This window comes from Macrotis lagotis, chromosome 2, assembly GCF_037893015.1.
Source record: "Macrotis lagotis isolate mMagLag1 chromosome 2, bilby.v1.9.chrom.fasta, whole genome shotgun sequence".
Lineage (NCBI taxonomy): Eukaryota > Metazoa > Chordata > Mammalia > Peramelemorphia > Peramelidae > Macrotis > Macrotis lagotis.
The window spans coordinates 330,409,944-330,482,032 of record NC_133659.1 but is presented as its reverse complement, the minus strand read 5'-3'; the positions used below and the strand labels follow the sequence as shown (position 1 = coordinate 330,482,032).

Genomic DNA, 72,089 nt, shown 5'->3' with positions numbered 1-72,089 from the left:
ACCTCGGGTTGCTTCTGTCTGGATTCAGTAAGAAAGAAGATTAAATTCAATTTTATGCTGATAGAAACAATTCAAAGCATTTTTATGATACCTTGATGGCCTATTAATAGGTCAGAGTCATTTGGTGTATCTCAACTTCTCAGTGCTGTTGGAGTCACATTGATAAGTAATAGGGATCTGATCCTGGAGAGATAGACTGAACCCTTCCCCAGTCTTCTCAACAGACTATCATCAATCAATGCTGACCTATACAATCAAAACTATTGATTGTGTAGATTAGGTTGAAATCAATCCCTCTGTGGCCCAATTTCCAACTGCAGTTTTGAAAGCTGTGTTGTCTCCTGTGGCAAAATGTCTGGTGGAGTATGTGAGAGGAATGGATTGGGGTCTATTGATCATACAAAAGCTGAACGAAATCTTCTAAGTTATATGGCAAACTCCATAAAAGTAAAGGAAATAGGTTGTTTTATGACAACCAAAGTGTGTGTGTGTGTGTGTGTGTGTGTGTCTGTGTGTATGTGTCTGTGTGTGTGTGTGTGTGTGTGTGTCTTAGTCAATGCTGGCAAAATTCTTTCCAGAATCTACCTTAGTAGATTTAGAAAGGGGCAAGGAACAATTCATATGTTCTTTGTTGCCCAACAATGCTAGGAGAAATGTTATGAGCAGAGCACTAGTCTAGACATCCATCATCCATCTGACCAAGACCTTTGATATTGTCAGTATCAAGGAAGATTATGGCAAAATTTGGGTTTTTGGTGCAGTTCATCAGTGTGAGAGTTCCATGACGGCATGCTTGCCTGGGTTCTGGATAATGGGAGAAACTCTTATCATTTTCCCAGTGAAGTGAAGCAAGGTTGTATGTTTGCTCCCATGTTTTTTTTATCATGATGTTGTCATCAATGTCAGATGTCTTCAATTAAGATGAACATGAACTACTGCAGCTGTAAGCTACAAGCAACTTAAAAAGGCTAAAGTGGAGAGAGTTGATGAATGACTTTTTTTTTTTTGCAAGGCAATGAGGTTAAGTGGCTTGCCCAAGGCCACACAGCTAGGTAATTATTAAGTGTCTGAGGCCAGATTTGAACTCAAGTACTCCTGACTCCAGGGCTGGTGCTCTATCCACTTCACCACCTAGCTGCCCTGATGAATGACTTTTTGCTTGCAGATGATTGTACATTCAATGCCCTCTCTGAAGCAGCAAAACATGGATTGATTTTCTATTACTTGTTCTAATTTGGCCTACCAATTAACACCAAGAAAACACAGTTGTTCTACCAGCTAACACCACACCACCTATATGTGGAACCACCAGTTATAGCAAATGGAAAAATTTTGAACACTGTGGATAAGTTCACTTACCTTGGCAGCCTACCTTCCAGGGATTTTAACATTGATAATGAGGTGGACATATATATTGCCAGAACTAACTCAGAATTTGAGAGGTCCCAAAGGAAAGTGTGAGACAGAAGTGGCATTAGACTGATTACCAAATTGAAGATCTACAGAGCCATAGTACTGGCTTCATTAAGGTATGCCTATGGAATATGGACAATGGCATGCCAGGAAGCTGAATCTCTTCTATTTGAATTGTCCTAGGAAGATTCTGAAGACCACCTGGCAGGATTAGGTTCAGTATACTGAGGTCATTTCTCTAACTAAACTACCAAGCATTCACAGACAATCACAGAGAGAGAAACTCCAGTGGGCTTGCTGTGTTCAATGCTAAGCCCAAGTTTGCCTAAAAGTCTCTTTTACTGAACCCTCACACTCAAAGCAGCCATTCACATTGGGCTCAGATAAAGCAAAACAAGAACATTATGCAGGAACTGTGCAATCAATTCTGGGACATAGGAGATACTGGCATAGGACCACCCAGCATGATATGCCCTCATCTATGAGCGAAGCAGAACTGAAGCAGCTCAAAAGAAATAGGAGATGAACAAATTTGGAGAATCTTTGACTATTTGTGTCTGACTGTGGTAGAGCATTCTGAGCTCATATTGGTCAAATTGTGATGCGTCACATAGTGGCCAACAAAGTGATGTCATTTTTGTCCTCTTTAAGAAGGAAGGACCACAACCAACTGGGGAGGAGGTACCTGTGGGACTCCAGTGCCTTGAATTTGAGACCTGTCCTCTTTCATGGGACATGATCCCCATTTTATAGAAAAAGAAGAAGATATTTAACATGGACATGCTTCTCCCCAGTAGGGACTGACTAGTCCTAATCATCCTTTCCCTCCTTCTTCTCTGAAGAAGGCATTGATTGACCTGTCTTGGCTCTCCCCAGCTTGCCTAGAACGACTCTTGGAGGCCTTCCTCAGTTTATTCAGATCTGACATATGGTGTCCTTGCCCACAGTCCCATCTTCACTTAATGGTTCTTGTTAGCTTCCTCTGCCTCTAACAAATCTCTCTCTCTCTCTCTCTCTCTCTCTCTCTCTCTCTCTCTCTCTCTCTCTCTCTCTCTCTCTCCCCCTCTCCCTCTCTCTGAATGTATGTGTGTTGTGGTGAGGCTGGCAGGAGGGAAACAACCAAGTTGGATCAGGATATGAGGATTAGGGAAGGAGTCTTCTCACGACTACATTATCAACGAAATGGAATTAAGGTGAGAGACCATGCTCCTGGCTACCTTGCATCTGGTCAGGTTGCCTCAGAGCTCTAGCACCGGTACCAAGTCTGCATACTGTCCACATGGAAAAGGGGAATTTCCAGGACCTCTATGTCCTGGGCTTTGCTCAAGGAGAGTGAGTCAATGTGCACTGAATGAATTTCATGACCTAAAGCCATCATCTGACCCAAGAAACCAGACTCAGAGAGATACTAAGGCCTGCCCTCTTCCACATAGCAAATTGCTGGTACAGGCTGCCAGCTAAATCAAGGATGACCTTGGAAGAGAAACCCAGGGGGTGTGGCTAGGTGGCGCAGTGGATAAAGCACAGGCCTTGGAGTCAGGAGTACCTGGGTTCAAATCTGACCTCAGACACTTAATAATGACCTAGCTGTGTGGCCTTGGGCAAGCCACTTAACCCCGTTTGCCTTGCAAAAAAAAAAACCTAAAAAAAAAGAGAAACCCAGGGTTCAAATTCAAATTCAAGACACTCGCTCCAAGACACTGTGACCTTGGACAATTCATTTCTTCATTCTGAGTTTCAGTTTCCCCTTCTGTAAAATGAGGAGGTCAGACTAGATGGCTCCTGAGGTTCTCTCCAACTCTAAATCTAAGGTCCTATTATGTGTCCTGGGGAAAACTCAGAGTCTTCTCTTAACCTTGCCCTTCACAGCCACCTTTCTTTCTCCCTCCATCTCACGTGAAGGGATGCTGGGCTTCTGGTCATTCACCTCCTTTTCCTGAGAGGGTAAAGGAACCTGGACAGACAGAAGTATGGTTCCTTTCTCTTCTAAATCATTGGAGAAGTATTGGGGGGGATAGGGTGAATGGAATCTGAAGAGGTGGTTTTCTAGAGAAGACCCAGTGAATGAGTTTTCACTTTCCCCATCTTGCCTCCAGGTCCCTCTGAGTTTCCTTAGGCTGGTCCTCAAGGGAACACAAGGCTTCACTGGTTTGTATTCAGCATCATTCCAACAGCTGGATTTGCCCACAATCTGGGGTCTGCTCCCCTCCCATCACTGATATGAGGTTCCCCAACAATTACTACTATGGGAACTCCCCATTTCCAATCAGGGATTGGCTAGGGCTTCTAAGTGCTTGCCACCGTTTCTTGTGTGATGTCCTGGTCTTCTGACAATCTGGTGATATCCAGGGAACCCTTCTCAGAAAAAATGTGGTTATGGTAGTGGTGGTGGTTTTTTTTTAAATTTTGTTAAAGTTTTATTTTTTAAATTTGTTTTTAATTTTCATTTTAAAAATTGTAAGCTCCAAACTGTCTCCCTCCCTCCCTCTCACCATTCCCCTTCCCAATGAGAAGGCAAGCAATGTGAAATCAATGAGAACAATGTTTTTAAATTTATAAAATAAAATAAATACCAAGGAATTCTAGGAAAACCAGAAGTTAGTGATAATAAGATGGCATTTTTTCTCTTCCGAAATCTCTCACAGGCAGAGAACCCCTGTTGTAGAGTCACCAATGAGCCAGTGATGTATGGAGACTTGTGTAGGGTCATTCAGCAAGCCTTCCTAACTGCATCCCAGACCAGAATAAGCAGACAATATCAGTTCTTTTCATCAGCAGTATTTCTTTTTAGTCATAAGAGAGAGCTAAGAGGCATGAATGGTCTGAAGCTAACTTGATTGGAGGGCTCATTGGAAGAACAATGATCTGAATTTGAAGTCACCACTAGTAGCCAAGTAGTTGATTGCATTCAAGTTAAAACGATTAGGGAAAGTGAACTCAAAGCCATCAGGAAGCTTTCCCTTAAATTGTTTAGCTTCAAAAGTTATGGAAACCTAAATGGGAAGAGGGCAGAAGGAGATGAACAGGGAGCCCTGGGCTTGGAGACAGAAAGCCCAGGGTTCAAATTCAAGTTGAAATTCAAGATGCTCACTCCAAGACACTGTGTGACCTTGGACAATTCATTTCTTCATTCTGAGTCTCAGTTTCCCCTTCTGTAAAATGAGGGGGTCAGACTAGATGAATCCTGAGGTTCTCTCCAACTCTAAATCTAAGGTCCTATTCTGTGTCCTGGGGACAACTCGGCGTCTCCTCTTAACCTTGCCCTTCACAGCCTCCTTTCTTTCTCCCTCCATCTCAGGTGAAGGGATGCTGGACTTCTGGCCATTCACCTTGGGAAACCAGCTGACCTCTTTCTCCTCTAGTTTTTCATCTTTCCCCCATCAGAGTTTGCTTCCCATCCTTTTCAAATACTGGGGGTGGGGGATGAGATCATCTCTTAGGTCCTCCCCATGTGGAACATTCCATGCTCTGATTCTGGGGTCTTACCTCCACCCTGGTCCCTGGCTCAAACCCAAAGTGTTTCTGTTGTTGTTCTCTGCCAAACACATTTTCCTTCTTGGTGTTACAGAAGATGATGTTGGTATTCTTAAGATGGTTGAAGCTTGGGTTCAAGTGCAGGCCAATGTTAACATGATCTGTGCCCATCTCCAGTATAAATCTGGAAACAAATCATCATTTGTATGGGACCCAGAGCCTTAGAACCCCACCAATCAGACAATCCCTGAGCTCAAAGACCCTCAAGAGGACTCACCTCCTCCTGACCTGAAGCACCATAGATTGCCTTGCCTTCTTCAGTACTCCTGTTAACCCCAACCTCTCTAATGAGTGACCATGGCACATATTTTAGTACCACCAGAGACAGAGAACTCACTACCAATACAACTATCCCATCTACTGGGAAGATTTTTTCTGATTCTTATTCCTCGCTCTGCTATCTAAGGCTAAGGCAAACCAGATGGGTGTTTCTTATCAATGGTCAACTGCAAAGAGGGATGTAAAGCATTCAGCTTTCACCCACGGTTAAAGTTTTTCTCACCCTTCCCATTTCCCACTTACTGTTCGGCATCATGTGGAATATCTCCCACTATTTTCATGCAGACTCCAGGCTGGAGGTTCATGTCATTGGCAACAATTTTCTGAAGAGACCAAGCAGAGCAAAGTTAGGGCTAGCAGGAAGCTAAGGAGACCCGTTTCCAGTTGGGGAATGACCGCCCTCCAGGAAGTTTCTAGGAAAGCAGACTCTCCAGGCTAGTTAATGCTGAAGTAGGAGTCAGTCCCAGCTCTGAGACCTTGGGGAAACTCCTTTTTGTCTCTGGGCCTCAGTTTCCCCATCTGTTAAATGAGGGACTATCCTAGATGATTAATTAAGTCCACACCTCATTTTATACATCAGGAAATTGAGGCTCAAAGAAGCAAGAAGTGAGTTGTCCCAGGTCATACAAGTGAGGCTGGAATCCAAATGTTTCCTGGGTCCCAGGTCTGTGTTCTCTCTGCCCCCCTGTCGCCCTAGCACTATCTTGTCTAGCATCATATGCATCCCGGCAATTTGATAAGGATGAGAAGAGAAGGGCGGACAGTGTTATTATATCCCAAGGGTAGGAGATGGCCTATAACTCAGTAGGCATATTCTCTGGTAGCTTCCTTTCCCCATGTACTGTTCCTACCCTCTTCTCTTGGCTGTCCTCATCTTGTTAAGCAGGAATGGAAATGCTCTCCGGGACTGTTTGTAGGAAGAGTTCCCCCCTTCTCCAGAGCAAAGTCTTGGTCCTAAGCTAGGGCAGGTGCCAGCCCAGGAGAAGGGCAGGTGACAAGGCAGGGAGAAATTCAGAAAGAATGGGGAATCAAGGGCAACCTTATCAGAAACACTAAAGAAAATGAACTGCCCTCTACTCTTCTGGAGAAGCAAAGGAACCCAAGACAGCCCAGATGATGTTCCCTTACTGTTCCAAATCAGTGGAGTAGTGATTGAGGGGCAGGATGAGGGGATTCTTATGAGCTCGTTGCCCAGACAACATGCAAGCAGTGGATTTGTGAGATTACTTCGATCTGTTTTTGAAAGGGGGGGGGGCTAGAATGAGAAAGGACCTGAGAAAACAATTGCCCCCTGGCCCAGCTGATCTGCCAAGTCTAGTCTTTTCCAATGGGATTTTCCCAACCTGAACTCTTTCTCTCCAGGTTAGGTTGCCGTTATTATCTCTCTAAGACAGTCATTCGTTTCTGAAAGCCTGGTCCTGTGGCAGCACATTCCTCTTTGCCACCCCACACTCTCAGCTCACCTCTTCTTTCCACTGCACTCAGGGAAAGGTGTGCTCCCCCACATCCCACCCCCACTGGCTCGCAGGTGTAGCCCCTCACGGTCAGGGGACACTCTAACCTTAATCCTTAACCCGCTTCCTCTTTGCTTACCTCTGCCAGGATCTCTCTGGAGTTAGCAGCTTCTCAAAGCCATCTTGCAAGGGCTAAAGCATGGGTGGGGGGTTGGAGCAGAAGGGAAAGGAGCTCTGACGCATGAAGACGCGCGCCGGGAGGCTAGAACGCTGCCACTCCCCCACCCCAACACACGCCCCAATTTTCCCCGGTTCCTTCCAACCCTCACCCCAGTAGGAGCCCCTCTTCTGGACCCTCGGCCTATACCCTGGATAAGATTTCCTTCAGCCTGTACCGAAGACATGACGGAGGATGAGAAACGCGGCCGCTCCTCCTGGCTTCGCTGCCAAGTGGGCGAATAAGATCTGATGCCAAGGCAGAGATGCTACCTCTGGGGGTGGGGGACCCTTCAAATAGACGGGCTCTCCCCGGGCTTCTGCTGAGTCCCCACCCCAGCCTCAGCCCAGGCCTCCCCATTTGCACTTTTCTCCAACACAGAATCCGAAGCAGGGAGGGGTGTATCTCAGGGGCGGGGCCCGCGGGGCTTTAGAAGGCTTTTTTTAGAGGTGCAGCCCATCCAGGAGGAGACAAAACTTGGTCACCCCCCCCTGCAAGCACCGTCTTTTTCTAACCTTTCCCCCCTCCCTCACCACATTCAAACTCCCCAAACTGGCTTTTGCATGGGTGGTGTTGGGGTGAGCTGTAGAGCTATTTGGGGGAGTCAATGAGCAAGATCCTATAATCTCGGGAAGGGACTGGAGGCCATCTGGAGGGATGACAATACTCTGGTTTGGGTGAGAGCCAGATCCTCCTAACTGCTCCCCACAATGTCTTGGGACATCTTCTCAGTGGTCTCCAGACTTATTGAACCCCCATGGATGTGGCCCATGCCTCTAGTTATAAGGAAAAAACATCTGGCAAGAGCCTTGAAGCTGGGTTTGTGGTTTTCTGACTTCCTGTCTTGTCTGTGGCATGAGATTGCAGGGTGAAGTTCTTCAGAAGGTCCTGTCACCCAAGTTCAAAAAAGGGAATGGTAGGGACCCCCATGGAGATCCTGGTGTTTGCAGAGAATTGGACCCAGGCTACAGGTTCCAGAGAAACCTATGGCCTAGACTCCCTTTAGATATGCAGAGACCATGCCAATGAGACACAAGGACACAGACGGGCAAGGTCAAAGTCCTTCCTTTGGAGCCCTGGTGATTCCATGTGGTAATCACTGTTTGCACATCTGGACAGTTCTCATCATTTGATTGAATCAACAAGTCCCTCTGCACCTTCCCAAATTCCTCCTGGTTCTGTCATGTTTAGGTGAAATCCTCCCCTGTAGGACAACCCCTCTGTATTTGCAGGCATGCTCAGGGATCCAGCTCCAACGTTCTTCACTATTCCTTCTGGTACCTTCTATCTCACAAGCTAGAGAAATACTCCATAAACCTTGGAGAGGTTGGAGATACACAAAACATGATCCCCAGGCAGTGGGAACTCTCAGTAGTGAGGGAGGCAGAATTGCTCTTTCCTCCCAAGCCTTCCACCAACCCCCAGAGCCTCACACCCTGAGCCTGATTCCAGCCCCTTCATCCTCCCCTTAGTTCTGGCAACACCCCATCACTGACAATGATGTAAGTCATATCTTAACTATGAATCTCAGTGTGTTCCTCTATAAAATGGAGATAACAATCTGCATACCAACTCCCCTCCTGTGGGTAAAAGATGAAATGACTTATTGATACATTAAGAAATGCCTGACACTTGTTCAGGATCAGGTTCCTAGCTGACTTTAGGGTTATTCCTCAAATACAGGAGGAGACAGAGTTTTCAACGTGAAGTTTTATGATTATACAATTAATCAAATGAGGCCAGTTAAGTAAAAGGAAACAATACAACATTGTGTCAACTGATTTCTAAGTAAAGGAAGGTTAAGGAATTTTCCGAGTTGGGAGGGGGACAGTCAAGGAGTGCTAACTCCTGAACTTAAAAGGAAAGGTGACCCACTTCCCAATCAAAGCAATATGGAAACAGTGAGTTCCTTTTGTAGCCTTCCCCCTCCACTATCAAACTCCCCCAAATTGTCTCATGGGGGATGTGGTTGAAGTGAGTGGCAGAGAAATGGAAAATTACTTTTAGAATGAACAAGGATCTGCTATTCTTAAGAAGTGACAGGGGGCTAGCTGGAGGAATGAACATTTTCTGGTCTGGGTGAGAGTCCCTCTGGCTTCCAGCCTCCCTGACCTCCAGTGAGTCCCCTCTGAAGGGGGAAATCCCAATCAAATGAGGGCATAGGATGGGAGACCTAGGAAATCACCTGATTTCTTAAGCAAAGGGGAAACTGAGACCTAGGGGTCACTTGGGTAGTTAGAAGTTGAACTAGGTCTTGTATCCAAGTCCTGTGACCCTAAGTCCAAGGCTTGTTTCATTATATCACAGATAAATGATCATGATTTTCAAAAAGGGAAACAGATAAAAAGATGAGAGCAACTTCCCTACGACTGGTTTGCTGAGATTGAGGTGGTTCATTGAAAAATAGGGAGATTGATTTCTAAAATATACAGAGAACTGAGTCAAATTTTTTTTTAAAAAGCCATTCCCCAATTGACAAATGGTCAAAGGATATGCAAAGGCAATTTACGGATGAGATCAAAGCAATCTATAGTCATATGAAAAATTGCTCTAAATCATTACTTATTAGAGAAATGCAAATCAAAGCTTCTCTGAGGTACCACCTCACACCTCTCAGACTAGCCAAGAAGACCAGAAAGGACAATGATCATCGTTGGAAGGGATGTGGGAAATCTGGGACACTATTACATTGTTGGTGAACTCATCCAACCTTTCTGGGGAGAAATTTGTAACTACGCCCAAAGGGCAACAAAAATGTGCATCCCCTTTGATCCAGCAATACCACTACTGGGTCTATACCCTGAAGAGATGATGAAAAAGGGTAAAAACATCACTTGTACAAAAATATTCATAGCAGCCCTGTTTGTGGTGGCACAGAATTGGAAATCAAGCCAATATCCTTCAATTGGGGAATGGCTTAGCAAATTGTGGTACATGTGTGTCATGGAACACTATTGTTCTCATAGAAACCAGGAGGGATGGGAATTCAGGGAAGCCTGGAGGGATTTGCATGAACTGATGATGCTTATCGAGGTGAACAGAACCAGAAGAACATTGTCCACCCTAACAGCAACGTTGGGGGGGGGGGGGCGATGATCAACCTTGATGGACTTGCTCATTCCATCAGTGCAACAATCAGGGACGATTTGGGGCTATCTGCAATGGAGAATACCATCTGTATTCAGAGAAAGAATCGTGAAGTTTGAACAAAGATCAAAGACTTTTACCTTTAATTTAGGAAAAAACCCTGACATCTTATTGTCTGATCTCACTATCTCTCATACTTTATTTTTCTTCCTTAAGGACATAATTTCTCTCTCATCATACTCAATTTGGATCAATGTATACCATGGAAACAATGTAAAGACTGGCAAATTGCCTGCTGTGGGGGTGGTGGTGGGGAGGGTAGTAAGATTAGGGGAAAATTGTAAAACTCAAAATAAATAAAATCTTTAAGTAATAAAAAGAAAAATAGGGAGATTGGGAAGAGGAGATGGAATCAACTTGGTCTCTTTTAGGAATGAGGGATCAATGTGTCTCTCCAATATCTTTGGATATAACCCCTGGGGTTTATGGGTATTCCCAGTTTTTCTGGACCCCCCATAGGTTCACTATATCTCTAAATATAAGGAGAGAACGTCTGACAATATCCCTAAAGTTGAGCTTGTGGTTTCTACTGTCAGAACACAGTTATTGCCCTAGCTATAATATAGGAATGGAAGAAGGCAAGTCCAGATTCCTCAGAAAGCCATGTCATGCCAGCTAAAGGAAGGGAGTGGTGAGGATCCAATAGGACCTTGAGTTCTGTCAGAGAATGGGACTCAGGTTAGGGATCCCAGACAAATCTGTGATTCACCTTTCCCTGAGACACCCAGAGACTCTCTCCTTGAAAATGAGACTCAATGACACAGAGATGCAATGATATTTATTTGAGATCCCTGTGATTCCATTAAGCCAAAGAGGTATGGTTAAGGCCAGGGATGAGTGAGCAGGTACCTACTGAGGGAAAAGAAGGGGTTTTATTTTGCCCATCATGAATTTTCTTTCATCCCTGGTTCTTACTCCTCTCATGATGGGGAATTTGAAGGTCTACAGATGCAAGTCATTTATCTCCTGAAACTCAGTTTCCTCATCTGTAAATTCAGATTCTAATAAAATGAAAAGAAGGGCATCATAGTGGATAGAGATGCACTCCCTCAAAGTCAAGAAAATCTGGATTCAAATCCCACATCCCAAATCATTTAACTTCTCTGTGCTTGAGATAACTTTCTGAGATATGGGTTATTTCCTCTAGGATTCACAGATCTTCCTAGAGTCCATGGCCAGATTACAAGGCTTTTGCAAATATGGAGAGGAAAAAAAAGACCGTATATCTTTATTTTCATTGAAGTGCACCTGAAATTTACTATTTTTCGAGTATTTAAAAAAAAACTCATTTTTTTCCCTTTGGTAGGTGAGGCATGTCAGTGAGGGGTACCAGTCAAAGGACCTTTGCCCTGACATTCTGAGTTGCAGAGAAGATACTGACTTGTTTTTTTTTTTTGGGGGGGGGCTTGGTCACCTGGAAATTCACTGCAGATATAATGCCAGCACAGGAAGGGTTCCTGTTCTATCCCCTCACAGAATCATCACATCTTCACTTGGAAGGGACCTCATACATTTATAGACATAAACTCTTCCTCTGAAGCCTTCCTACCGAATAATTACTTTGTGAAGACTTCAGCAATGGGAAACTCACTCTTGAAGCATCCACTAGGTTCCTTCTGGACAGCACCCATTGTTCTGCTGAATGGATAGGTTCCTCTGTACCTGTTTCAAATTCCTCCTACTTCTGCCCCTGGGATTGAGTAGGACAGGCTAAAAATTCTCTCCTGTAAGACAGCCCTTCTGTATTTGCAGGCATGACTCAGGGACCCAAGTTCAACACCCCTCACTATTCCTTCTGCTACCATCTTTCTGAAAAACTAGAGAAACACTTTGTAAACCTTAGAGTTGTGGAAGAAACACAAAACATGATCCCTAGGCAGAGGGAGCTCCCAGCAGAGAGGGGGGCAGAATAGCTCCTTTTCTCTCAAGTCTCCCACTAACCCCAAGAACCTTCCATCCTGAACCTGATTCCAACTCCTTCATCTCCCACCCAATTCTGGCACTGTACCTTACTGTCAGCTCTATAACCCATGGGCAAATCATATCTCCACTCTGAATCTCAATTTTCTTCTCCATAAAAAGGACACCTTTAAAGTTTATTATTGCATCAAGTGTCCATTGCCCACCAAACCAAGACCAGGTTCTTTGGTGACATTAGGGTTGCACCCCAGTTAAGTGAGGAGATGGGGTTTTATACTTGAAAAACAGTCAATCAAATGAGACAAATTAAGTCAAAGAAAGTAATACAATGTGAGGTAAGCTGATTTCCAAGTGGAGGAAAGGTTAGGAAATTTCCAAGTTGGGAGGTTTGTGTGTGTGTGTGTGTGTGTGTGTGTGTGTGTGTGTGTGTGTGTGTGTGTGTGTAGGATGGGGAAAGTCAACAAGTGTAAACTGAATTTAGAAAAAGATACGTCCCACTCCCCACAATCAAAGAAATAAGCAAATGATATCGAATTGATCAGTACAAAGTCACTTTCTAAATAAGACATATAGGTTTCTTTGGATGTATAATTGTGGGGAGACTCTTTGCCTAAATCTTTGGATTTGCCCAGGTCTCTGGCCAGCAAAACAAGTTCTCAGCAGGGAAGTTTAAATAGCAGGGAGAGGTGGTCCAGCTTCCTAGTCATGCAATCCAATAAGGCTATCTCTCAATTCCCACAATTGAAAGTTTTTCGTCTAAGAAAGAATTTAAACTAGACTTCTCATTGAATAAAAATGGACTTGGGCTATTTGTAGAACTAAGTCCCAAGATGGAGTCAATGTAGTTAACACAGTTTTCATAATTCATCACTTTCTGTCTTCATCCTCTCAATTCTTTCAATTTGCGCTTTTGATTGATGGTGGAGTGGAAATCTCTCTCCTCCCCTACATCACTTATCTTTAAAGTAATTCCATAAGTATTTTCACAAATTCTTAATCAGAATGATCTAAGGTAGGTTACAAACTCCTTAGAGGGCATATAATGAGCTCATTTTGAAAGGAAGATATGCATATCACTGAGGTAACCATGAAAACTGTAACATAAACATAAACTCCATGAAAAACACACAACATATGGAAGAAATCATCATAGTTAATAGTTAACATCAATTACCTTTGCATCCTGGAAACCCCTTCCCAGTGTCCATTTAATCAGTATATTTTGATTCCCAGATACTTCATGCAGCCCTCTGATGCCAGGAAATTGCTTTTTTTTTTTTTTTAACATTCTGGAATAAGTCTCATTCCCAGACAGCTTTGATTGGTAAGTAATTCTGCTGAAAGCTTTTAGTAATTGAGTTTCATACAAATTAGTAGTCTCTTAAATTTGGTCCTCCAATTATGAAAATATAGAGATATGAATTATTATATACTACTTTCTATTTTTATCCAACTATTCCTTTACATGATATATATTTTTAAAAAGTATGAAGTATGAACTTTTCTTTCTTTTAAAATTTTTAAGCAGATACATTACAAATAAGAAAAAAGAATATTGTTTGAAAGTAAGTGTTCTGAGTGGCAGCTAGGCGGTGGAGTGGATAGAGGTTAAGTGACTTGCTCAAGGGTACCTTGCTAGGTAATTATTAAGTGTCTGAGGGCAGATTTGAACTCACATCCTCCTGACTCCAGGGCCAGTACTCTATCCACTGCACCACCTAGCTGCCCCCAGCTTCCATTTTCTAGACATTTGCAAATGTCTTTCCTAAATATCATACCCAGAATGGAATACAACACTCCAGATGCACAGTTTGCATAGGGAAGAGGACAGTGGGACTATTATCTCCTACTCTCTGACTTTAGGCTTCTGTTCAAATGTCTTCTAACAGAACCATAGCATTCCAGACCTGGAAGATACTTCCCCCCCAAACTAGACCCATGACTTCAATGCCCATAGGCAAATCCTGCTAAAGAATTTCTCTTTGTGGGGCAACTAGGTGGTGCAGTGGATTGAGCACCGGCCCAGGAGTCAGGAAGACCTGAATTCAAATCCAGCCTCAGACACTTAATTACCTAACTGTGTGACCTTGGACAAGTCACTTAACCCTATTGCATTGCAAAAACAAAAAAAAAGGCTTCTATGAAAGTAAGTGTTCTGCTAGCTTTAAGTCCCTCTAGAAATAGGAGCTGATCATATAACTATTGAGGAAGACCTCTGTCCTACCTCACTGTGCTAGAACCTCCTAAAGCTTTTATTGGTCTGATCAGCCACAGGTATACACATTGTATTTGACCCCATCAGAGAGATGTCATTTTGACTATCAGGTAATTCAGAAATTCAGGTAGCTTCTGGTTAGGGGAGGAAGATTTCTTCTCTGTTCCCAGTGAAAGATTAACAATATATTTCTTTGAGTGGAAATACTCCTCCCATGCCTACTGCAATAAAGACACACAAGGTTTTCCTTAATCCTCCAAGTCTTATATAGAACTGAGCCATGGTCATTCAGAATGGTGGAGAACATTCCTTCTCTTGATCCCAGGAAGCATTTTATTCAAACCATTTTATCAAATTATAGTTTCTACCTTTGGTGGAAACTACAAAGAATGTACCAAGATGGCTGCAATGATTTTACTTGCCATAGGCACATGGAATGGGCACATTCTCATAGAAAATGCAAAATCTAGTAACCTGAAAGATAAACCACTCCAAAAATTAGCCCTGCATGAAACAAGATTTGCAAATGAAGGCTACTTCAGCAAACCTTGTGCTGCATACACCTTTTTCTGGGGTGGTCCCAATAAAGGGGAATACCATTAAACTGGCTAATGTAGTAACAAGCTTGTATGTCTCCAAAAGTGTGAAAGGCAGGTTCCTGACAATGCTATTGTCACTTGTGCGAAAGTACCTCATCTGTGTCTCTGTTCTTAACCTGATGGACCCTGCTAAAGTTAAAAAACCAACAACTATGAAGACAAAGAGACTCTCATCTTCAATGTGCCCAAAGAGGATAAACTTATAATTCTGGGTGACTTTAATTCTACAGTGGTCACAGACTACCAACCATGGCAGATGGTCCCTGGGAGAAATGGAGTTGGAAACAGCAATAGCAGTGGTCATTTACTACTAAAGACGTGTGCTTCTTATGACCTTCTCAGTTCAGTATGGTTTTTCCATTGGCCTATGGACAATAAAACTTCCTAGATGAGCTCTCATAGCAAAAATGGGTATTTAATAAATAATGTTACTGTAAGGGGGAAAAAAGGAGATGGGATGCAAGAATGACAAAGACTATGTGTGGCAAGGTGTCCTGGACTGATCTTGGATTCAACTTTTTCAATCTAAAATTTCCCATTCATTAAAGGAGGATGCCCCAAGGCAACAGATTAGAGTATTTCTCTGAGCAGGAACAATTTGCTATTGACCTGGACAGAGAGTTGAGGCATTACATTGCTACACAAGTGGCACACAGCAAAACGGTGAGCACCTTTCAGAGATCTGGTGAACGACACTGCATTTACTCATATTTGTTACAACACATGCAAACACTGTGACAGCTTTGATGAAAATGATGTGGAAATTCAGAAGCTACTAAATGAAAAACAAAAACCCCAATGGAATTAACCAGTAATATAGTTTATCTGTCTCTCAGGTAGCATTCTGTTCTATCAAAAGTGAATTGCAAGTGAAGCTTGGAGAGATGCTTAATTCTAGGTTCATTAAAAAGGTAGATAAAGGGGCAGCTAGGTGGCGTAGTGGATAAAGCACCGGCCTTGGAGTCAGGAGTCCCTGGGTTCAAATCCGATCTCAGACACTTAATAATTACCTAGCTGTGTGGCCTTGGGCAAGCCACTTAACCCCATTTGCCTTGCAAAAACCTAAAAAAAAGGTAGATAAAAATCAGTAGTAAGCATCCAAAATATATTTATGAAGACCTGAATGTAGTTATAGACCAAAGATCTATGATGCATCTCAACATCTTAGTTCTGATGGAACCACATTGATTAGTGATAGGGACATGAACCTACAGAGATGGGTTGAACACTTCCATAGTATTCACAACAGGCTATTCTCAATCAAAGCTAAAGCCATTGACTATTCCTGAGGGTGAAATCCATCCCTCTCAGGTATGATTTTCAATTGAAAAAGAAGTTCGAATGCCATTAGGCTCCTGGTGCTGGTTTTATTCCAGCTGAGATTTACAAGGAGTATATGAATTGGGGGTGTGGGGAAGGTTTGTTACTCATAGAAAATGTGACTGAAATTTTCCAGGATGTATGACAAGAAGAAGTTATTTCACCAGGAGTTCAAGGATGCCTCTGTGGACCCTCTCTAAAAAGGTAAAGGAAATCTGCAGTGCTGTGACAGTCGCAGGGCAGGTTTCTCTCTTATTCATTTCTCACAAGCTTCTTTTTGGTGTTTTGGAATTTTATTTTTCTTCAATTACATGTAAAGTTAATTTCTATATTCATTCTTTGTAAGATTTTGCATTCCACTTTTTTTCTTCCTCTCTCTTCCCCAAGACAGCAAGGAATCTGATATAGGTAAACTAATTTCCATATTGTTCACATTGTGAAAAGAATCAGAAGGGGGAAAATTCTGAAAAAGAAAAAAGAAAATGCAAATAAAAATGAAAATATTCTGCATTGATTTGCATTCAGATTCCATAATTTTTACATTCATTTATATTTTATTTTATATTTCCAATGACATGCTTTGGTAGTTTTTCAACATTCATCCTTTTGCAAATTTTTAAGTTACATGTTTTCTATCATCCTTCTTTCTTTCCTCCCTCCCCTAGGGTGGCAAACAGTCTGGTAAAAGTTTTCTATGGATATTTGTGTTGAACATACCCACATATTAGTTATTTTGTGTAAGACAAAATAGTGTAGGACCAAGGGAAAGCATAGAAAACCATGAGAAAGGAAGGGAAAAAAAGTGAACACAGTTTACATTCAGATTCTATAGTTTTGTTTTTTTGTTTTTTCCCCACTCTGGATGTGCATGAAATTGTCTGTAATAGGTCTCCCAGGGTAGTCCTTGTTCTCCTACCTGCTGAGAGTAGCAAAGTCCATCAGAGTTGAGCAACTTAGAATGTTGCTGTTGAGGGGTAGAATGTTCTCCTGGTTCTGTTCCCTTTGCTCAGCATCAGTTCCTGTAATTTTTTCCAAGCTTCTCTAAAGTCTGACTACTCACAGTTTCTTAAAGAACAATAGTACTCCATAACATTCATATGCCATAACTTGCTCAGTCATTTCCCAGTTAATGGACATGCTCTCACTTTCCAATTCTTTGCTCCCACAAAAATAGCTGCTATAAATACACTTCTTATATGGTTCCTTCTCCCCACCTTTTTTTATCTCTTTGGGATATAGACCTAGTTAGTGGTATTGATGAGTAAAAGGCTATGCAAAGGTTTTTATCCCTTTGGGCATAGTTTAAAATTGTTCTCCAGAATGATCACAACTCCAACAAAAGTATATTAGTGTCAGAAATTTCCTACATTCTCTCCAACATTGATCATTTCCCTTTTATACCATATTAGCCAATCTGATAGGTGTGAGGTGGCACCACAGAGATGTTTGAATTTGCATTTTTCTAATCAATAGTGATTTAAAACATATTTTTATATGATTATACATAACTTTAATTTCTTAGTCTGAAAACTTCCTGTTTGTATCTTTTATCAAGTGGGAAATGACTTACGTTCTTATCAATTTGACTCAGTTCTCTATATATTTTTGAAATGAGACCTTTATTAGAAACACTGATTATAAAACTGTTTCCCAGGTTTCTGCATTTCTTCTATTCTTGGTTTCATGTTTTGTTTGTGCAAAACCTTTTTAATTTAATGGAATCAAAATTATCCATTTTACCTTTCATAATGTTCTCTCTCACTTGACCATAAATTCTTCCCTGCTCTGTAAATATGACAGATAAATTATTTCTTGTTCTCCTAATTGCCTTCTGCTAACACCCTTTATTTCTTAATCATGCATCGATTTCAGTCTAATTATAGGGTTGAGATTATGGTGTATGCCTAGGTTCTGCCAAACTATTTTCTAGTTTTCCCAACAATTTTTATCAAAGAGTACATTTTTAGTTTTATTTACTTTTTTTTGCAAGGCAATGGGATTAAGTGACTTGCCCAAGGTCACACAGCTAGGTAATTATTAAGTGTCTGAGGTTGGATTTGAACTCAGGTACTCCTGACTCCAGGGTCAGTGCTCTATCCACTGTGCCACCTAGCCGCCCCCAAAGAGTACATTTTTATCTCAGAATGCAGTCTTTTGATTTATGAGAAAGTAGACTACAATACTCACTTATAACTGCTTCCTTTATTTATTTATCTATCCATTTATTTATTCATTCATTCGTTTGTTTGTTTATTTATTTATCACACTGATCCACCATTCTATTTCATAGCCAGTTTCTAACAGTTTTGTGACTGTGCTGACAAGTTGATTATTCTCCTGGAAGATGGTCCACTGTGAGGGGAGGAAAGACCAAGGAATAATAGATATGGTATTTGCTGGCCAACACCTTCAAGAGGAAGGCCAGGAGCAGAACAATGGTCTGGACACAACATTAATCTATTTCGTCAAGGACTTTGATATTATTAGTCATGATGGCTTAAAGAAATGCTGGTCAGGTCTGTACAATGGGTGGTGCTTTCCCACTGTCCCACTCAGCAATGGGGTGAATCAAAACTGTGTTTGCTCCATTGCATTTTAGCATTACGTTGTCAGCAATGCTATCACTCCCTTCAGTCAGAATAAACACATTATCAAGATAAGCTACTGCATTAGTGGAAAATTATTCTGATTGAAAAAGCTATAAGCCAAGGTTAAGGCAGAGAGAGTTGTTGCATGCTTTTCTATTTACAGATGATTGTGCACTCAATTACCTGTCTGAAACAACAAAACCAGAAATGATTCTCTATTACTTGTGGTAACTTTGACCTAACAGTTAGTACCAAGAAAACACAGGTGCTCTGTCAGCTAGAACCACATCATATATACATGGACCCATCAGTTATAGCAAATATAGAAGTTCTGAAATATAAGAAGTTCCCTTGGCATGGCAGTATGCTTTTCAGGGAGGTACACATTAATAATGAGGTAAAGGCACAGTGCTAGATCAGTGTTTTGGAGGCTCAGAAGGAAAGCGTGGGAAAGAAGAGACAGTAGACTGACTACCAAAAGGAAGTTCTAAGAATACCTGTGCTGACTTCATTGCTGGATGCCTGTGGAATCCCAGCTGATTACCAGTACCATGCCAGGAAATGGAATCGCTTCCATTTGTATTGTCTTAGGAAGATTTTTGAAAATCACCTTGCAGGATAAGGTAGGGTATAGTTGAGATCCTTTCTCAAAGCAAACTGCCAAGAATTTTCAGTCAACCCCAAATTGAGTGGTTCCATTGGGCTGACCATGTTATTTAATGTCATATGTGTTCTTGCCTGAAAGTCTATTTTATTGAGAACAATAGTCACATTATGGTGAGAAAAAGTAATGCAAGGATACTCATAAGAAATCTGGTATAGATTGTGTGACACAGGAAACACTGGGACAGGACCACCTGCCATGTCATGCCCTCATCAAACAAAGTATTCTCAAGGAAGAAAGCAGAATGGCAGTAGGTGAAAAGATACTCCAAATGCCTAAATGTTTACATGGCCTATTTATGCCCAACCTGTAGTACAGCATTTTGAGCTTGTATTGGTCTGCTTAGCCACAGGTGGACATCAACACTGGCATGGAATTTTGTTCTTCTTTGTGAAGACAGGATAACAAACATGACAGTCTAGTGTTTGTCATCTTTTTGTGGGTAATAGCATAAGCTCCTGAGAATCTAGCCACTATCAGGGTTCCCTTTTCTGAATCATATGATACTGCTGCCATTGCTGTTTTTAATTTTTGATCAGTTATTTCAAATTTGTTTTTTTGTTTTAAATGTGTAGTTTCAAATTTTGTCTTTCTCCCTTACCCTTCCTTCACTCTACCTGAGAAGCAAGTAATATGGTACCAATGGCAATAGTGTTCAAAATAGCTATTAAAAATCCCCACTGTGGAATACTTGAAAAACCAGAAGCCAGTGACAATAAAGAAGTCATTTCTTTTCCTAACCCAAATCCACCCTACATAAAGAATCCCTGGACTTGAGAGTCACTAAAGGACCATAGGGGTCTGTGATCACTAAGCCATCCTTCCTAGTTAAAACCCAGCCTTCTGTCCCCTGGAATGGAATAATCCAGACAAAGTCGGCTCTTATTTTCATTAGCATTTTTATTAGTATTAAGAGAGGGTTAATTAGTCTTAATTGTTACCCTTAAGAGGCCCAATAGTAAAGAATGATATCTGAAGTCAGCTTGATTGGAGGGCTCATAGGAATCTCAAGGTTTGGAGTTTGAAGTCTTGCCTAATTTCCAAGAAGTTGATTTCTTGAAAGTTAAGATGATTAGGGAAGGTGAACTCAAAGCCATCAGAAAATTTAATTTTAAACTGCTTCAATTCAAAAGTTATGGAAATCTGAAGGGGTAGAGGGAAAGAGTGAACACAGACCCCTTCCCTTGGAGACAGGAAGACACATAACAAGACACATTCTCCTACACACTTGGTAAATCATTTCTTCATTGAGTCTCACCTTCCCCTTTTGTAAAATGAAGGGCTCAGTCTAGAAGGCCCTTGAGCTTTCTTCTAGCTCTCAATCTAGGGTCTTCTGATGTATCTTGGGACAGACACCCAGTGTCTTTTCTTATACTATTGAGATGAGAATCCTTTACAACTTTCTCTTTTCAATTTCTATCCATCTCTGGGATGCTGTGCTTCCCAGCACTGACTTTGGGAAAATCTTTGAACCCTTTCTTTTCTAATTTTTCATCTTTTTTTCCCATTAGAGGTTCCTTCCAGGCCTCCTGAGTCAAATTCCCTATGTGAATGAAATCTTCTTTTGGGTCCTTCCTGAGAGAAACATTACATGATCTGATTCTGGCATCTTACCTCAGTTTTAGTCCCTTGCTCAAACACAAAGTGATGCTGTTTTTCTTCTCGGCCCCAATCATAGTCATTCCTGGAGTTGCAGACGATGACTTTTTTCTCATTTCGAAAATTGAATCGTGGATTGAAATGCAGACCAACATTACCAGGGTCTTTGCCCAATTCAATAATAAAACTGAGAATAGAGAACATATGTCCATCTCCCAGAGTCTTTAAAACCCACCATTCAGAGAATAGAATATCTCAGCTAGAAAATGCTGAAATGTCCTCCCCCCCCCCCCCACAGTACTCTGCCTACATATTTTCTAGGCTCAGAGAGAGGGAACTCATTCTTTATCCAACCAGTCCATTTCAACTGCTAGACAGATTCTGTGGGGAAGTTTTTATTTTTTAGATTTTTGCAAGGCAATGGGGTTAAGTAACTTGCCCAAGGCCATACAGCTAGGTAATTATTAAGTGTCTGAGACGGGATTTGAACTCAGGTCCTCCTGACTCCAGGGCCAGTGCTCTATCCATTGCACCACCTAGCCCTGGGAAGTTTTTTCTAATGCTGAGTTCTAGCTCTGCCTTCTAAGGCTAAGGCACAAGCAGCATGATGCTTCTAGCCAAGGGTCAGGTGCAACGAGATGTGTAAAGCACTCTGCTCTCACTCATGATTAAATGTTTTCTCCTCCTTCCCATCTCTCACTTACCTCTTGGCATCAGCTAGAATATACCCCCCTATTTTTATGCAGGTTCCAGGTCGGAGTCTGAAGTCAGCAAAAGTTGTTTTCTAAAAAGACCAAACACAGCAAGTTTAGGTCAGCTGATGAGTCCCAGAGCTTCCGGGAGGGTAGGGGACACCTTTCATAAAGGTTCTAGGAAAGCCGATCATTCATAGGTTAGATATGCTGAAGTGGGAGTCAGTTCCAGCTCAGGGACCTTGCAAAAGTCCCTTCATGTTGATGGGCCTCAGTTTGTGCATCTGTTAAACTCTCCTTGATGATTGATCCAGTCCACTCCCCAAATTAAAGATCGGGAAATTGATGCTCAAAGAAGCAGAGAAGTGACCAGTTCCAAGTCACACAAGTGGACAGCAGAATCAGAATTGGAATAAACGTTTTTCCTGGGTCCCAGGTTCATGATCTCTCCATCTCACTGGACTTAGCCTCTCATAGCCAAGGCACCCCTCTCCCTTCTTGGCATCGCCCCCCCCTGCCCCCAGGATCTCTCTGAAGTTTGACCCAGTACAAGAAGGAAGGTATGAAAAGGGCAACTTTTACAAGGGCTGGGGAGTTTGGGGTTTGACTTAGGGAAGGAGCCCTAACCCATAAAGAAAAGGTTTGTTAAATCCTGACCCCTCCACAAACTTTTTCTAAAGTTTCCCAGATTCTTTCCGAGCCTAACTCCCAGAGGACCCCCGACTTCTGGACCCTCAGCCTGTAGCCTGGATAAAATTCCCTTCAGTCAGTACCTTGGTCATGTTGGAAGATGAGAAATGCTCCAGTACTTCGGCTGACTAGGCTGGGAAGCCAAAGGAGGATGTCGGATTCCAAGGCAGCGATGCTGATTCTGGGAGGTGGGGGGGCCCTTCAAATAGGCTGTGGCTCTCCAGGCTTCTGCCGAGTCCCCACCCCAAACCCAGCCCAGTCCCCCAATCTGGCACTTTTCGCCAATGCAAGAGAGAAAAGGGGAGAAGGCCTGTCTCAGGGGCGGGGCTGGCAGAATTTTTGAAGTCTTTAAAAAAAAATCAAAGAGGCTTTAATCCTTTGCTCACTCCCCACCCCTGTTCCTGCCTCCCCCCGCCTCACGATAGCCACCCTTTGGTAGTCTTTCCCACTACTGTCAAATCCCCCAAACTCTCTAGTGGGGGATGTGGTTGGAGCTAGTGGTAGAGAGATTGGGGAAGCTAATGGAAAGCTTATTTTTAGAATGAGCGAGAATCTGCTATTGTCAGGAAGTGACTGGGGGCTAGCTGGAGGGTTGGCTTTAGCCTGGTCTGTGTGAGAATCCGGTCCCTGGCCTCCTATGAGACCCTCTGCCTGGGAAAATCCTAATCAGAGGACAGCACATCGTGGAGAGATCCAAGTTTCTTAAGCAATGAGGAAACTGAGGCCTGGGGCCCACTGGGGCAGTTAAAAGTGAACCAGGTCTTTTACATAGATCCTATGACCTCAAGTCCAGTGCTTGTTTCATCCTGTCACTAGGGTAAAAAAAGGCAAACTGAGGTGCAAAGATGAGAGCTTCACTGAAGAATGGCGAGGGGTGGGCAGAGTGATGGAATCAACTGGGTCCCCTTTTAGGAAGAGGGTTCCGTTTGCCTCCCCAATGTCTTTGGATATCTCCCTGGGATCTGTGGGTATTTCCAGCCTTCCTGAACCCCGTATCACTTCATCATGCCTCTAATTATAAGGAGAGAAAGTCTGGCAAAGTCCCTGAAGTTGAGCTTGGGGTCTCTGCTGTCAGAAAGCACTCTTTGTCCCATCTATATTATAGGAATGATGGAAGGCATGTTGAGGTTCCTCAGAAAGCCATGTCATGCCAGCTAAAGAAAGGGAGTGAGTGACAGGGACCCGGTGGGACCTTGAGTGCTGTTAGAGAATGGAACCTAGGTTAGGGATCTCAGAGAAATTTGACATTCAGTCTTCCCTGAGACACCCAGAGACTCTCCCCAAGACAAGAGATTCAATGATACAGAGATGCAAGAACAGAGGCTTAAGGTCCCTGTGATCCCGTTAAGCCAAAGGGTCATGGTTAGGGGCAGGGATGAGGGAGCATATGCCCCCTGAGGGAAAAGAAGGGATCTTATTTTCCCCATCATTACATCCCCATCATGGCTCTTACTTCTCTCATGGGAATGTAAGTCATTAATAACCTCTGAACCTCAGTTTCTTCTTCTGTAAATTCAGATCCTAATAGAATGAAAAGAGATGCACTCCCTCAAAATCAAGGAGATCTGGGTTCAAATTCCATCTCCCAAGTCAACTAAATTCTCAGTGATTGAGATAACTCTCTGAGATAGGGGTTATTTCCCTAGGATTCATGATCAGTTTACAAAGCATTTGCAAATAAAGAGAGAAGAAAAAGAAAATAGATCTTTATTTTCATTGAACTATAACTGAAATTTACTATTTCCTTCAAGTATTTAAAACAAACCCTCATTTTTTCTAAAAAGTTTCACTAACCTTTGGTGGGTGAGGGGTGTCAATGAGAAGAACCAGTAATAGGACCTCTGCTCTGACAGTCTGAGTTACAGAGAAAATGCTGACCTTGCTCTCCGGGATGTTGCTTGCAGATATAATGTCATCACAGGAAGGGTTCATGTTCCTATCCCCAAACAGAATCATCAAATCTTCACTTGGAAGGGACCTCGTGCATTTACTGAAATAAAATCTTCCTGGGAAACCTTCCTGCCACATAATTACTAGGCTCTCTGTGAGGACCTTCATCAATAGGAAACTCACTCCCTGTAGCATCAACTGGTTCTGTTTCTGGACAGTTCCCTTTGTTCAGCTGAATGGACAGGTCCCTCTGCACCTTTCCCAAATTCCTCCAGCTTCTGCGCCTTGGACTGAGTAAGACCAGATTAAAAATTCTCTCCTGTAAGACAGCCCTTCTGTATTTGCAGCATGACTCAGGGACCCAAGTCCAACATCCCTCACTATTCCTTCTGCTACCATCATTCTCAAAAACTAAAGGAGCACTCTACAAATCTTGGAGATGGTGGAGAAGCACAAAACATGATCCCTAGGCAGAGGGAGGGAGCAGAATAGCTCCTTTTCTCTCAGGTCTCCCACCAGCCCCTAGAACCTCACATCCTGAGCCTGATTCCAGCCCCTCATCTCTCACATAGTCCTGGCACAACTCCTTACCGCTATTTGTGTGAACAATGGGCAAAGCATATCTCCACTATGAATCTCAATTTCCTCCTCTATAAAAAGGACAAAACTACCTGTGTAATAACCCTTTCCAAGTCGTCATGGGTGAAAGATCAAATGACTGAGGAGACAAAGGTACGCTCTATAAAGTTTATCACTGCATTAAGCATTGCCCTCAAAACCAAGATTAGGTTCCTTGGTGACATTAGGGCTGCACCCCAAATACAGGTGGATATAGTGTTACATACATGAAAAAGAAGCAAATTAAGTAAAAGGAATCAATGCAATATTAGGTAAGATGATTTCTAAGTGGAGAAAAGATTAAGAAATTTCTAAGTTGGGAAGTGTATATGTGTGTTGGGGAAGAGTCAACAGATGCAAACTCCCGAATTCAGGAAAAAATAGATGTCCCACTCCCCCCAATCAAAGGAATATAGAAACAGTATCCGATTTATCAGTGCAAAGCCACTTTCAAGATAAGACACCTAGGCTGCTTTGGATGTAAAATTGTGGGGAGACTTCTTGCCTAAATCTTTGAATCTGACCAGGTTTCTGGTCAGTTCTTAACAAAAGTGCAAGCAGCAGGGTGAGGTGGTCCAGCTTCCTAGTCATGCAGGGTTCCAAAAAATAAAAAAATAAGGCTATCTCTCAATTCCCATAATTGAAAAGATTTTCTCCCCACAAAGAATTTAGACTGAAGCCACCACTGAATTAAAATGGAGCTGGGTTATCTGCAGCATCTAGTACCAAGAACAAATCAGTCTAGTTCACTCAATTCCCATAATTCATTGCTTTCTGTCCTAATTCTCTCAATTCTTTTGATTTCCTCTTTTGATTGATGGTGGAGTAGAAATCTCCCTCCTCCCCTACGACACTTATCTTTAAGTTAAAGCCATATGGATTTTCATAAATTCCTAATTATAATTATCTAAGGCAGGTGACAGATCAACTACTTGGCATATAATGAACTCATTTTGAAAAGGAAGATATATATATGCATAGATAGATAGATAGAGATACAGATATATATAGATATATATATAGATGATATAGATATAGATGTAGATATAGACAGATATATATGAAATTGCAAAAACTATAACATAAACATAAACTCCATAAAATAAAACATCAACATACAGTAGTTATTAACTAATATCAATTGCCTCTAAATTCTAGTAACTTTATCCCAATGTCCATTTAATTAGTATATTTTGATTCCCAGGTGCCTCTTGTAGGCCCCTGATACCTTCCAAGCTTTCATTGGTCTGATCAACCACAAGTGTACATACTGTACTTTGATCCTATCATAGAGATGTCATTTTGACCACCAGTCAATTCAGGGACTCAAGTAGCTTCTGTCTGGGGGAGGACGATTTCTTCTATATTCTCAGAGGAGGGATTGTGAAATGTTAACAGCAGTTTTCTTTGAGTAGAAATACTACCCTATGCATACTGCAATTAAGACACAAAAGGTTCTCCTTAATCCTCCAAATCTTATGTAGAACTGAACCATGATCATTATGAATGATGGAGAGCATTCCTTTTCTTGATCCAAGGTGGCATTGCATTCAAACCAATGAACCCAATCATGGTTCCCATCCTTTGGCCTAAACTCCAAAAAAAGTACCAAAACTGTTGCAATGATGATTTTACTTACCATGGGTACACAGGGTGGACATACAATCATAGAAAACATAAAATCCAATAAACCTGAAAGATAACTCCAAAAAGTAGCCCTGATTGAAACAAGGCTGGCAAATGAAGGTTATTTTACCAAAGCTGGAACTGGATGCCTCTTTTTCTGGATTGACCCCATTGAAGGGCCGTATCATTAAACTGGCATGGGTTTTGAAACCAAACTAATGCAGTCAACAAACTTGTATGCCTGACCAAAAGTGTGAAAGATAGGTACATGACAATGCAATTGCCACTTGCCAGAAAACACTGCATCTATGTCTCTGTTCCCACCCTGTTGGACTCTGATGAAGAAGAAAAAACTCTGAGTACAAAGAGACCCTCACTCTCAATGTGCCAAAAGAGGATAAGCTTATAATTCTGGGTAACTTTAATTCTATACCAGGCACAGATTATCATGGTAGATAGTCCTTGGGAGAAATGGAGTTGGAAACAGCAGTGGTTAATTACTACTAAAGATTTGTGCTTCTTATGACCTTCTCAGTTCAATGTGATATTACATTTGACTAAGGACAATAAAAATTTCTAGATGCATTTTGATAGTGAATTTTGACATTTAAAAGACTATGCCATTATAAGGAGAAAAGAGAGACTGGATGCAAGAATTGCAAAGACTATGTGTGTCAAGGGTCATGGACTGATCTTAGACTCATCCTTTCCAACCTAAATTTTCCTGTTCGTTAAAGGAGGATGCCCCGAGACAAGATGACTACTCGAAAACTTAAAACCGATAGATTTGAGCACTTCTCTGAGCAGAAACAATTTGCTGCTGATTTGGAGGAAAAGTTGAGGTAACACAATGCTGAAGAAGTGGCACCCAGAAAAAGGGTGGGCAGCTTTCAGAGATTTGGCGAATAGCTGCATTTCCTTATATTTATTCCAATAATTGCAAACACTGTGAAAGATTTGATGGAATCAATGTGGAGATTCAGAAGATACTAAATGAAAAACAAAACCCACAGGATTTCCCAGTAATATAGCTTATCTGTCTCTCAGGTAGCATTTAATTCCATCAGAAATAAATGGCAATTGAAGCTTAGAGAGCTGTATGATTCCAGACTCATTAACAAGGCAGATAAAATAAATAAGAATCTAAAACATATTTATGATGTCCTGAATGCTATTTATTGGTTAAAGACCCATCATGCATCTCAAGTTCTGATGGAGCCACCTTGATCCATGAAAGGGTCATGAATCTACAGAGATGGTTTGAACACATCGAATAGTGTTCTCAACAGACTAGCCTCAAACCATACTAAAGTCATTGATTGTATTCCTTAGGGTGAAGTCAGTCCTTCTCAAGGTAAATTTCCAACTGAAGAAGCTAGAATGCCATTAGGCTCCTCTTTTATGACAAAGTTTCTGGTGCTGATTTTAATCCAGTTGAGATATTCAAGGGATATGTGGGTTAGGGTGTGGGGAAGGTGCATTACTTACATAAAATGTGACTGAAATCTTGCAGTTTCTATGAGAAGAGGAAGTTATTTCCCCAGGAGTTCAAGGATGCTTCCACTGACAAACTCTATGAAGATAAAGGAAATAGGTTGTGCTGTCAGTCACAGGATGGGTCTCTCTCTTATTCATTTCTCACAAACTTCTTTTTGGTATTTTGTTATTGTATTTTTCTTCAAATACATGTAAAAGCAACTTCAACATTTATTTTTTTTCTAAGATTTTGTGTTCCACATTCTTTTTCTTCCTTTCTATTCCCCAAGACAGAAAGAAATCAGATATAGGTTGTACAAGTGCAATCATGTTTCCATATTAGTCATATTGTGAAAGAAAAATGAGAAAAAAGGAGGGAAAAATCCTGAGAAAGCAAAAATAAAATACAAATAAAAATGAAAATATTCTCCATTGATCTGCACTCAGAATTCATCATTCTTTTTCTTTTTTTGATAATAAAAATACATTTTATTTTCTTTTACTTTATATTTCCAATTACACACCTTGGTAGTTTTTCAACATTCATCCATTTGCAAATTTATAAATTATACATTTTTCTACCACCCTCCCTTCTTTCCCTCCCTCCCTTCAGTGGCAAACAGTCTGGTAAAAGTTTCACGTACATTTGTGCTTAAAATGCTCAGATATTAGTCATTTTGTGTAAGATTAAATAGGACTAAGGGAAAGGAAAGAAAAACATGACAAAGGAAGGAAGAACATGTGTAAAAAAGTGAACACAGTATACATTTAGGTTCTATGGTTGTTTTTTTTCTCCCATCTGAATGTGCATGAAATCGTCTCCCATGAATGTCTTTGTTCTTTTACTTGCTGAGAGCAAAGCCCATCATAGTTGATCAACTCATAATGTTATTGTTAATATGTACATTGTTCTCTTCCTTCTGCTCCTTTCAGTCAACATCAGTTCATGTAATTCTTACCCTGCTTCTCCAAAGTCTAGCAACTCATGGCTTCTTATAGAACAATAGTATTTCATATACCATAACCATTCTTCAGTTAAAGGGCATACCCTCAATTTCCAATTCTTTGCCATCACAAAAAGAACTACTACAAATGTGGGTCCTTCTACACGTGGGTCCTTTCCCTATTTTTGATATGATCTCTTTGGAATATAGGGTATATATATCACAGATGCCCTAAAATTGTCCCTGATTATTGTATTGATGGAATGAGCAAGTCCATTAAGGTTGATCTTCACCCCATGTTGCTGTTAGGGGGTACAATGTTCTTCTAGCACTGCTCATCTTGCCCAATATCAGTTCATGCAAGTCTTTCTAGACTTCTCTGAAATTCCATCCCTCTCAGTTTCTAACAGAACAAAAGTGTTCTATAACATACATATACGGGATGGACATGAACTTGATTTCCAATTCTTTGCTATCACAAACAGGGCTGCCATGAATATTTTTGCACAAGTGATGTTTTTACCTTTTTCATGATCTCTTCAGGGTATAGACCCAGTAGTGGTATTGCTGTATCAAATGGAGATGCACATCTTTATTGCCCTTTAGGCCTAATTACAAGTTGTTCTCCAGAAAGGTTGGATCAGTTCACAGCTCCACCAACATGTATTAGTGTCCCAGATTTCCCAGATCCCTTTCAACATTGAACATTGTCCTTTCTGGTCATATTGGCCAATCTGATAGGTGTGAGGTGGTACCTCAGAGTTGCTATAATTTGCATTTCTCTAATCAGTAATGATTTAGAGCAATTTTCATATAATTATGGATAGTTTTGATTTCTTCATCTGTAAATTACCTTTGCATATCCTTTGACCATTTGTCAATTGGTGAATGGCTTATTTTTATTTTAATAATAAATTTGACTCAATTCTTTATATATTTTAGAAACGAATCCTTTGTCAGAAATACTAGTTGTCTATGTGGCCTTGGGCAAGCCACTTAACCCCATTGCCTTGCAAAAAAAAAGAAATACTAGTTGTAAAAATTGTTTCCCAATTTACTACATTTCTTTTGATCTTGGTTACAGTGGTTTTGTTTGTGTATGCCCAGTTTTAAAATTCTTTGGTCAAAGGTCTAAATTGCTCTCCAGAAGGGTTGGATCAGGTCACCACTCCACCAATAGTGTATTGCTGATTTCCTACATACCCTCCAACATTGATCATTTTCCTTTTCTGCCACATTATCCAATCTGATAGGTGTGCACTGATTAAAGTATCTTTCTAAAGCAGGAACAGATTTTTTCTACCTTGTAGGAAAAAATTGAACTAATAAATAGTTGGCAATAGTGGAGTGGAAAAAAGAATAGGCAACTTTCAGAAATCTGGTGTAGAGTACTTTGCTCATCTGGACTACAACACTGGCAAACATTGAGACTGGTTTGATGAAAATGATGGGGAAATATGAAGCTGCCAAATGAAAACTGAGAACACCACAGGGTTTACCAGCAGGATAGTTCATCCATTTCTAAGAAGGCAATATTTAATTCCATCAAAAGAAAAGTATAAGAAAAGTTTAGAGAGATGCAGGATTCTTGGCTCAGTAAGATGGCAGATGGAATTCAGTTTTATGCAGAGAGTAAGAAACCAAAATGCTTTTCTGATGTTCTGAAGGCTATTTATAGGACAAAGATCTATGCTGCATCTCAGCTACTCAGTGCTGATGGATCCATATTGATTAATGATTAATGATAGGGACATAATCCTAGAGAGATAGACTGAACATTTCCATAGTGTTTTTTTTTAGATTTTGGCAAGACAAATGGGGTTAAGTGGCTTGCCCAAGGCCACACAGCTAGGTAATTACTAGGTGTCTGAGACCGGATTTGAACCCAGGTACTCCTGACTCCAGAGCCAGTGCTTTATCCATTGCACCACCTAGCTGCCCCCATAGTGTTCTTAATAGAGCATCATCAATCAACCAGAATCAATCAATCCAGAAATCATTGATTTTTTACATCAAGTTAAAGTCAATCAGTCCCTAGCTGAAGTTCCAACTGAAGAAGTTTTTGATTACCATTAGGTTCCTTTGAAGTGGTAAAGCACCTGATGTTGATTCTATTCCAATTGAGATCCACAGGGTGGCAAGTCCATGGCTCATCCAAAAACTGATTGAAATTTTCCAGGTTATATGTCATGAAGAAGTTATCCCTCATGAATTCAAGGATGCCTCCATCATCCATCTCTATAAAGGTAAAGGGAATATATTGCCCTGTGGCAATCATAGGGGTATTTCTCTTTTAGTCATTGCTGGTAAGATTCTTTCCTGAATCCATTTCAATAGGCTAATCCTCTACCTGGAAGATGTGCATCTTACAGAAAACCAATGTGGCTTCAGAAAGGGTAGAGGAACAGTTGATATGGTGCTTGCTATCCAGGAAAAATGGCAGGAACAGAATAGAGGTCTGTATATAGCATTTGTAGATTTGACCAAGGCCTTTGATACCATCAGTCATGAGGGTATGTGGGAAATTATGTCAAAATTTGGTTGCCCAAGAGAAGTTCATCCATATTGCACAACAATTTCATGATGATGTGCATGCCTGGGTTCTGGATAGTGGGTGATACTCTTGAGATTTCCCAGTCACCACTAGAGTAAAACAAGGATATATCCTTGGTCCCATGCTTTTTAGAATGATGTTTTCAGCCATGTTATTAAACATCTTCACTGAGGATGAACATGGCTTCAGCATGCCACCGCACTGATGGCAAATTCTTCAACCTGAAAAGACTACAAGTCAAGACTAAAGTGGAGGAAGTGCTGGCACAGGATCTTCTCTTTGCAGATGATGGTGCACTCAATGTAGCCTCTGAAGCTGAGGTGCAACAAGGTATGGATTGATTCTCTACTGCTTGTACTCATTTTGCTCTAACAATCAACACCAAGAAAAACCCAGGTGCTCCATCAGTCAGCACCACACCATCCATATGTGGAACCGTGGACTAAAGCACATGCAGAAGTTTTGAGGACTGTGAACAAGTTCACTTACCTTGGCACTGTCCTTTCCCAGGAGGTACATATTGACACACACATTGGCAGAGTTAGCTTAGTGTTTGGGAGGCTCCAAAAGAAAGTGTGGGAGAGAAGAGGTATTAGACTGACCACAAAAGTGAAGGTCTACAGAGCTGTTGTGGTGTTCTCAGTGCTGTTTGCCTGTGAAACCTGGACAGTCTACCAGTGCCAAGTCAGGAAACTAAGTAACTTCCATTTAAATTGTCTTAGGAAAATTCTGAAGGTCGCCTGGCAGGAGAAGATACCAGACACTGAGGTCCTTTCTTGAGCTAAACTACCTAGCATCCCAACATTACTACAGAGAGTGCAATTCCAATGGATTGACCAGGTTGTTAGAATGCCAGAAGTATGCTTGCTAAAAAAATAACTATTTTATGGAGAACTCACAAGGGCGAGCACTCACAAGGGGGTCAGAAGTGATACCGAAACACCCTGAAGGTCTCATTGAAGAACTTTAGAATTAATGGTACAGCATGGGAGACCCTGGCAAAGGACTGCCCAGCCTGGTGTGCCCTCATCAGAGAGGGGGCTGGGCTCTATGAGGAATTGAAGTAGCTGCAAGGAAACATGATATATTTAAGCTTACAGTACCCACCCCAGAGGTTCACATGAACTATTTGTACCTGACTTGTGAGCTCATATTGGGCTGATCAGTTGGACACACTATCATTTGGCTCAAACGTTACGATGTCATTTTGGTCTTCTTCAATAACAAAGGACAAGAACAAACTAACCAATCAGGTGAGGTAGGATCTCAGAGATATTTGAATTTACATTTCTCTAATCAGTAGGATTTAGAGACTATTTTTTTATAATGACTATAGAAAGTTTTAATTTCTTACTGTAAAACTACCTGTTCATATTTATTGACTTTTCATCAATTGGGGAATGACTTCCATTCTTAGAAATTTGACTCAGGTCTCTTGGATCAGGTCATAACTCCACCAATAATATATTACTGTCCCAAATTTCCTACATCCCCTCCAACAATGATCATTTTCCTTTTTTACCATGTTAGTCAATCTGATAGGTGTGAGGCATTCTGAGCATCTTCCTGAGTAACAGTTTATTGCTAACTTGGAGGAAAAACTGAGCCAGCACATAATTAGCAATACTGGAGTAGAAAAAGAGAGGGCAGTTTTCAGAGATCTGGTGTACAGCATTGCATTTGCTCATCTGGACCAGAACACTAGCAAACATCAAGATTGTTTTGATGAAAATGATGGGGAAATATAGAAGCTGCCAAATAAAAAACAATCTTCAACAGAGACACTGGCTATTAAAAATGTTTACCAGGTTTCTGCAATTCTTTAGATATGGTTTCATTTGTTTTGTTTGTGCAAAACCTTTTTAATTTAATGTAATGAAAATTATCCATTTTGCATTTTATAGTGTTTTCTCTTGCTTTATCATACATTCTCCCTTTCTCTGTAGATATGACAAAGTTTTACTTGTTCTCCTATTGACTTCTGGCACTACCCTTTATGTCTAAATTATACACCCATTTCAAACCAATCTTGGTGTAGGGTGTGAGATGTTTATCTATGCCTAGGTTCTGCCATCCTATTTTCTAGTGTTGCCAGTGATTTTTGTCAAACAGTGCATTCTTATTCTAGAATGTGGAATCTTTTGATTTATGAGAAAGTAGATCACTCTACTCCTTTGTTACTGTTTCTTTTATACCTAATTTATTCCATCGCTCCACCATATTATTTCTTAGCTGGTACCAAATAGTTTTGTGGTTTTGCTAACAAGTGGCATGCCAGGTCCCTGAGCAATCGGTTGATTGTTCTCCTGGAAGATGATTCTTTTTATTTTATTTTTTTAGTTTTTGCAAGGCAAATGGGGTTAAGTGGCTTGCCCAAGGCCACACAGCTAGGTCATTATTAAGTGTCTGAGACTGGATTTGAACCCAGGTACTCCTGACTCCAAGGCCGGGTGTTTTATCCACTACACCACCTAGCCGCCCCTGGAAGATGATTCTTTATGTGAGAGCCAGTGTGTTTGAGAAAGGCAAAGGAACAATCCATATGTTGTTTACTGCCCAACACCTCCAGGAGGAATGCCAGGAGCAGAACAATGGTCTGGACACAACATTCATCCATCATGTCACTGAAATTTTTATTAGTCATGACAGCTTAAGGAAGATCCTGGCAAAATCTGATTTTTCTGGAGATGCTCATCAGTATTTCCTGTCAGTTCCACAGCAGAAATCTGGGCAGGCTTCTGAAGAATGGGTTGTGTCAGCAGTGGAGTGAATCAAGGGTGTGTGCTTGCTCCAGTGCAATTTAACATGACATTGTCAGCAGTGTTGTCAGATGCTTTCATTTAGGATGAACATGTCGTTGAGGTGAGTTACTGCATTGATGGCAAATTATTCTATTTGAAAAGGCTATAAACCAAGATTAAAGCAGAGGGAGAGTTGTTGCATGATTTTCTGTCTACAGATGATTGTGTATTCAAGTCCCTGTCTGAAAGACTCTCCCTTCTGGTAATTTTGGTCAAACAGTTAGCATCAAGAAATCACTCCATCAGACAGAACCATATCATCCATATATGGCACCATTGATGATAGGAAATAGAGAAGTTTTGAATTATGAGGATATACTTTTCAGGGAGGTACCCACTGATAACGAGGTAAAGGCGCACTCTCCTCGAGCTAGCTCTGTGTTTTGGAGGTCAGAAGGAAAGTGTAAGAGAGAAGAGGTATTAGCCTAACGACCAAACTGAAGATCTGCAGGGCTACTGTGCCAATCTCCTTGCTGGATGTTTGTGAAATCTGACAGCCTACTAGCTTCATGCCAAGAAACTGAATCACTCCCATTTGAGTTGTCTTAGGAATATTCTGTAGCTCACCTGATAGGATAAAATAGAATATGGTGAGATCCTTTCTCAAAGGAAACTCCCAAGAATTCACAGTCTACCACAAATTGAGCAATTCCAATGGATTGACCATGTTATTCCAAGTGAAACATATTTTTGCCTAAAAGTTCATTTTCTTGAGAGCACACAAGGTAGACACTCACATTGCAATTAGAAAAGCAATGCAAGGACACTCATAAGATCTTTCTGAAGAACTCTGGTATAGGTTGTGTGACATAGGAGACACTGGAACAGGGCCACCCAGCATGGCATGCCCTCATCAAACAAAGTAGTCTTCTCAAGGAAGAAAGCAGAATGGCAGTAGGTGAAAAGACACTCGAAATGCCTAAATTTAGAGAATTCAGCCCAAATGCGGCTGAGTGCATTTAGCCACAGGTGGGCAAACTGTGTCCATCTATGACGTCAACATAGGAATGGAATTTTGATCTTTGTGAAGGCAGGATGACAAACATGACAACCAAATGTTTGTAACCTTTTGGTGCATTATAGCCTAAGCTCCCTAGAATCTGGGTAAGCCCAGAGTTCCCTTTTCTGAATCAAGTGGTGGTGTTGCTATCATTGTTTTTAATTTTTGATAGGTTTTTTAAAAATTTGTTTGTAAATTTTTTTATTTGTAATTCCAAATTTTGGCCTTCCCACTCACCCTTCCTCTACCAATTGAGAAACAAGAAATATGAGACCAAAGACAGTAATGTTCAAAATAGTTATTAAAAATTCCCACAGTCAAAACTCCTGAAAAACCAGAAGCCACTGACAATAAAGATGTCATTTCTTTTCCTTTCCCAAATCAATCCTAGGTGAATAAGCCTGGAAATGAGAGTCAGAAAAGGATGGGATGGATCCATGATCACTCAGCCATCCTTCCAAATCATTTCTTCATTCTGAGCCTCAGTTTCTCCTTTTGTAAAATGAGGGGCTCAGCCTAGTTGACCCCTGAACTTCCCTCTAACTCTCAATCTAGGGTCATCAGATGTATTCTGGGACAACCCATGGTCTTTTCTTATCCTTTTAAGACCATGACCCTTTAAAATTATCCCCTGGAATGTAATAAACACAGAGTAGTAATAATAATATTTTGTCCTTCATTTTCTTTCTTTTTTTTAGTTTTTTTTTTGCAAGGCAAATGAGGTTAAGTGACTTGCCCAAGGCCACACAGCTAGGTAATTATTAAGTGTCTGAGACTGGATTTGAACCCAGGTACTCCTGACTCCAGGGATGGTGCTTTATCCACTACACCACCTAGTCACCCCTTGTCCTTCAATTTCGAAGAAGACCATGACATCAGGGAAATGATGCCATAACGAGCACATAGAGTAATACAGACAATAATAGCTCTTATCATTGTTAGTACTTTTATTAGTCTTAAGAGTCAAGGAGAGTCAAGTCTAAGTTGCTTTGATTGGAGGGCTCATTCGATGGTCAACGATCTGAGCGTGAAGTCTTGCCTAATTTCCAAGAAGTTGATTTCTTCCAAGTTAAGACGGTTAGGGAAAGTGAACTCACAGCCACGTGGAAGTTTAATCTTAAACTCCTTCACTTCAAAAATTACTGAAATCTAAAAGGGTAGAGCACAAAAGGAGATAAATACAGAACCCTGGATTTGGAAAAAGGAAGATCTTGGTTCAAATTTCATCTCAAGATACACTCTCCTAGGCACTATGTGATCTTGGGCCAATCATTTCATCATTCAGAGACTCAGTTTCTCCTTTTGTAAAATGAGGGACTCCATCTAATTGGCCCTTGAGTTCCCTCCAGCTCTCAATCTAGGGTCTTCTGATATATCTTAGGATACCCCAGGGTCTTTTCTTATCCTAGTAAGACTGTGGCTCTTCAGGACTCTCTCCCTTTTCTTCCAACTGCCCAGCTCTGGGATGCTGGGATTCTGTCTATTGACCTTATTGAAAGCTTTTACCCCTTTTTTTCTGACTTTCCATCTTTTTGCCATTGGAGGTCGCTTCTAGGTTTCTTGGGGCAGATTCCCTAGGTGGATGAAATCTTCTCTTGGGTCCTTTCCAGGAGAAACACTACATGATCTGATTCTGGCATCTTACCTCAGTTCTAGTCCCTTGTTCAAAAACAAAGTAATGCTGTTTTTCTGCCTGGTCCCAATAATAGTCATTCCTGGAGTTGCAGACAATGATTTTTTCCTCATTTCGAAAGTTGAATTGTGGGCTTATATGCAGACCAATATTACCTGAGTCTTTGCCCAATTCAATAGCAAATCTGGGAATAGAGAACACATGTCCATCATTAGTTTGGGTTTCAGAGTCTTAGAAACCCACCACTGAGAGAATATCTCAGCTAGAAGATGTCGAAGTGCTCTTTTTTTCTGCAGTATCCTGCCGACATATTTTCTAGCCTCAGAGACAGGGAACTCACTACTTATCTGAATCGTCTGTTCCAGCTTCTGGGCAGGTTCTGTGGGGAAGTTTTTCCAGATGCTGAGTTCTAGCTCTGCCTTCTAAGGCTAAGACAAGAGCAATTTGGTACTTCTAGTCAAGGGTCAGGAGCAAGGAGGTGTGTAAAGCACTCAGCTCTCACCCATGGTTAGATGCTTTCTCCTCCTTCCCATTTTCCACTTACCTCTTGGCATCAACTGGAATATCTCCCTCTATTTTTATGCAGACTCCAGGTTGGAGTTTCAAGTCAGTGGAAGTTATTCTCTGAAAAGACCAAACACAGCAAAATGAGGACAGCTGAGGAGTCCCAGAGCTTCCAGGTGGGCAGGAAGGTTCTAGGAAAGCAAACTATCCATGGGTGAGATGGGAGTCAGTCCCAGCCCTGGGACCTTGGGAAACCCCCCTTATGTCTATGGGTCTCAGTTTCTGCATCAGTTACTTGAGGAATTCTCCTAGATGATTGATTCAGTGCACTCCCCAATATAAAGCTCAGGAAATTGATGTACAAAGAAGCAGAGAAGTGACCACTTCCAAGTCACACAAGTGAACAGAATCAGAATTGGAATCCAAATTTTCCTAGGGCTCAGGTTCATGATCTCTCCATCTCACTGGACTTAGCCTTTCACAGCCAGGGGACCCCAAGGTATCCCTATCCATTGCTCTCCTCTCCCCAGGATCTCTCTGGAGTTATGAGGTTTTCAAAAACCCCATACAAGAGGGAGAAAAGGCCAGTCTTTATAAGGACTGAAGAGTTTGGGTTTTGACTTAGAGAAGAGGAGAAAGGAGCCCCAACCTGTAAAGGAAGGGGTTGTTAAAACATTCCCCCAAACAGACTTTTCTTATGTTTTCCAGATTCTTTCCATGCCCAACTCCCAGAGGATCCTTGACATCTGGAACTTCAACCTCTACCCTGGACAAAATTCCCCTCGGCCTATACCGTGGTCATGATGGAGGATGAGAAATGTTCCTGGGATTTGTCTGACTTCTCTGGGAATCCAAAGGATGCTATTGAATTCCAAGGCAGCGATGCTAACTCTGGGAAGTGTGGCACCCTTCAAATAGGCTGTGGCTCTCCAGGCTTCTGCTGAGTCCCCACCCCAAACCCAGCCCAGTCCTCCAATCTGGCACTTTCCACCAATACAACAGAGAAAAGGGGAGGAGGCGTGTCTCAGGAGCGAGGCTGGTGAAATTTTTGAAGTCTTTCAAAAACCAGAGTAGATAAACCTTTGCTCACTCCCTGCCCCATCCTTTTGTAGCCTTTCCTACCACCCCCCAAAAAAGCTGTCTCTGGGGGGGATGTGGTTGGGGTGATTGGAAGAGATATTGGGGAAGCTAATGGAAAGCTACTTTTGGAATGAACAAGAACTGCTATTCTCAAGAACTGACTGGGGCCAAGTTGGAGGCTTGACCTTATTCTGGTCTGGGTGAGAGTCAGCTCCCTGGTCTCCAGTGAGTCCCTATGTGGGGGAAAATCCCAATCAGAGAAAGGCAAACCATGGAGTGACCTAAGCAAACATCTGGTTTCCTAAGTAATAGGGAAACTAAGGTTTAGGGTTCATTTAGGGAGTAAAAAATTGAACCAGGACTTTTATCCGGGTCCAGAGATCCCTGACCTTGTTTCATCATATCACTCTGACAAATGACATGCTTTTCAAAAAGACAAATAGATGCAAAGATGAGAGCTTTATTGACAAATGGGAAGATTGGGAAGAGTGAATGGAAATAACATGGTCCCCTTTAGTGGTGAGGGATCAGTGTGCTTCTCTATTGTCTTTGAACATCTCTCCGGGGATCAGTGGGTGTCTCAAGTCTTACTGAACCCCCATATAGGCTCTCCATGCCTCTAATTATAAGGAGAAAATGTCTGACAAGGTCTCTGATCTTGAGCTTGTGGCTTCTGCTGTCAGAAAACACTCTTTGTCTTGTCTGTATTGTGAGAATGGAGGAAGTCATGCTGAGGTTCCTCAGAAAGCCCTGGATGGGAGTGACAGGGACTCAATGGGACCCTTGAGTGCTGCCAGAGAATGAGATCCAGGCTAGGGATCCCAGAGAAATCTGTGACCCGGCTTTCCCCGAGTTTCTCACCGTGACAATGAGACCCAATGACACAGAGAGGAAAGGATAGAGGTTTGAGGTCCCTGTAGTCCCATTAAACTAAAGGGGCATGGTTCGGGGCATGAATGAGGGAGTATGTGCCCCCGAGGGAAAAGAAGGCATCTTATTTTTCCCATCATGACTTTCCTTTCACCCCTCTCTCTTATTTCTCTCAAGATGGGAACTTGAAGGCCTACAGATACAAATCATTTATATCCTCTGAAACTCAGTTTCCTCATCCATAAATTCAGATCCTCTTTGAATTATAAGTAGGGCATCATAGTGGATAGAGATGCATTCCCTCCAAGAAAAAAAGACCTGGGTTCAAATCCCATTTCCCAAGTCATCTACCTTCTCTGTGCTCTGAGATAGGGGTTATTTACCTAGGATTTACATATTTCCCTGGGTTCCATGGACAGATTACAAACCATTTGTGAATATGGAGAAGAAAAAAAGTAATTAGATCTTATTTTCATTGAACTATAATTGAAATGTACTATTTCCTTCAAGTATTGAAAGACTCATTTTTCTGAAAGACTTCACCAACCTTTGGTGGTTGAGGGCGTGTCAATGAGAGAAATCAATGAAAAGACTCTGCTTTGACTCTCTGAGTTGTAGATAAGGTACTGTCTTGTTTTTTGGGGGGGGACTTTGCTCACCTGGAAGGTGCTTACAGATACAGTCTCATCATAGGTAGGGTTCCTATTCTCATCTCAAAATAGAATCATCAAAAGCTTCACTTGAAAGAGACCTCATACATCTATTGAAATAAAATCTATGAAATCTTTCTCTCAAATAATTCTAGGCTCTCCATGAAGACAACAATGGGGAAAATCACTTCCTGAAGCACCAACTAGTTCCATTTCTGGACAGCTCCCATTGTTCAACTGAAAGGACACCTTTTCCAAATTCCTCCTGTTCTGCCTCTGGGACTGAGCAGGACTGGGCTAAACCCTCTCCTGTAAGACAACCCTTCTGTATTTGCAGGAATGGCTCAGGGACCCAAGTCCAACACTCTTCACTATTCCTTCTGCTATCATCTTTATCAAAAACTAGAGAAGCACTCAATAAATCTTGGAGAGCTTGGAGAAACATAATACCTGATCTCCACGTGTGTGTGTGTGTGTGTGTGTGTGTATGGGGAGGGGGGAAGAATAGCTCCTCTCCTCCCAAGCCTCCCACCAACCCCAAGAACCTCACATCCTTAGCCTGATTCCAGCCCCTTCATCTCCCACACAGTCCTGGCATCACATCTCAGTGCCAGCGTGGGACTCAAGGGCAAATCATATCTCCACTATGAATCTCAGTTTCCTCCTCTATAAAAAATACAAGAACCAACTCTCCTCCCAGATTTCATGGGTGAAAGATCAAATGGGTGAGGAGACAGGCTCACTCTTCAAATCTTATCGATGCATTAAACAATGTTCATTGTTCACCCAACTGAACTCTCCTTGCTGACCTTAAAGTTATATCCCACATAAAGGGGAGACCCAGTTTTATACATGAAAACAGTTAATGAGGGGGGCAGCTAGGTGGCATAGTAGATAAAGCACCAGCCCTGGAGTCAGGAGTACTTGGGTTCAAATCTGGTCTCAGACACTTAATAATTACCTAGCTGTGTGGCCTTGGGCAAGCCACTTAACCCCATTTGCCTTGCAAAAACCTAAAAAAAAACCCCCAAAACAACAATTAATGAAATGAGGTAAATTAAGTATAAGGAAACAATGCAACATTAGTAAAGCTGTTTTCTAAGTGGAAGAAAGTTTAGGAACTTTCCAGGTTGGGAGAGGGTGAGTCAACAGGTGCAGACTCCTGAATTCAGAAAAACGAGATGTTCTACTCCCTCCAATCAAAGGAATAAGTAAACAATATCTAATTGATCAGTATAAAGCTACTTTCAAGATAAGATACATAAGTTGATTTTGATGTACAGTTCCTAAATCTTTGGATCTGACCAGTTTTCTGGTCAGCACAACTTAGGTCCTCAGCAGGGAAGTGTAAGCAGCAAGGAGAGGTGATCCAGCTTCCTAGTCATGCAGGATGTCAACAATATAATAAGGCTATCTCTCAGTTCCCAAAATTGAAAGTTTACCTCCCAAGAAAAAATTTGGACTAAACCCACCACTGAATAAAAAAGCAGCTGGGCTATCTGCAGAATGAAGAACCAAGACAGAGTCAGTCTTAGTTCACTCAAATCCCATAATTCATCACTTTCTGGCCTAATCCCCTTAATTTCCTCTTTTGATTGATGGTGGAGGAGAAATCTCTCTCCTCACCTGTATCACTTATCTTTAATTTAAATCTCTAAGAATTTTCATAAATTCCTAATCAGAATTACCTAAAGTAGGTTACAGAACAAACTCTTAGAGGGCATACAATGTACTACTTTTGAAAAGGAATATATACATATCACTGAGGTAACCAAGGAAATTTTAGCATAAACATAAGCTGTTGAGTCTCAGTTCTGGACTCCTTCAATCTTTCCCCAGGCGAGTGTTGGAGGGGTGGGAGACAAGGGAGACAAGGAAGACAAGGGAGACAATTTTCTTCCTCAGGATCTCCAAGTGCTCCATTTATTCACCAAAACACTAGTGCCTAAATACCTTTCCAGGCTCTAATCCACTCCCACTCCCATGGCACTTAACAAGACAAGACTCTGGTGTTCAAGGTGAAGATAATTCACGATACTCCCATACACAATGGTTCCCAACAATAAACACCACGAAATAAAACACAAAAAATACAGCAGCATTAATCATCAATATTAACTAACATCACCGGCCCTGGAGTCAGGAGTACCTGAGTTCAAATCCGGACTCAGACACTTAATAATTACCTAGCTGTGTGGCCTTGGGCAAGCCACTTAACCCCATTTGCCTTGCAAAAAAAAATATTAACTAACATCAATGTCCATTTAATTTAGAATATTTTGATTCCTGGATGCCTCATATACTCCTCTAATCTAGGAAATTGCTTCTCTTGGACATTCTGGAATATGTGCCATTCTCAGGGCATTTCTGAAGAGGCTCTGCTTCTCTGGTTCCAAATTACTTGTAGATGGTTACTAGATAATTTTGTTGAAATATGCCAGTAAATGAGTTTCATACAAGTTAGTAGTCTCTAAAATTTGGTCCTCCAATTCTGAAACTATGGAGAATTTCAATTATTATATACCTCTTTCCGTTTCTTTTTCCATCTAAGTCCTTATGTGATTGAAAATTTTTTAAAAATTAAAACATGAGATATGACTTGTAAAATATTCCTTTATTGTAAAATATTCCTTATTTAAAATGATCAAGGAGGTGGAGCCAAGATAGTGGCAGGAGAAGAGCCTCTCCTAGGTCCTCTCTCCAAAATATTTCAAAAATCTTAAAATTATGACTCTAAGTAAATTTCCAAGACAGAACCCACAGAAAGATCCAGTGAGACCATTCTCCAGCCCAAGGTAACCTGGAAAATAGTGGGAAAACACTGTTCCACAGGGTTAGAAGGGCTGCTCCACCAGAGTGAAGACACCTCAGCCTTCCAGAAACAGCTCAAGGGTGCCCAGGAGCCCTGGCTCCTGGCAGCAAAAGCAGTTTCCTGACCTGCACCCCAGGGTACACAAAGCACAACTTGTAAGATCAGCAGGGAGACCTCTGCCAGAGCATGAAGCCCAGACCATCAGCATGGTCAAGGCAGTCAGGGTACCCAGATCCAGGAAATGGAAGCACAGTAAGAGCCAGAAGCACAGAGCCAGTAAGCAGGAGCCTCAAAGCAGCTGCATCTTGAGTGCTCAGCCCATTGAAGGCAAGGGAACGGAGGGAGACTTCCGAGGTCTGTCCTCTATCTCTGGAACAGGACTCTGGGGCTCTGACCACATTCAGATCCTGATCACAGTCTAGGTCCCCCAATAGATCAGGGACCCCACCTCAACCCTGTGCAAGAGGGGTGAGCTTGTGGTCATTCACAGACCAGGAGAGCAGTTAAAGCCTCACACAGTGAGGTCCCTGTGGGGGTGCCCCAATAAAACTCAAAAACTCAGGAAGTACCCCCAAATCAGGCAAAGGCTGGAGAAATGAGTAAACAGGGGGAAAAAAGGAACCTGACCATTGACAAATACTTGGTCTATGATCCCAAGGAGGATCAAAATACTCAATCTGAAGATGAGGAAGTCCAAGCTTCTACATCTAAAGGCTCCAAGAAAACTGGAAGTTGGGCTTAGGCTATGAGAGAGCTCAAAAAAGATTTTGAAAATCAAGTAAGGGAGATAGAAGAAAAATTGGGAAAAGAAATGAGAGAGATATAGGAAAAACATGAAAAAGAAGTCAGCAGCTTAGTCAAGGAGATCCAAAAAGACTCAGTCTTTCTGTTGGTTCTCACTCTCTAGAATTGGATTAGAGCCATAATTTCATAGCATTTGGAGTTTTCTTGGGAAGAGTTTCTGGGAATTCCTGTCTTCACATTGCTAACTTGGCTCCACCCTTCATATGAACTATTGAGACTTACACAGTACTGAACCTTCTAAACTTTTGTTGGTCTGATCAGTCGCAGGTGTCCACACTGTACTTTGACCTTATAGAGATACGCTGTTGACCACCAGTCAATTCAGGAACCCAAGTTCTTCTGAGGGGAGGATGGGGGGAGGATGATTTCTTCTATGTTCTCAGAAGAGGGACTGTGAAAGGTTAATGACAGGTTTCTTTGAGTAGGAATACTCCTTTATACATATCGCAATTAAGACAGAGATGGTTCTCCTTGATCCTCCAAGTCTTATATAGACCCGAACCAGGGTCATTCTGAATGGTGGAGAATAGGAGACTTTCCATTCAAACTATTTAACTCAGTCATGGTTCTCACTTTTTAGTTGAAATTTGAAAGAATATACCAAAACAGTTGCAATGATGAATTTACTCACCATGGGTATATGGAATTGGTAAACACTCAGAGATAACACAAAGTCTAGGAGACCTGAAAGATAAATAGATCTTGTGAAAGAATTCAGTAGGTAACACACCCCAAAAGCAGCCCTGAGTGCAACAAGGCTTGCAGATGAAGACTAATTTACCAAAGTTGACACTGGATTTCTGGAGCAGCCATAGTGAAGGGGTTTTGTAATCAAACTAGTGTAGTCAACAAGTTTATATAATTGCCTTAAATGTAGAATGGAACTAAAGGAAGCTGATGACTTTGTGATAAATCAAGAAACTATCAAGCAAAATCAAACCTAGGAATATTATAGCCAAGTTCCAGAACTCCCAAGTAAAAGAGAAAATATTACAAGCAGCCAGAAGGACACAATTCATATATCATGGAGTTGCAGTCAGGATCACACAGGACTTAGCAGCAACTACATTAAAAGCTCATAGGGCTTGGAATATAATATACCAGAAGGCAAAAGAGCTTGGAATGCAACCGGGAATCAACTACCCAGCAAGGCTGAATGTCCTCTTCCAGGGAAAAAGATGGACTTTCAATGAACCAGGGGAATTTCAAATGTTCTTGTTAGAATGGCCAGAGCTGAACAGAAGGTTTGATCTTCAGATACAGGACTCAGGTGAAGCATAGAGATTGGAGGAGAAGGGGAAAATATGAGGGAGTTAATGATGATGAACTGCATGTATTCCTGTATAGAAAAAATGACATTGATAATATTCATATGAACCTTCTCAGTTAACAGAGCAGGTAGAGGGAGCTTTTATAGTTGAAGCACAGGAGAAAGCTGAATTTGAAGATATATTGTGGTGTAAAAATGGAGTCAATAGATAATAAGGAAATGTAATGGGTGAAAGAAAAAGGAGAGGGAGAATAGGCCAAGATATTTCTTTATTACAAAATTTTTCTTTATTACAATGAGCTATTGCAATGATATGGAAGGGGGGGAGGCAAGGGGGGAATGAGGGAATCTTCGTTCTCATCAGAGGTGGCTAGGAGAGGAAACAGCATATATACTCAATGGGGTATAGGCATCTGCTGTAAGAAGGAGAGAGGAGGGACAGGGGGAAAGAGGGGATGTGAGTGATGGAGGGGAGGATGGACCATGGGGGAAGAGTGGTCAGATATAATACATTTTCTTTTTTACTTCTTACAGGGGGCTGGGATTAGATGGCCTGTCCGGGACCATAGGGCCAAGTGGATGCTGAGCCTAAGGGATGGTCCCCTAAGAGGCTTGGGGCCTCTTGGCTCCAGGACCAGGAATCTGTCTACTGCACCACTCAGCTACCCTACAGCAGAGTCAGAGTGAAAGGAAAGAGAAAATAGAGTACATGGTAGTGGAGAAATACAAAAGGAGGGAGTTGTGATCAGCAATGGCAATGGTGGAAAAATAGGGAAGTAACTTTTGTGATGGACTTATCATAAAGAATGTGATCCACCTGCGACAGAGTTGTTGGTGTTGGAACAAAGACTGAAGCACATTTTTTATTATTATTATTATTGGGGGGTGGTGCAGGGCAAATGGGGCTGGGTGGCCTGCCTGGGGCCGCATAGCAGGGTGATCGTTGGGTGTCTGAGGCTGGATTTGGACCTGGGTGCTCCTGGCTCAAGGGCCAGTGCTCTGTCCACCACCCAGCCACCCCTACTGTTATTACTATTTTATTTTGTTTTGGGTCTTTTCTTTTCTTTTCTTTTTTTTTCAGGGCAGTGGGGTTGGGGTGGCTTGCATGTCACACGGCTGGGTGATTATTGGGTGTATGGGGCCAGATATGGGCTTGGGTGCTCCTGGCTCCAGGGCTGGTGCTCTGTCCACTGTGCCACCTGGCCATACCTACAATTATTACTATTATTTTTTTAATTTTAATTTTTTTCTCTCCCTTTTACTTTATCACTCAAGTGAGTCTATATTTTTTGGGAGGGGGGGTATTTTGTTTACTTTTAAACAAGAATATTTTATTAATGTATAAAAAACATTATTTGTACAAAATGAGAATAAATATTAAAAAAGTCAAGTGCAAATGAAGCTTATAGAGATGTATAATTCTAAATACATGAGTAAGGCAATCCAAAACTTATTTATGATGTCCTGAATGCTATTTATAAACCCAAGACCTATGGTATATCTCAGCTTCCTAATGCTGATTCAGACACATTGAAAAGGGACATGAATCTAGAGAGTTTGGGGTTGAATACTTTCTTAGTGTTAACTTCAGACATCCTCAATCAGTGCTGAAAGTCATTTATTTCATAGCTTACAGCGATTTTCAGTGAAGTTCAGCCCTCCCTAGCCAAATTTCCAAGTGAAGAAGAAATTTAAAGGTCTTTAGGCTTCTCTTTTGTGACAAAGTCCCTGGTGTTGATTTTATTCTATTTGATATTACAAGGTGTGGCAGGGACAGGGGGCATTAACTGCTCATGCAAAAGGTGACTGAAAATTCCCAGATCTATAAGACCAGAGGAGGTTATTTCCCCAGGAGTTCAAGCATACCTCTGTTGACTATCTCTTTAAAGGTAAAGGAAATATGCTGTACTGTGACAATCACAGGGTGGATATTTTTTTAAATTCATTTCTGGCAAGATTCTTTTTGTGGATGTTACTTTCCTTGTTCTAATTATATGCCAAGATAATTTCAACATTAATTTTTTTGGTAAGATTTTGACTCCCACATTTTTTCTTCCCTCTCTCATCTCTGAATAGCAATAATCTGATATTTGTTTTGTGTTGTACAAGTACAATCATGTTAAGCTTATTTCCATATTAATGATATTGTGAAAAGAATCAGAACAAAAGGGAAAAAATCACAAGAAAGAAAAATATAAAGTACAAATAAAAATGAAAAGAATCATTGATGTGCTTTCAGACTCCATGGTTCTTTATCTGGATGCAGATAGCCCTTTCTGTCATAGTGTGTTGGAATTGTCTTTGCTCACTCTATTGCTGAGAAGAGGAGAGTCTGCCATAGTTGGTCATTATATCATGTTGCCATTGGTATCTACAAGGTTCTTTTGGTTCTGCTCACTCCACTCAACATAGGTTCATGTAAGTCTTTCTAGATTTTCAGAAATCAGTCTGCACATATTTCTCACAAAACAAGATGCAATTGTTCTAAATCAGATGAGTAAATGCAGTGTTATTCATCAGATCTCTTTGGGAAACAGACCTAGTAGTGGTACTGTTGAATGAAAAGCTATGCACAATTTTATAGCCCTTTGGGTATAGTTCTAAATTATTCTCCAGAATGGTTGGATCAGGTTAAAATTTCACCAATGGTGCATTAGTGTATTAGATTTCCCACATCCCATGCAACGTTGATCAATTCTGCCTTATTAACCAATGTGAGAGGTAAAAGATTGTACTTCGGAGCTATTTTAATTTACATTTCTCTAATCAGTGGTGATTTAGAGCATTCTTTCAGTTGACTATAGTTAGTTTTAATTTCTTCCTCTGAAAAGTGCTTATTCATATTTTTTTGACCTTTTATCAATTGAGGAATGACTTGTAGCCTTATAAATTGGACCCAGTTCTCCTTATATTTTAGAAACAATGCCTTTATCAGAAAAACAGCCTGTAAATATTGCTTCACAGTTTTCTGCATTTCTTCTAATTTTGGTGTTGGTTTTGTTTGTGCAAAGACTTCTTAATTCCAAATGATCAAAATTATCCATTCACATTTCACACCTGTTTGGCCATAAATTCATCCTTTCTCCATAGATCTGACAGATAAATGATTTCTTGTTCTAAATGGTTGCTGGCATCACCCTTTATATATCTAAATCATGTTCCCATTTCAACCTAATCTCGGTATGGAGTGTGAGATGTTGGACTATGGCTCATTTCTGCCTGCCTATTTTCCAGTTTCTCAGCAGTTCTTTAATGAAGTCTTGTATTGTTGTCCCAGAAGGTGGAGTGTGTGGTTTTATCAAGCAGATGATAACTAGAGTCATTTATTACCATTTCTTTTGTACCTAATATATTCCACTGATCCATACTCTATTTCTTTTTTTTTTTTTAGGCTTTTGCAAGGCAAATGGGGTTAAGTGGCTTGCCCGAGGCCACACAGCTAGGTAATTGTTAAGTGTCTGAGACCGGATTTGAACCCAGGTAGTCCTGACTCCTGGGCTGGTGCTTTATCCACTGCACCACTTAGCCGCCCCAATACCAAACACTTTTGAAGACTGTCATCCTTTTCCTGGAAGATGATCATCTACCTGAGAGCCATTGTGGTGTGAGAAAGGCCAAAAAACAATAGATAAGGTGTGTGCGGATGAATACCTACAGGAGGAATTCTAGGAGCAAAAACAATGGACTGGAAACAACATCCATCCATCTTGCCTAGGACTTAAATACTGTCAGTCATGAAGCCTTAAGGAAGATCATGGCAAAGTTTGGTTTCCTGGAGAAGCTCTGCAGTATTCCATGCCAGGTCCATGATGGCATGGTGACCAAGGTTCTGGATAATGGGTGATACTCTCACATTTTCCCAATCAGCAGTGGAGTGAAACAGAGCTAAATCCTTGCTCCCATGCTTTTTAGCGTTGTCGTCAGATACCTTCAAAGTGAATGAACGCTGCATCAAGATAAGCTACTGAATTGATGGTCAATCATTCTACTTGAAAAGGCTATAAAACTCCTCTCTGAGCTGTGGCCCTGTGACTGGCAACATGGCTAAACATACCAAGAAGGTCTCAATTGTTGGTAAATATGGAACAATGGTGAAGAACATTGAAATTAGCCAGCATGCCAAGTATACCTGCTCCTTCTGTGGCAAGACCAAAATGAAGAGATGGGCCGTAGGTATCTGGCATTGTGAATCCTATATGAAAACAGTATTTGGTGGTGCTTGGACATACAATACCACTTCTGCAGTCACAGTCAAATCTGCCATCAGAAGACTGAAGGAATTGAAACACCAGTAAAATCATCTCCTTATATTATTCGGAGTCCATAGTCCAACAATAAATGTGTCAATTTGTGGAATAAAAAAGAAGAAAAGAAAAAGCTACAAATCAACATAAGGATGAAATTTTGATCTTCTTTGAGAAGGCAGAATAGCAACCATGACCACCAGGTACTTGTCACTCTTTTGTTTGTTATGGTCTAAGCCCCATCATGTGGTAGTGTTGTCATTGCTTTAACTTTTGGATAGATTTTATTTTTTAATTGGTTTTTAAACTCCATTTTTTAAAATTTGGAGTTCTAAATTCTGTCTTTCCCTTCCTCAAACAACAGAGAAGCAAGTAATATGTGACCAATGACAGTAATTTTTAAAGTATATGCTATGTAACCCCTCCCCCAGTTGAATACTTAGAGAATAAGAAGTTTGTGAAGATGTCATTTTTTCTGCTATACTAAACTGATCCCAGGCCCAGAACCCTTGTCCTAGAGATTTACCAGAGAAACATTGGGGTACCCTCTCCCTCAGAACAGAACAGCACAGACAATGCCAGCTCTTATCATCATTAGCACTTTTATTAGTCACAAGAGAGCCCCAAGATTCAAGAATGGTGTCCGAAGCCGGCTTGATTGGAGGGCTCATTCGAAGATCAATGCTTTGAAGTGGAAGTCTTTACAAATATGCAAGAAGTTGATTTCTTCTAAGTTATAACGATTAGGGAAAGTGAATTCAAAGCCATCATGAAGTTTAACCTTAAACTCCTTCACATCAAAAGTTATGGAAATCTGAAGGGAAAGAGGGAAAAATCAGATGAATACAGAGCCCTGGACTTGGAGAAAGAAATATCTGGATACAAAATTGATCTCAAGACACACTCTCCTAGGCACTCTCTGTGATCTTGGAGAAATCAGCTCTTCATTCTGAGTCTCACTTTCAACTTTTATAAAATGAGGGTGTCAGACAAACGGGTCACTGAGGTTCCATCCAGTTCTAAGTCAAGGGTCCTTTGATATATCCCAGGACATCCCAGAGTCTTCTATTATCCTATTGGGACCATGGCCTTTCACAGCTCTCTCCCTTTTCACCCAGCCTCTGTCCAGTTCTGGGATGTTGGACTTTCTGAGCATTGACCTTGGGAAAGTCACTGACCCCCTTCCTTTTCTAGTTTTTCATCTTTTAAGGCTGATTCTACATCTCTTGTGTCAAATACTCGAGTTGGATGAGATCTTCTCATTTGGTCCTTCCCAGATGAAACATTACATGATCTGTTTCTGGGATCTTACCTCAGTTCCAGCCCCTTGCTGAAATATAAAGTGTTCCTGTCTTTCTTCTTGGCCCCAATCAAATTCCTTCCTGGAGTTGCAGATGATGACATTTTTGTCTAGACCAAAGTTGAAGCGGGGATTGAAGTGCAGGCCAATATTATTATAGCTTTCACCCAACTCAATTCTAAAGCTGAGAATAGAGAACACATGTCCATCTTTAGCATAGGGCCCAGAACTTTAGAAACCCACCAACCAGAGACTCTTTGACCTAGAAGATGCCAACATGGTCTTCACTTCTGCAGTGATCCTCCTACATACATTTTTAGTCCACTTACTGGTTGGCATCAGCTGGAATATCTCCCAATATTTTTAAGGTGGATCCACGCCGGAGGCTGAATTTAGTGGTAAAATTCTGAAAAGATCAAGCACAGCAAGGTTAGGACAGGTTGATGAGCTGCAGAGCTTCCAGTTGGGCAGGAAGGTTCTAGGAAGTCAAACTATCCACAGGATAGATAGTGCTAAAATAGGACCTTTGAAAATTCTCTCATGTCTATGGACCTCAGTTTTCTGCATCTGTTACATGAGGAACTGTCCTAGATGATTGAGCCAATCCATTCCCCAATGTAAAGATCAGGCAACTGTGGCTCAAAGAAGCAATGAAGCAGAGACTCAAAGCCCAAATCACAAAAGTGATTGACAGAATCAAAACTAGAATCCAAGTTTTTCCTGGGTTCCAGGTTCATGATCACTTCATCCCATTGGCTGCACCAGAGTCAACTTAAGTTTGTAACACATATAATCTGGCCCTCAGGCAAGGATGAAGGGAAAAGGGAGAGCAGTGTTGTTTCCCCAAGGGTAGGAGAAAGATGATTACTCTATCTCCATGGGGATCATCCCTGAAAGATAGATCAACCTTACCTTGCCTTCCCCACCTATTTTTCTGCCCTCCTCCTCATTCTCCCAGAGCTGTCCCCTTCTCATTAAATAGGGATGGAAATCCTGCCTCCTCCTCCCCAACCTGCAACATTTCAGGATGAGTTGCCCCCATTTTCAAGAGCTACATCTTGATTCAAATTTAGGGCTTGAGCCAGTAATGCCCAGGAAAAGGGGAGTTGGCAGGGGAGGGGAAGATTCAGAAAGAAAAGTGAATCAAGGGTGAACGTGGCAAAAAAAACTAGAGTTAAGAACTCAGCTTCTCCTGCCCTGGAATAAAAAAGGCAAAAGACCCCAGGGAGCTGAGATATTTGGTCCCTCCCTGTTCTAAATCAATTGAGAAGAAATGAGAGGCATGGAGAGGGGAATCTTATAACTTGATTGCTAGAGAATATATAAGAAGTGTGCTTATGAGGTTAATTTGACACACATTTTGAAAGAAGGGAGGGTTTGCATTAGGAGGACCTAAGGCATGACTTTCCCCCTAACCCACTGGATTTATTACATCCAGCCTACTCCCTTTCCAATGGAGCTTTCTCAGCCTGGATTCCTTCTCGACCATAAGAATGGGCTGGAAGTAACTCTCTAAGACAATTATTCAGTCCTGTTCCTCTGACAGAGCATTCATCTCTGCCACCCCATTTGGCCACCTTGACTCTTTTCCCCTTCCACCCAGTTAAGGGGTCTACTTCACCTCCTACCCCCAGCCCAACACAGACCCAGCCTCTGAGTCAGAGGACACCAAGGCCCCCTTCCCCGTTGCTCACCTGTCCCTAGGATCTCATTGGAGATACCAGATTTTCAAAGACACAGTGCAAGGGGCAGGATGTGGAAGGGCGACCCTTCTAAGGGCTGGGAAGTTTGGGGTGGGGATTAAAGAAGAGAAAGGACCCCCAACCCTTAAAGAAAGGGATTGCTCAAACATTTTCCCCAACACATTTTTCTTAAGTTTTCGAGATTCAGAGGATCTCCGATTTCTGGACCCTGGACAAGATTCCCTTCAGTCAATATCTTTACCATGATTGAGGATGAATAATCTGCGATTCTTCTGACTAAGCTGGGAATCCAAAGGATGATGTCGAATTACAAGGCAGCGATGCTGATTCTGGGAGGTGGGGGCCCTTCAAATAGAAGGTCGGTCTCCCGGCTTCTACTGAGTCTCCACCCCCAAACCTAGCCCTGTCCACCCATCTGACACTTTTGTCCAATGCAGCACAGAAAAAGAAAGGAGGCGGATTTCAGGGGAGGGGCTGGCGGAATTTTTGAAGTCTTTCTTGGAGGCATAGCCAATAAAAGAGGAGATAAACCTTTGCTCACCTGTCCCGCCCCCTCCCCCAAATCCCCATCACCCCCACCATGGAGAGTTTCTTCCTTTTGTAGCTCCCCCCCCAGCTATCAAATTCCCCAAAACTGTCTCGTGGAGGATGTGGTTGAAGTGAGTGGTAGAGAACAAGGATCTGCTATTCCCTAATAAGTGAACTTGGAACTATCTGGAGGAATGACAACCCTCTGGTCTGGGCAGAGAGTCAGCTCCCTGGCCTCCAGCGAGTCCCTCCGAAGGGGTGGATCCTAATCAGATGAGAACATGATGTGGGTGATTGAAGATACCATCTGGTTTCTTAAGTAAAGGGGAAACTGAGACCTAGGAGTTACTTGGGGAGTAGAAGTTGGACCGGGTCTTGTACCCAAGTCCTGTGACCCAGAGGGCAAAGCTTGTTTCATTATATCACAGATAAATGATCATGTTTTTCAAAAAGGGAAACTGAGATGGAAAGATGAGAGTAATTTCCCCACAACTATGGTTCACTGAAATTGAGGAGGTTCGTTGAAAAATAGGGACATTGGGAAGAGGGGATGGAATCAATTTGGTCTCCTTAAGGAATGAGGGATAAATGTGTCTCTCCAATATCTTTGGACATATCCAAATTCTCAGTGCTTGAGAGAACTCTTAGAAAGGGATCATTTACCTAGGACTCACAGATGTCTGCATGGACAGATTAGAAGGCATTTGGAAATATAGAAAGAAGAAAAAAGAAAATAGACCTTTATTTTCATTGATCTGTAACTGAAATTTACATTTCCTTCAAGTTTTTTTTTTTTAAACACCTCATTTTGGGGGCAGCTAGGTGGCGCAGTGAATAGAGCACCGGCCCGGGAGTCAGGAGGACCTGAGTTCAAATTCAGCCTCAGACACTTAATAATGACCTAGCTGTGTGGCCTTGGGCAAGCCACTTAACCCCATTGCCTTGCTAAAACCTAAAAAAAACCCCCAAAAAACGAAACACCTCATTTTTTCTAAAAAGTTTCACCAGTCTTTGGTGGCTGAGGGGTGTCAATGAGAGGAACCAGTCAAAGGAACCCTGCTTTGACCCTCTGAGTTGCAGAGAAGATGCTGACTTGTTTTACTCACCTGGAAGTTGGCTACAGATATAATGTTATCACAGGTAGGGCTCCTGTTCCTATGCCCTAACAGAATCATCATATCTTCGCTCGGAAGTGACCTCATACACTTACTGAAATATAATCTTCCTTGGAAACCTTCCTGCCACATAATTACTAGACTCTCTATGAAGACCTTCAACAAGGGAAAACACTCCCAGTAGCAGCAACTGTTCCACTTTTGGACAGCTCCCATCATTTAAATAAATGAACCTCTGCACCTTTCCTAGGAAATTCTTTTGCTTCTGTCACTGTGACTGAGTAGGACAGGCTAAAAATCCTCTCCTGTAAGAAAGCCCTTCTGTATTTGCAGGCATGACTCAAGGACCCAAGTTCAACACCCCTCACTATTCTTTCTAAAACCATCATTCTCAAAAACTAGAGAAACACTTCATAAACCTTGGAGCTGATGAAGAAACACAAAACATGATCCCTAGGCAGAGGGAGCTCCTAGCAGGGAGTGAGCAGAATAGTTCCTTTCCTCCCAAGCCTCCCACCAACCCCAAGATCCTCACATCTTGAGGCTGATTCCAGTCCCCTTCATCTTCCACACAGTCCTGGCACTACACCTCACTGCCAGCTGTGGCACCCAGGGGCAAATAATATCTCCACTATGAATCTTAATTTCCTCCTTAATAAAAAGGACATAACTATCTGTGTACCAACCCCTTCCCAGCTGTCATGGATGAAAGATCAAATGACTGAGGAGACAATGATTCTCTCTTTAAAGCTTATCGCTACATTAAGCACTGCCTGTCTATTGTCCACTAAACCAAGACCAGCTTCCTTGGTGACATTAGGTCTGTACCCCAAATACAGGGGGAAACAATTTTATATCTGAAAAAGAATTAATCAAATGAGGTAAATTAAGTAAAAGGGAACAATACAATGTTAGGTAAGCTGAATTCTAAGTGGAAAAAGGATTAAGAAATTTTAAAGTTGGGAGGGGGGAGGAGGGGAGCAAAGTGTCTATAAGGGCAAGTCCCTGAATTCAGAAAAAAAGATGTCCCACTCCCCACAATCAAAGGAATATGGAAGCGATATCTGATTAATCAGTGCAAGACACTTTCAAGATAAGACACCTAGGTTGCTCTGGATATATAATTGTGGGGAAACTTCTTGCTTAAATTTTTGGATCTGACCAGGTTCCTGATCAACATAACAAATCCTCAGCAGGCAGATGTAAGTAGTAAGGAGAGGTGTCCAGCTTCCTAGTCATACAGGGATCCAACAAAACAATAAGGTTTTGAAAAGATTTTCTCCTAAGAGAGAATTTGGACTAGATCCACCATTGAGTTGAAGAGAAGCTGGGCTATCTGCAGAACTGAGTATCAAGATGTAGTCAGTCTAATTCACTCAATTCCCATAATTCATCACTTTCCATCCTAATCCTCTCAATTCTCAATTTTTTTTTTGAATGATGGTGGAGTGGAAATCTCTCTCCTCTCCTGGATCATTTATCTTTAAGTTAAATCCTTGATTTTCCTAAATTCTTAATCAGAATAACCCAAGGCAGGTTACAGATCAAATTAAATAGAGAGCATATAATGGACTCATTTTGAAAAAAGAAAATATAAATATCACTGAGGTAACCATGAAAATATAACATAAAGATATACTCCATGAAATAAAATACCAATATACAAAAGTAATGATCATTGTTATTTAACTTTCATCAATTGCCTTTGTATCCTGGTAACATCCTCCTAATGTCCATTTAATCAGTATATTTTTATTCTTAGATGCCTCATGTAGTCTTCTGATGCCAGGAAATTCCTTCTTTTGAATATTCTGGAAGAGTCTCATTCACAGGGCAGTTTTGAAGGAGGCTCTGCTTTTCTAAATTACTTGTAGAGGGTTAATAGATAATTCTGCTGAAAATTACCAGTAACTGAATTTCATACAAATTAGTAGTCTCTTAAATTTAGTCCTCCAATTGTGAAACTACAGAGAATTTCAATTATTATACACCACTTCCTATTTTTTATTCAGCTAAATACTTTATGTAATATAAATTTTTTAAAAATTAAACATGAGGTATGAACTTTTCTTTCTTTTAAAATTATCAATGAGATCCATTAAAAATGAGAAAAAGAGGGGCAGCTAGGTGGTGCAATAGAGCACTGGCCCTGGAGTCAGGAGGACCTGAATTCAAATCTGATCTCAGACACTTAATGTAGCTGTGTGGCCGTGGGCAAGCCACTTAACCCCATTGCCAAAAAAATGAGAAAAAAGACTGTTGTTTAGATATAAGTATCCTGTAAACTTAAACACCCTCTGGAAATTGGAGGTTATCATATGTACTATTGAAGACTACACTATGCTGAACCTTCTAAGCTTTCATTGGTCTGATCAGCCACAGGTGTACTATACTTTGACCCTTTCATAGAGATGTGATTTTGACCACCAACCAATTCAGGAACTCAAGTTCTGTCTGGGGGAGGATGATTTCTTCTATGTTTCCAGAGGAGGGATTGTGAAAGGTTAGTAACAGGTTTCTTTGAGTAGAAATACTCCCCTTTGCATACTGCAATTGAGACATAGAGTGTTCTCCAGAAAACTCAAGATCAATAGGTTAGAGTTCTCTCTGAGCAGGAACAGTCTGCTACATACTTGGAAGAAAAGTTGAGCCAACATGCTGATGGTAAAAAATAACACAAAGAAAAAGAGTGGGCTACTTTCAGAGATTTGGTGACTAGTACTGCATTTATTCATCTGGATCAGAACAATTTCAAACACTGTGACTCCTTTGATGAAAATATTGTGGAAATTCAGAAGTTACCAAATGAAAAACAAAAATTCCAAAGGATTTATCAGTAATATGGTTTATCTGTCTCTCAGGGAGCATTTAATTCCATTAAAAGTCAAGTGCAAGTGAAGCTTAGAGATGTATCATTCTAGGTGCATTGATATGACAGATGAAAATCCATAGTAACAATCCAAAACTTATTTATGATGTCCTGAATGCTATTTATAGATCAAAGACCTATGGCATATCTCAACTTCTTAGTGCTGATGGAACCACATTGATAGGGATATGAACCTTAGAGAGATGGGTTGAACACTTCCATAGCTTTCACAACAGACTATTCTCAGTCAATGCTAAAGCCATTGACTGTGTACCTCAAGGTAAAGTCAATCCTTCTCCAGCCAAGTTTCTAATTGAAGAAGTTTGGATGCTCTCAGACTCCTCTTTTATGTCAAAGTGTCTGATACTGATTTTATTCTAGCTGAGATTCACAGGGTGCGTGTCTGTGGTAGGGGCTCATACAAAAGGTGACTGAAAATGCTCATGTTATATAAAACAAGAAGTTGTTTCCCCAGGAGTTCAAGGTTGCCTCCATTGACCATATCTATAACAATAAAGGAAATATGCTGTGCTGTGACAGTCACAGGTAGAGCTTTCTCTTATTCATTTCTGGAAAGATTCTTTTTTGTTGGTTTGCTATTTTCTTTTTTCCAATAGCATGTCAAGATAATTTCAACATTCATTGTTTGTAAGATTTTGACTTCCACATTTTTTTCTTCACTCTCTCGTCTTCAAATAGCATTTAATTTGAGCCCTTTTTCCTTTCTAGCTTTTCATCTTTTCCCCATTAGAGATTGTTTTCAGGTTTCTTGTGTCAAGTTTAGTTCCATATCAGTCATATTGTGAAAGAAGAATCAGAACAAAGGGGGGAAAATCATGTGAAAGAAAATATAAAATACAAATAAATACAAATATAAAATATAAATATAAATAAAAATGAAAATAGTGTGTGTTGATGTGCTTTCAGACTCTATGACTCTTTCTCTGGATGCAGAAGGAATTTTCCATCGCAGTGTTTTAGAATTGTCTTTGATCACTGTATGCTGAGATGAGGTAAGTCTGTTTTAGTTGATCATCACATAATGTTGCTATTACTGTCTACAATGTACTCTTGGTTCTGCTCACTTCATTCAATATCAGTTTATGTAAGTCTTTTAAGATTTTTCTGAAATCAACCTACTCATATTTCTTATAGAAAAATAGTACTCCATCACATTCTGTACTATACCCTATCCAGTTATTCCCCAGTTGATGGACATCTCCTCAATTCCCAATTCTTTGCCACCACAAAAAAGAGCTGCTATAAATACTTTTCTGGATATGGGTTCTTTTCCCTTTTAGTGATCTCTTTGGAATACACACTTACTAGTGGCATTGCTGAAAAGGGAATGCATAGTTTTATAGCCCTGTGAGTTCCAAATTGTTCTTCAGAATGGTGGGATCAAATCACAACTCCACCAACAATGCATTAGTGACCTAGATTTTCCACATCCCCTCCAACATTGATTATTTTCATTTTTCTGCCATTTTAGTCAATCTAATAGGTATGCCTACAGGTAGCTTTAATTTCTTCCTCTGGAAACTATCTATTCATATTTTTGACCCTTTGTCAATTGAGAAATGACTCGTAGTCTTATTAATTTGACCCAGTTCTCTTTATATTTTAGTAATGATGCCTTTATCAGGAACACTGGCTGTAAATATTGTTTCACAGGTTTCTGCATTCCTTCTAATTTTGGCATTGGTTTTGTTTGTGCAAATTTTTTATTTTAATGTAATAAAAATTATCTATTTGTATTTTTCCTGGTTGATATTTTATTTTATTTTTCCAAATCTATTTGCATTTTACAGTGCTCTCTCTTTCTTGTTTGGACATAAATTCTTGCTTCCTCCATAGAGCTGACAGATAAATTATTTCTTGTTCTCCTAACTGGTTTATGGTATCCCCCTTTATGTTCCCATTTTAACCTGATCTTAGTATAGTGTGTGAGATGTTGGTCTATGTCTAGGTTCTGCCATACTATTTTCTAGTCATCTCAGCAATTTTTGTCAAATAGTGCATTCTTATCCCAGAAAGTGGAGTCTTTTGATTTATGAGAAAGTAGATTACTATACTCATTTATTAGTTTCTTTTATACTTGATCATGTGCTTGTCATAGCATCACCTCCCAGTTGTCATGGGATTCTTCAAGAACAAAGGACAGACATCATCATCATCATCATTTTATACCTATCATTTTATACCTAATTTATTACATTGATTCACCACTCTTAGCTAGCACTAAAGAGTTTTGTTGACTGTACTGGCAAAATTCTTGCCCAAGTCCTTAGGAATTGTCTGATTCTTCTTCTGGAAGTTGGTCATCTATCTGAGAGCCAGTGCGGCTTGAGAAAGACCAAAGAACAATCGATATGGGGTTTGCTGCCCATCATCTCCAGGAGGAATGCCAGGAGTGAAACAATGGTCTGGATACCACATTCATCCATCTTCTCAAGGACTTTGATACTATTAACCATGATACTGTTAAGGAAGATGATGACAAAATTTGGTTTCTTGGAGAAGATCATCAGTATTTCATGCCAGTTCCACAACTGCATGCCAGCCAGGGTTCTTAGTAATGGGTGATGCTCTCCCACTTGCCCAGTCAGCAATGGAGTGAATCAAGGCTGCGTATTTGCTCCCATGTTTTTTAGCATATTGTTACAGCAACGTCAGATGCCTTCAATGCATACAGCATCAAGGTAAGCTACCGCCTTTATGGGAAATTATTCAACTTGAAAAGGCTACAAACCAAGATTAAAGCAGATGGACAATTGATGTATGATTTTCTATTTGCCTAAGACTGTGCACTCAATGCCTTATCTGAAACAACTGTCTGAAATACTTTTCTGTTGCTTGTGGTGATTTTGTCTTAGCTCCAGGAAAATACTGAGGCTCCATCATCCAGCACTACAGCATCCATTCATGGAACTATCAGTTATAACAAATAGAGAAGTTTTGCATAATGATAATAAGTTCCCTTATCTTGGTAGTATACTTTCCCATAGGTACACGTTGGTATTGAGGTGAAAGCACATACTACCTAGCTAGCTCAATGTTTGGGAAGCTAAAATGAAAGAGAAGGGGTATCAGACTGATTACTAAACTAAAGAACTATAGAACCTTTGTGCTGACTTCACTGCTACATGCCTGTGAAGCCTGGCCAGTCTACCAGCACCATGCCAGGAAACTGAATCACTTCCATCTGAATTGTCTTAGGAAAATTCTGAAGATTATCTGGCATGATAAGGTAGGGGATATTGAGATTCTTTCTCAAAGTAAATTCCCAAGTAGTTTGAACCTTTTCTTGTGATATGGCCTAAGCTCCTGAGAATCTAGGCACATCCAGGGACCCCTTTTCTGAATCATGTGATGGTGCTGCCTTGGTTGTTTTTAATTTTGGATGGGTATTATTTTTTAAAGTATTTTTTGTAAATTTTTTTAAATTTTGACTTCCAAATTCTCTTTCCCCTCTCACCTTCCTCTACCAATTGAGAAGCAAACAATATGGGACCAATAGTAGAAATGTTTAATATATGTGTATATATTTTTATATACATATATATGTATATTTACACACACACACACACACACACACACACACACACAAAAGCCCAGTGGAATACTAAGAAAATCAAATATTGGTGACAACAAAGATGTCATTTTTTTTTAGGGTTGTTTTTTTTTTTTGCCCAAGGCCACACAGCTAGGTAATTATTAAGCCTCTGAGACTGGATTTGAACCCAGTTACTCCTGACTCCAGGGCTGATGCTTTATCCACTGTGCCTCTTAGCCGCCCCAACAAAGATGTCATTTAAAAAAAAACCCAGATCCATCCCAGGTAGAGAACCACTGACCTTGAAAGTCACCAAAGGACCAATGAGATGAAGGGATTTGTCCAGAATCACCCAGCCATCCTTTCTAACATAAAACTCTGCCATCTATCCCCTAGAACAGAATAACACAGATAATTCTTAATATCATTAGCCCACTTTTATTAGTTATTAGAGAGTCCCAAGAGTCAAGAATGATATCTGAAGCTGGCTTGATTGGAGCGCTCATTCGAAAGTCAATGAGGTGAGCTTGAAGTCCCCAGTAATTTCCAAGAAGTTGATTTCTTGTAAATTAAGACGATTAGGGAAAGTAAATGCAAAGCCATCAGGAAGTTTCACCTTAAATTGCTTCAGTTTAAAAGGTATGGAAATCTGAAGAGGGAGAGGGCAAAAGGAGATAAACACAGAACCCTGGACTTGGAGACAGGAAAACCTGGGTTCAAGTTTCATTTCAAGACCCAATCTCCAAGACATTGTGTGACCTTGGGCAAATCATTTCTCCATTCTGAGCCTCAGTTTACCTTTCTATAAAATGAGGGGTTCAGACAAGAAGACCCCTTGAGGTTCCTTCCTACTTTAAATCTAAGGAATCCCAATGTATCCTGGAAAACCACAGTCTTCTCTTATTCTATTGGAACCATGACCCTTCACAAATCTCTCCCTTTTCCCCTCTGTCTACCTTGAAGATGCTGGGCCTTTGGTTATTGACCCTGGGAAAGCCGTTGATCCCTTTTTCCTTTCTAGCTTTTCATCTCTTCCCCATTAGGAATTGCTTTCAGGTTTCTTGTGTCAAATACCCAAGGTGGATGAGATCTTCTTTTGGGTCCTTTCCAGGTGAAGTACTGTATAATCAGATTTTAGGATCTTACCTCTGCTGTACTCCCTGGTTTAAACTTGAAGTGTTTCTGTCTTTCTTCTCTTCCCCAAATGTAATCAGTCTTGGAGTTGCAAACAATGATTTTTCTGTCATTATGAAAGTTGAAGCGTGGGTTGAAGTGCAGGCCAACATTACCATAGTTTTTTCCCAATTCAATTCTAAAGCTGGAAATAGAGAACACACGTCCATCATTCACATGGGTTCCAGAGCCTTAGAAATCCATCACTCAGAGAATCTTTGAGCTAGAACAGATAGAATCCAAATTATGACCTGCAGGCCACATGTGGCCAGCTGTGTATTAGATTTTTTAAATTCAATCGCTAATAAGTAAACTTGTTGATGTTAATTGTCTCTGGTGTTTGTAAGCCGTATTGCAGACAGAACACATCACATAGAATTTTCAATCGATCTGTGGGATGCGGTTCTGTCTGTAAGATGCAGACCAGTCAGTATGAACTTACCTTTATGCTGCTGTGTGGTCGCTTTGTCATTTTGTGTTTGCTTTCCCAATTGGTGCCTTCACATGTTGTATTGATGACACACAACCACCCACTTTCTAAGAAGTTATGAGGCAACCTTTTATATCTAAGAACCTTGACTCCAGAGCTGTGACTTAGCACTATGTCTGCTGAACTTGGTCTGTATTTTTTATTCTGAATGTGGTCCTTGAATAATTATTTATTTTAATGAAGCCCTAAAATAACTAACCTAAGGTTGGACAGCCCTGAGATGGAAGATGCCAAAATGGAATTCTTTTCTACTGTGCCTGGCCAACATATGTTTTAGCCTCAGAGACAGGGAGTTCTTCAAATTGTCCATTCCAGCTACTAGGCAGCTTCTGCGGGGAAGTTTTCCTGATGCTGAGTTCTGCCTTCTTCTTCGGCTAAGGCAAAAGCAGCTTGGCGTGTCTACCCAAGGGTCAGGTGCAAGGAGGTGTGTAAAGCATTCAGCTTTCAGCCGTGGTTCAGGTTTTTCTCATCCTTCCCATCTATCACTTACTGTTTGGCATTAAGTGGAATATCTCCCACTGTTTTCATGCAGACTCCAGGTTGGAGGTTCAAGTTACTGAGAGTCATTTCCTGAAAAGGTCACGGACAGCAAGATTAAGACGGGCTGATGAGTCGCCGAGCTTCCAAGTGAGCAGATCGTATGCACCAGAAAGGATCTAGGAAAGCAGACTCTCCACAGATGAGATAGTAGCTTTGGGGCCTTGGGAAAGTCCCTTCCTGTCCATAAGCCTCAGTTTCTGCATCTGTTACATGAAGACCTCTCCTAGATGATTGATCCAGTCCACTCCCCAATGTAAAGATCAAGAAACTGAGGCTCAAAAAAGCAAAGACGTGACCCATCCCAAGTCACACAACAGAATCAGAACTGGAATCCATGTTTTTCCTGGGTTCCAGGTTCACGCTCACCATCCCACTGACTGTACCAGCACCATCTTTGGTTTGCATCATATATAACCTGGCCCTCAGGCAAAGATGAAGGGAGAAGGGAGGACAGTGTTGTTTCCCCAAGGGTAGGATAGCTATATATCAATGTGAAAAATTCCTGGAAGCTAGGCCACCCTTCCCCATCTACTGTCCTGCCCAATTTTTCATTCTCCCAAAGCTGTTCTCATCTCATTAAGCAGCGCATGGACCCACCCTGCAGCATTATAGGAAGAACTGCCCCATTCACTAGAGCCAAGCCTTGGTTCCCATCTAGAATCCGAGCCAGAAATGCCTAGGAAGCGGGGTGTTGGCAAGGGTGGGGGGAAGATTCAGAAAGAAAAAGGAAGCCAAGGTGAACTTGGCAGAAACACCAAGGTGAAGGAACATAAAAAGGCGAGGGCCCCATAGCCTACATGTGTGATCCCTTCCTGTTCTAAATCAATGGAAAAGCAATGAGGAGGCATGGAGAGGAGAATCTTATGCCAATTTTTCTCCTGGAGAATATACAGGAATTGTGCTTGTGCAATAAATTTGGTCACATTTTGAAAGAGGCTAGGGTTCGAATTAGGGAGGCTCTAAGGAATCACTTGGCCCCTGACCCACCCGATCTACTCTGTCCAACCTCCCCCCCTTTCCAAGACCTTCTCCGTCGGGACTCTTTCTCTCCCATCGGTTAGGCTGGACTTCACTCTCTAAGACAGTTATTCATTCTAGATAGTCTGATCCTTTGGCAGAAGATTCATCTCTGTCCACCCCAAACGACCACCTTGACTCTTCCTTTCCCCCCCAGGCAGTTAAGGGGACTGCTTCACAACCTGCGTCTCATCCAGCGCCTCTCAGAGTCAGGAGACACCAAGGCCCCCCACCCTTTTGCTCACTTCTCCCCAGAATTTCTCTGGAGTTCCCAGGTTTTCAGTGCAAGGGGGGCAAGTGCAAAGGGGGGACAGGTGCAAAGACACAGTGCAATAGGGAGGACATGGAAGGAGCAATCCTTCTAAGGGCTGGGAAATCTGGAGTGGAGATTAGAGAAGATAAAGGAGCCCCAACCCCTAAAGAAAGGGGTTGTTAAAACATTGCCCCTCAACACACTTGTTTCCCCGATTCTTTCCGAGCTTAAATTCCAGGGGATCCCCGACTTCTGGACCTTCAGCCCGTAGCCTGGACAAGATTCCCTTCGGTCAGTACCTCAGCCATGTTGGAAGATGAGAAAACTTCTGAGTCTTTTGATTTCGCTGGGAATCCAAAGGATGATGTCGGATTCCAAGGCAGCGATGCTGACTCTGGGCGGTGGGGGGCCCTTCAAATAAACTATCGCTCTCTGGGCTTCTGTTGAGTCCCCACCCCCAAACCCTGCCCAGTCCTCCAATCTGGCACTTTTCACCCATCCAACACAGGAGGGGGAGGGGGCGTGTCTCAGGGGTGTTGCCGGCACAGCCCATCAAGGAGGAGACAAGTCTCTGCTCACCCTCCTCCCCTCTTAGGGGGATGTGGTTGGGGCAAGTATGAGAGAGATTAGGGGAGTCGATGAAAAACTACTTAGAGAATGAAGAAGAATCTGCTATTCTTAGGAAGTGGTTGGGGGGGATTGGAGGGGAAAATGATACTTTTGTCTGGTTAAGAATCAGCTCCCTAGGCTCCATAGTGGTTGCCTCTGAAGGGCGAAATTCTAATCAGAGGATGACATATCTTGGAGGGAACTGAGAAACCATTTGGTTTCTTAAGCAACTGAGACTCAGAGGTCACTTGGGCTGTTAGAAGTTGTACCAGGTCTTGTACTCAGGTCCTCTGATCCCAAGTCCAGTGTTTGTTCCATCATGTCACTAGATTAAATAACCATGTTGTGCAAAAGAGAAAACAATTCTGGATAGTTCTCATAATTTGATTGAATGGAATTTTTTCCCCTCAAATTCCTCCTGTTTCTGCCCCTGGAACTGAGTAGGACCAGGCTAAGACTTCTGTAGGATAGCCCCTCTGGTTCTGCAGTCATGACAGAAGGACCAAGGTTCAACAGCCCTCACTATACCTTCTGTCATCATCTATCCCCAAAACAAGAGAAACACTTTATAAACCTTGGAGAGGTTGGAGGAAGATAAAAGACAATTCCCAGTCAGAGGGAGATCCGAGAAGTGAGGAGAGGCAGAACAGTCCAAATTCTTCCCTCTGCCCAAGTCTCCCACCCACTCCAAGAGTCTCATATCCTGAGCCTGATTCCAGCCCCTTCATCCTCCCCTCAGTCCTGGCACCACCCCCTCACTGCCAGCTGTGAGCCCTGGGCAAGTCATATCTCCACAATGAATCTCAATTTCCTCCTCTATTAAAAGGAGAAAAAGAAAATAGATTTTTATTTTCATTGAACTGTAACTGAAATTTACATTTCCTTCAAGTATTTTTTTTAAAAATCTCATCTTTTCTAAAAAATTTCACCAGTCTTTGGTGGCTGAGGGGTGTCAATGAGAGGAACCAGTCAAAGGAACCCTGCTTTGACCCTCTGAGTTGCAGAGAAGATGCTGACTTGTTTTACTCACCTGGAAGTTGGCTACAGATATAATGTTATCACAGGTAGGGCTCCTGTTCCCATGCCCTAACAGAATCATCATATCTTTGCTCGGAAGGGACCTCATACACTTACTGAAATATAATCTTCCTTGGAAACCTTCCTGCCACATAATTACTAGACTCTCTATGAAGACCTTCAACAAGGGAAAACACTCCCAGTAGCAGCAACTGTTCCACTTTTGGACAGCTCCCATCTTTCAAATGAATGAACCTCTGCAACCCTTCCTAGGAAATTCTTTTGCTTCTGTCACTGTGACTGGGTAGGACAGGCTAAAAATCCTCTCCTGTAAGAAAGCCCTTCTGTATTTGCAGGCATGACTCAAGGACCCAAGTTCAACACCCCTCACTATTCTTTCTAAGACCATCATTCTCAAAAACTAGAGAAACACTTCATAAACTTGGAGCTGTTGAAGAAACACAAAACATGATCCCTAGGCAGAGGGAGCTCCCAGCAGGGAGTGGGGCAGAATAGTTCCTTTCCTCCCAAGCCTCCCACCAACCCCAGGATTCTCACATTCTGAAGCTGATTCCAGTCCCTTCATCCTCCCCCATTCCTGGCACCACCCCACTCACTTCCAGCTGTGTGCACCATGGGCAAGTCCTATCTCCACTATGAATTTCAATTTCCTCTTCTATTAAAAGCAGATAGCAATCTCCTTTGCACCATCCCCCTTCGTAGTTGGTATGGTGAAAGAAGGAATGATTTCGGAGACAAAGGCTCAGTCTTCAAAGCTTATCCGTGCATTAAGCAATGCCTGGCAATTGCCCACCACACCAGGACTAGGTTCCTTGCTCACCTTAAGGTTGCATCCCAAATATAGAGTAACATATGTTTTATAGGTGAAAAACAATGAATTAAATGAGATCAATCAAGCAGAAGGAAACAGCAACACTAAGTAAGCTGATAGCTAAGTGGAAGAAAGATTGGGAACTTTCCAAGTTGAGGGGGCAATCAACAGGTGCAAACTCCTAAATTCAGAAAAAGAGATTTCCTGCTCCCCCACCCCAAAGGTCTTTATTCAATCAATGGAGGGTGGAAACAATAGCTGACTGATCAGTGCAGGGTCACTTTTCAAATATGATGCAGTGATTTGGATGTATGATTGTGGGAAAATTCCTTGCCTAAATCTTTGGATCTGACCAGGACAGTATAACTTGTATCCTTAAGTTAAGAGTCTCTAACAGGATGGAGAGATGGTTCAGCTTTCCAGTCATGTAGGGGAAGGTTCAAACAATTCAATAAGACTTTCTCTTAATGCATACAATTGAAAACATTTTCTCCCAAGAAAGAATTTGGACTAGTTCCAACAACGAAGAAAAAGGGAACTGGGCTAGTTCCAAAACTGAGTACCAAGACGGAGTCCATATAGTTCACTCAATTCCGGTAATCCATCACTTGTTGTCCTACTCTCCCAATTGCCTCAATTTCCTCTTTTGATTGAGGGTGGAGCGGAAAGCTCTCTGCTCCCTTATATCACTTATCTTTAGGCTAAATCTAAAGCCATTTTCACAAATTCAAAATCAGAATGACCTAAGTCAGGTTACAGAGCAGAGTACTTAGAGAGCATAAAATATACTTACTTTGAAAAGTAGGACAGTAGGCGGGTACACTAGGAACCAGTTTTAAAAAGGAAGATAACCAAGGGAATTTTGACATAATGATAAACTCTACAAAATAAAATGCCAAAGCACAACAGTAGTGATCATCACTATGAACTTTTATCAATCTTCCTGCATCCTAGTAACTCAATCCCAATGTTTATTTAATGAGCATATTTTAAGTACCAGGTACCCTTCTACTGCCAGAACATATCTTGGACATTCTGGAGTAGATCTCACTCTCAGGGAAGCTTTGAAGGGAGCTCTGTTTTTCTGGATTCGAATCACTTGTAGATAGTTCCTTAGATGATTCTGCTAAAATCTGGCAGTAACAAAACCTCATTCAATTTAATATAGTCTCTTAAATTTTGTTCTCCAATTCTGAGACTTCGGAGAGTTTCAGTTGTTACATATCGCTTCCTGTTTCTTTTTTTTTTAACTAAGGTCTTTATCTGATATAAGAAATCTTGAAAAAATTTATGAGTATCTAGCTTTAAAATGAACTCAAAAAGATCCTTTAAAAAATTGGAAAATAGAGTTGTTTTGCAGAGAACTACTTCACAAACTTTCATTCCCTCTATAAATAGGAATTGGTCAAAAGAACTTTTTGTATTTGATCTGTGCTGGAGCCTTCAAAGGTCCTATTGTTCTGATCAACCATAGATGGATACAGTGTACCTTGGTACAAGCAAACTGATGTCATTTTGGTCCTTTTGGACAAAGAACAGCCAAAAGTCAATTCAGATTCTCAGGTTGTTTCTGACTTGCGGAGAATCATTTCTTCCCAGCTCCCAAAGGAAATATCGTGAAAGGATCAAATCAGATATCTGGGGGCAGAAATATTCCCCCATCCATAAGCAAATTAAGACACAAAAGGTTCTTTGCAATCCTCCAAGTCCTATGTACAGTTGAACCATAGTGGTTGCCAATGGCCATTGTGAGTGGTGGAGAATATTCCTTCTCTTGACCCCTGGAGGCATTTCATTCAAACCATTCACTCCATTCTTGGTTTTATCACCATAAACAACAGCAACAACAACATCAGTAACACATGATGGAACATAAACCCCTTGATGAGAATTTTTGCTTTTTCTCTGTTTACCCCATAACTAGTACAACAGAATTGGGTCTTAGGAGTTTGTTGGTTGATTAAGTCCTGGATCAGGTACATACTCAGCCTGGACCTTGGTTCCCTCCAGGGCTCTGGCCAGATAAACTGTTCATCTGTTTTTATTCTACCGTAATCCTCCAACTCTCTCCTATGATTTCTAAGTGGAAGAAAGACAGTGGAAAGAAACATCCAAAGGGACCATTTTGGCAGATTGACAAAACCAGGTTGTGGGTAACCAAAGATTCTCAAGCCCTTGGTAAATTAGAGGACTTTCTAACCCAAGCATGTGAAGACTTCCCCTGGTGAAATGTATTGATGAGAACAATTGATCCAACTGCCATGAAATCAACTGTATTAGGTTCTGTGAAACACTTACATCTTGATTAGACAAGGAAGACACCAAGATGATCCATTGCATCTGGAATCATCACCAGTCAGCTTGGCTCTGTCCTGCCTTTGGACAGTGATGATTCTGTAAGAGTATGGCTCCTGTCTTTGTGCAACTCCACTTCATTTAAAACCCAGTTTGAACAAGAATCAAAAGACATCACTCATACCATATTACCATTATTCACTGGGAACTGAAGTCATAACCCTACACACAAAAGATTGTCTTCTCACTAGAAACAAGCAGTAGAATTCTACAGTCACTTTAAGTCTGAGCAGTTTTTTAAAGACTGTACTGCTGACATCATGGTGGGAGGAAGGGACTAGAAAATGTGCCCTAAAAAGTGACTTCTTACTGAATGTTAGCCTGTTTACTTCTATAAGAGAGGATTCTATCTTGCAGTTGAAACACAGAAAATACACATAGAGTGGCTGCAAAGATTATTCCACTCACTAGGTACATGGAAAGTGCATACAATCATAGACAACAGAAAATACAGTGACCTGAATGACGACGCTTTCTAGAGAACCCAGCATATATCACATCCAAAAAAAAAGCAGCCTTGGGAAAACAAGGCTGGCAGATGAAGAAAAATGCAGCTGTACATGTTTTTTCTGGAGTGGCCACCTCAAAATAGGCATGGGTTTTGCAATCAAACTAATATAGTCAACAAGCTTGTATGCCTCCAAAAGGCAGTGAATGGTAAGTTCATGACATTGCAATTGCCATTTGGAAGAAAATGCAACATCACGATCATCAGCAATTCCTATACTCCTACCATGATGAGCCCTGATGAGGTCAAAGAAAAATTTTATGAAAAACTAGAGACCTCATCATCAAAGAGAACAAGGTTATAACTCTGGGTGACGTTAATACATGTACAGACTACCAGATATGAGAGGAAATTTTTGGCAGGGAATGGAGTCAGAAACCACAGTAATTGTCACCAATTACTAAAGATTTGTACATCTCATGACCTCATCACCAATGTGATCGTCCATTTCCCTAAACACAATAAAATGTCATGTAGGCACCCTCACAGCAAACATTGACATTTAATAGACTATATGATTATACAGAGAAGAGACAAACGGAATGCTAGAGTGACAAAGGCAACATGTGGGACTCGGTACTGGACTAATCATAGACATCCTCTCCAACTCAAATTTTCCTATTCAACAGAAGTAGAGGCCCCCAAGGAAAGATGACTACTAGAAGACTTAATGTTACTTCTGTGATGGGAGAGGGAATAGTTTATTGTTGACTTGGAGGAAAAATTGAGTCAAAACAGAGTTAGCACAAGTACTTTCAGAGATGAGGTATACATTATTGTTCTATTTAGAAACTAGGAGGGATGGGATTTCAGAGAAGTTTGGAAAAACTTGCATGAATTGATGCTGAGCAAGATGAGCAGAAGCAGAAGAACGTTGTGTACCCTAAACAGCAACATGGGGGTGATCATCTTAATGGACTTGTTCATTCCATCAATTCAATAACCAGGGACAATTTCAGGGTATCTGTGATAGAGAATATCATCTGTATCCAGAGAAAGAATTGTGGAGTTTAAACAGAGTTTAAGGATTTTTACCTTCAATTTTTTAAAAAAAGGTGTCTTATGTACTACATAATTTTGCTCTCGAATATTTTATTTCTTCCTCAAGGATATGTTTTTCTTTCAACATATTCAATTTTGATCAACACATAGCAAGGAAACCATGCAAAGACTATCAGATTGCCTTCTGTAGAGAGGAGGGGGAGGGAAGGGAATGTGGAGGAAAAATTATAAAATTCAAAACCTTATAAAATGATAGGTAGAAACTATTATTGTATATAATTGGAAAACAAATAATACATATGTACACACACATACACAAAGAGATGATGAGTACAGCACTACATTTTCTCATCTGGGTCAGAACACTCTCAAACATCAAGCTTAAGTTACTGAAAATGCTGAGAAAATTCAGACGCTGCATGAAAAGCTAAATGAAAATGAAAATGAATAGAAAATGATGAAAAACAAGAACTCCAAAGGATTTGTAAGCAGGATAGTTTATCTGCTTTACATGAAAGGAACAATCCAAAGCATTCTGATGGTTCCTGAAGACTGTTTATGAGCAAAAGTTATATGTAGCCTCTCAACTACTCATTGCTGATGGAGCCACGTATTATATGTAATAAGGACATGATCCTGGAGAGGTAAGCAGAACATTTCCAAAGTGTTTTCCACAGACCATTATCAATCAATGGTAAAGTCATTGACTGTATGCCTCAGGTAGAAGCCAAATTTCCAACTAAAGATGTTTGAATGTCATTAGGCTTCTCTTCTATGACAAAGTGTCTCTTGCTGATTTTATTCCAACTAAAGTTTACAAGTTTTTGTGTGTGTGTGTGTGTGGGGGGGGCTGTCTATGCTTATTAAATAGCTGACTGTCATCTTGTAAGGTACATAGAAAGAGGAATTCCCAGGAATTTAAGAACTCCTCCAATGTCCATCTCAATAAAGTTAAAAGAAATAGGTTGTTCTGTGACAATCACAAAGGGGTCTCTCTCTTAATTACTGATGGCAAGATTCCTGCCAGAGTCCTCCTTAATAGTCTGATCCTTACCTGATAGCCAGTGTGGCTCGTGGAAGAAATGTGAGGTGCAGAACAGAGACCTGCAAACAACATTCTTCCATCTGATCAAGGCATTTGAAAGGGCTGGCTTGTAAAAGATCATGATAAAATGTGGTTGCCTGGAGAAGTTTATCAGTATTGCACGCCAGTTCCATGATGGCATTCTTGTCATCAGGATCATGGGTTCTAGATAATGGGGATGCTGTAATGCTTTTCCCTTAACCAATGGAAGAAAACAAAGCTGTGTGCTTCTTTTCAATGCTTTTTAGTATCATGTTGTCAGCAATGTCGCCAGACAATGTTGAAGACAAACACAGTCTCTAGGTTGGTTATTACACTGATGATAAAGATGGCACTTCAGAGTTGTTTTCATTTGCATTATACTAATCAGTAGTTTATTTAGAGCATTTTTTCATATGACTAGAGATAGCTTTAATTTCTTCCTCTGAAAACTCCTATTCATATCCTTTGACCACTTATCAATTGGGAGAGACTTATAGTCTTATAAATTTGACTCAGTTCTCTGCATATTTTAGAAATGAGGCCTTTATCAGAAAAACTGACTGTAAAAATTGTATCCCAGCTTTCTGAATTCCTTCTAATTTTGATTTCATTGATTTTGTTTGTGCAAAAGCTTTTAAATTTAATTTAATCAAAATTATCCATTTTGGGGAGCAGCTAAGTGGTACCATGGATAGAGCACTGGTCCTGGAGTCAGGGAGACCTGAATTCAAATTTGACCTCAGACACTAAATAATTACCTAGCTGTGTGATCTTGGCCAAGTCATTTAGCCCATTGCCTTACGAAACAAACAAAAAAATTATCCATTTTGAATTTTATCATGTTCTGTATCTCTTGTTTGGTCATAAATTCATCCTTCCTCCATAGATCTGACAGATAAACTATTCCTTGTTCTCTGAATTGGCTTAAGGTATCATCCTTTAATGTTTAAACCATGTACCCATTTTGAGTTTATCTTGGGCATGAGATGTTGGACTATGCCTGGGTTCTGCCATACTACTTTCCAGTTTTTCCAGAAGTTTTTGTCAAA

At 41.1% G+C, this 72,089-nt stretch overlaps 3 protein-coding genes across 3 annotated transcripts; 1 reads left to right on the top strand and 2 right to left on the bottom strand.

Annotated features, from left to right (window-relative positions):
* Positions 1-36,242: 36,242 nt before the first annotated feature.
* LOC141512267 (galectin-1-like) lies at positions 36,243-39,072 on the bottom strand. Its single transcript, XM_074221075.1, has 4 exons — positions 39,049-39,072; positions 37,418-37,497; positions 36,886-37,057; positions 36,243-36,389 (listed from the first exon to the last, which is right to left on the bottom strand). Exons 1-4 carry the CDS (start codon positions 39,070-39,072, stop codon positions 36,243-36,245), a joined length of 423 nt encoding a protein of 140 aa, XP_074077176.1.
* Positions 39,073-48,903: 9,831 nt separating this feature from the next.
* LOC141511794 (large ribosomal subunit protein eL43-like) lies at positions 48,904-49,158 on the top strand. Its single transcript, XM_074220831.1, has one exon. The coding sequence runs from the start codon at positions 48,904-48,906 to the stop codon at positions 49,156-49,158; it is 255 nt and encodes an 84-aa protein (XP_074076932.1).
* A 616-nt stretch (positions 49,159-49,774) lies between these two features.
* LOC141512266 (galectin-1-like) lies at positions 49,775-60,563 on the bottom strand. Its single transcript, XM_074221074.1, has 4 exons — positions 60,480-60,563; positions 50,737-50,813; positions 50,420-50,591; positions 49,775-49,921 (listed from the first exon to the last, which is right to left on the bottom strand). The coding sequence occupies exons 1-4, from the start codon at positions 60,561-60,563 to the stop codon at positions 49,775-49,777; spliced, it is 480 nt and encodes a 159-aa protein (XP_074077175.1).
* Between the last annotated feature and the right edge of the window lie 11,526 nt (positions 60,564-72,089).

Excerpts from the sequence above, each read along its gene's own strand:
- LOC141512267 (XM_074221075.1), bottom strand. The coding sequence starts at position 39,072 with ATGGAGAGCCTATATGGGGGTTCA. Across the intron at positions 37,498-39,048 it reads AGAGCCTATATGGGGGTTCA|AGAATAACTTCCACTGACTT; the intron begins GTAAGACTTGAG and ends TGGTCTTTTCAG. Across the intron at positions 36,390-36,885 it reads AACAAGGGACTAGAACTGAG|ATTTCAGTAATTTTTGAAGT; the intron begins GTAAGATGCCAG and ends CTACCCTTTTAG.
- LOC141511794 (XM_074220831.1), top strand. The coding sequence starts at position 48,904 with ATGGCTAAACATACCAAGAAGGTCTCAATTGTTGGTAAATATGGAACA.
- LOC141512266 (XM_074221074.1), bottom strand. The coding sequence starts at position 60,563 with ATGGCAGAGTTTTATGTTAGAAAGGATGGCTGGGTGATTCTGGACAAA. Across the intron at positions 50,592-50,736 it reads ATTCCAGCTGATGCCAACCA|CTTTAGAATTGAGTTGGGTG; the intron begins GTAAGTGGACTA and ends CTCTATTCTCAG. Across the intron at positions 49,922-50,419 it reads AGCAAGGGGCTGGAACTGAG|ATTTCCATAACTTTTGATGT; the intron begins GTAAGATCCCAG and ends CTTTCCCTTCAG.